Genomic DNA, 62855 nt, shown 5'->3' with positions numbered 1-62855 from the left:
GTCACATTAAAAACAGAAAACAATAGATAAAATTGACAACATTAAAACTTGCTCACACATAACATTTGCACATAGACGAGACAGACTGTAAGGAATACACCAGAAATTTAAACTCATTTAGTGTAACAAGGGCTTGAAGTTTAAGTTGAGATTGTAATTTATTCCAAGCATCAGGTGCAGAAAACCTAAATGCTTCCTTGCCCAGTTCAGATCTTACTTTGGGGAAGACAAACTGGAGACTTTACATTGTGATGATGTCATAGAAATAAAATTTTTCTAGGCCCTGGAGATGTTTAACAAATGTGAAACCTCTATGGATGAACAATTCATAATAGAAACAATAAATACTGATCCTGTTTGCAGTTGGATTTATCCAACCAACAGTTTATAGATGTTTCTTCTTCTGTAATGAGGTCTTTGGGGGAAATGCTTTGTGAGCCACAAAGGGATGTTTTTCTTGCAGTCCCAGGAGTGGCCATCGGGACAAACTAGCAGCAAAACTGAAGGAACCAAGTACCTGGACCTGAGAAGAGGGTCAGTGTGTAGCACTCAGTCTGTATGAGCAGAGTTATTATTGACACTAAGTATAATACTTAGTAATAATACATAATACTAAGCTGTTGAAATTTTCCCAATTTTCCCTACGTATCTATCTATCTATCTATCTATCTATCTATCTATCTATCTATCTATCTATCTATCTATCTATCTATCTATCTATCTATCTATCTATCCGCTGTAAATACTTGCCAGTAAGATACTAAAAGTGGAGTTTCCTGAGGGGCAGGACACATGCCGAACATACTCGACACCTCTACTGGATTGGAAGACGATTTTTGTCACATTAATAGTGACTACACTACAAGAAGCAATCTTTTAGACATGTTGGTATACAACATATAGATGTGCATATTCTTATCCATGCAGTACTGTGTTATATAATACATACTTTAGTGATGATATTATTTAATTTGTTACAAAATAATAAGCGATTTCCAACAAAAAGCTCCACTGTAACTCTTATGTGACTATAGTGCCCCACCCCCCTCATTTTTAAGGAAATTGTTCATCATCCTGAATTCATTTTGCCCTGAGCATAGTGTAGGCCCTAACTCTGCATTTTTATTAGCTCAAGTCACAAATATTCTGACAGCTCTTCCCTTTTAGAGTTTGTGTGAAGTTCACAGAGGATAAATATTCTGGCTAGCGTTTGGATAGTGTTTGTTTTGACAATGACGAAAACCTTCAGAGCAGGGCTGCAACAATCCTGCAGCATTTCAGTATACTATGTCTCTCTCCTGCAGAGCTCTCCTCACATAAATGTGTTTCTTTTGTCTTAATATTCTCAATGACACGAGAGGGAAAAGGGCCACTAGACGGCTCTCATCACACTATGTGTGTGCTGGCCAGACTTTGATCAAGAGTGTCTTGAAATAAAACCTGTGCCCTTGGATCCACAGGCCCAGAGAAGGAGGAGGATTGAGGTCAGCAGCTTGTGTGTGCTTGTGTGTGTGTGTGTGTGTGTGTGTGTGTGTGTGTGTGTGTGTGTGTGTGTGTGTGTGTGTGTGTGTGTGTGCGTGCGTGTGTGTGTGTGTGTGTCTGTGTGTCTGTGTGTCTGTGTGTGTGTCTGTGTGTGTGCTTGTCCACAGCAGTGAGAAGAACATCTTAGAAAGTTAGGGCGATTAGTTGCGTTAGTATCAGTGCTAATACTGGCCCATATCTGCCATTGATCCTCATCAGCACATATGTTCCAAGAAAGAGAAGCGCCAGAGCAGTTACGTGCACTGACCAGGTTAAAGCTGTGTGTATTTACAGTAATGCACGGCTATTTACAGTGTGGATGCTACTTTATCTGGCCAGCCATGTATGACACCGTACAGTAATAGGCCTCATACAAATACACCAGGCATGCAGCAGAATATGTGCTGTACTCTCTCTACCAGGTATCCCTGCTGTTGGCTCGCTGACAAGGGCATCTCTAATGGAGGTGTTTTGAGGTGATGATGGTGACAAATGTTCTTACAAATCAGCTGCGACTGGGAACAGGGTATAGCATGGTCTGTGTTATTACAAAAATAAAGTGTGTGTGTGTGTTTTTGTGTGCATGAGCTGTGCTTTGCATATTAGCCCAGATGGTCAAGAAAGGCCTAGTTGAGCCCTCTCTGTTGTGACTGGCTGTGAAGTGGAGAGGTTCTCTCTCCCTCCATCTGCTCATGCTCAGTGGAGTCTCTAGCCCGATGCAGTAGTGGGGCAGTTATTAGCCAGCTGGGTCTCAGGGACGACAGTAATTAAGAGGACTTGCACTGTCCTCCAGGAGTCGGCAGACTGTTACACCATCCTGACTCTCCCCTCCAGCATCAGGGACCCGCCTCACCTCCAACAACCATTCTGTTTATATAGCAGGTCAGAGAAAGCAGGGCAAAACAGATTCCAGTATCCACATTCTACTGCAATGCCAGCCAGAGTTCATGTTGTTTTTATCAAAACCATCATCTGCAAACCATCATGTTAGCATTTAATACAAACACTGATATTAAATCCTACAGTCAGATATATATTAAAGATTTCTCACAAAGTTGAGATTAATACAATACGTACAGGTACAAACAGCAGTAAAAGAGTTTTTACCCCCCAGAGTGTTTAATGTAATATTTCCTGCTGACCATAATGCCTCTATAGCAGGGGTCGGGAACCTTTTCGGCTGAGAGAGCCATGAGCACCACATATTTTTAAATGTAATTCCGTGAGAGCCATACAATATGTTTAAAACTAAAAATACAAGTAAATGTGTGCATTTTATGTAATTTCAACACTTTTAAAGTACAATAAGTCTCTGAATTCTTTTAATAACATTGTTATGCTGTTGCTAATCAATGATGAGTATTTCTTACCATTAATGCGACTTCTGGTGCTGCATGGTTTTGCTGATGGCTTTGTTGTCTGGTTGATGCATGGTGAGGTTAAGCTTCATGCAGGCGTTGAGACTTCCATCCGTTAAACGTGATCGTAGGTTGGTCTTAATGTTCTTTAGATGTGAGAAAGACTGCTCACATGCATACGTAGAGCCAAACATTGTCAGTACAGCAATACTTACACGCTGCAGTGTGTGGTATGTGACGGGAAGCGCGTTCCAAGTTTTGACAATCAGCTGGTCTGCGGGTTGAAGTTTTTTCATTTCTGCCCACTTGTGTTGGCTCGCCAACTCTGCTTGCTGTCATGCAAGTCTTTCCAAATCTTCATTCAGTGACTTGAACTTATTCACCCACATATCTGAGGCCTTCAGGTCAGCAGCTTGTAGCTCAAAATCTCTGACAGAGACACCGGGGATGTAACTCAGGTCAGTGCTGTCCACTGCACACTCGTGTGGATGGGTGATGAACTTAAAAAGACAAGTGCGCTCGTGAAATTCTCCAAAGCGCGCTTTGAATGACTGCAGGAGATTAGATGTGAAGCCTGCTAGCTGCTGAAGATCAAGATGTTGAGAAGGGTCACTTGCTGTGCATGCATCTTTACACTCTCCCAGTTTTTCAAAGTGTAGTAAACGACCTATTTCAATGTCGGCGATGAAGAGTTCTAGCTTGTTTTCAAATGCAAACACTGCTTGTTGCAGGGATAAGACTGTATTTCCAACGCCTTGCATTTTCACATTGAGCTGGTTTAGATGTTCAGTCATGTCCATGAGATAGTAGAACTTGGGATGCTCGACATTTTTCATTTCAAGAAAAGTCCGGATTTTGCTCAAACAAGCCACAAAACGGCTGAGCACCTTCCCCCTTGACAACCAACGCACGTTGCTGTGCAGAAGCAGACCAGGATAATTATTCCCAACTTCATCCAGCAGTGTTTTAAACTGGCGATCATTTAAAGCTCGGGCAACAATAAAGTTGACCACCCGAACAACCAGCGACATCACCTCACCCAGCTGCTCGCCACACATCTGAGCACAAAGCGCCTCCTGATATAGGATGCAGTGAAAACTTAGGATGCGTCTCTTTTCATGTTCACGAAGAAGCGCTACGAATCCTCTGTTTTTCCCTACCATGCACGGAGCACCATCAGTGCACACCGAAACAAGTTTATCCATCGGTAGATTTTTTTCTTTAGCGAACTCAGTGAAGGACTTGAATAAATCCTCCCCTCTTGTTGTCCGTTTCATAGGCAAAACAGCAAGACTTTCCTCATGTAGTGTGTCACCGACAACTAGGGTTGTCCCGTATTAGCCGGGACATCCCGTAAATTGGGCTAAATTAATTTGTCCCATACGGGATCTCAACTGTCCCGTATTTGTGGGCGCCGCCATTACTGTGGTGGAACAGCGCGTCTACTCCCAAATGCTGCCTGCTGAGACAGCGGCAGATATGCTTGTAATCAAAACGTTACAGAACCACAAGAGTACTGTCAAATATGTAGGTCTAGAGCTCATGCTACACTCTGGCAGCTGACCAAACTCCAGAATTCAGTCAATAACAACTACCGGGCATAATCTACAGCAACAAAACAGAAACACGAACACTGATCCAGCATCATGTCTCACAAGTACAAGGCCGGAGCCACATATTTTAGTTCACCAGAGTTTAAGACGATAACAAACCAAACCTCAGCCTGAGCTGACCGTCCTGTTTCTACAGCCTGTCTGTGAACACAGATCACACACAAACACAACTCCAAAATGACTGGAAAAGTCATAATTCCATCTATTTGCTTGCAAGTTGGATAGAATAGATCATTCAGCATGACAATCTGCTTCATATCTGTCTGGTTGTAGTGTGACTGTGTTTTTTTTCTGTTATATCTTTGGGTTTGGGGAAGACGGGTTAGCGGGTGGAGTGGGTGGAGTGGGATTGTTTTTAATCTGTGAAGCACTTTGTGTTGCAACTCTGTATGAAAAGTGCTATATAAATAAAGTTTGATTGATTGTTTGTTTGATTGATTGATTGATTGATTGATCTCATGAATATTCAATTAGCCATGTGCTGCTTATGCAGATCAATAACTTTGGCACTGAACAGGAAGGAGTATCGCTACCTGATAGTTACGATAGAGTTGAGAGGATGTTTTTTTTACAGTGATGAACAAACAAACTTCACCAGATCACTGTCATTCAGACGTATGCTAGTTACTCATACCCTCCCAGGAAGCAATAGAAGTAGCCACTTTGTTCCCAGAGAGAGAACTGCCCTGTGCAATTAAATAAAAGCTGCAAAAAAAAGCTTAATTTCATAGTTTTTTCCCACTAAAACATTAAAATCAAATTCTGTTTTAGTGTTTTTCTTAAACCATCAGTACACTCTTGTAGCAGGAGGTAAATTGTAAATAACGTCTGTTGACTCATCTAAAGCTAGAGAAAAAAACGGTGCCGCATTTATGTTCTTCACTTGCGTTGCCTCAATTTGATTTGACATCATGATGGTACGATTGTGAACAGTTCTTGCCGACAGAGGCATGTCTTTTAATCTGTTTAATTATCTTGTCTTTATCCGAAAAGTCGTCAAAAAGTTCATTGGCAACATCAAGCATGAATGCTTTGGCATACTCCCCATCTGTGAATGGCTTTCCGTTTCTCACAATTGCTAAAGCACCAGCAAAGCTAGCCGAATTCCAGTCACCTTGTTGGGTCCAAACACGGAGTTGCTGCTGACTAGCTTGCACTCTTGATAGTAGCTCTTGACATGCTTTCTTCCTGCTGTCCCCCGCAGGATATTTCGATGCAAATGTAGTATGGCGTGTGTCGAAGTGCCGCTTTATATTTGACCGTTTCATAGACGCAATTTTATCATTGCATGTTGGACGCACTGCAGAACCTGCTCTCTCCACAAAGGCAAATTCCTCTGTCCATTCCTGCTGAAAAGTACGATACTCCTCGTCTTTTTTTCTTTTAGCCATCTTCTCAAAAGGGTTTCTGAAATTAGTTAGCTGACAACACGATTAAAACGAGGGAAGTTTACTTCCTGATCTCACGACAAGCCGTTGTGCGGACCCTTTTGCACGTGTGCACATCAGCCGCTATTTTCGACAGCAAAATACGGCAACCCCGCTTGAACAGTGTCTCTGCCTCATCAGTGTTGCCTATCTACCTACCTATGTACGTCGCTTTGGATAAAAGCGTATGCTAAATGAAATTGTAACATTGTAACCGACTTTCTAGTCGCCGATTCGCGCATGTGCAAAGGAGTCTAACGAAACATTTTTTTATGATTAAAAATTTGTCTGCGAGCCAGATGCAGCCATCATAAGAGCCACATCTGGCTTGCGAGCCATAGGTTCCCGACCACTGCTCTATAGGATCCCTTTAAAACATGTTCCACAAAAAAATGCATTCTTCAGAGCAGCTCTGTGTGTAGTGACAGCATGCATCTACCTCCTGACAGTCATATATAGGTTAATTATAGATGTTGTGTTCTATCAACAAACCCACATGAGACTTCAGAATCTATTCCTGTGCCTCAGCTCGGCAAAGAAAAAACACTGGTGAAAATGTAAAAGGGAATTTCATATTTAAAAGACTCAGACTGCTAGCTGTGTACATAGACTGTATATAAAAGATGGACGTAGCCTCCAAGTCTAAAAAGTGAAACCATGCAGAGGCACCTCAAACCTACGTTTTCTAATGGCCAGCAGGGGGCAACTCCTCTAGTTTCAAAAGGTATTCAGAGAATAGAGCATTCCGTTAGAAAATTTGCTTATCTCTCACTTGATTTGTTTCTCTAGTAAGCATTTTCTTAAAGACATTATGATCTCAATTTCTACTTTCAAGTCCCCTTCAATACAGCATAATGCTCTTTTAGTAAATGAGTGTCCCATTTACAGTAAAATTGATGATGAATCAGACTTTAGGATTGGGCTACCTTGTAACCACATCGTCTCTACCGTTTAGGCATGCTTGTTATGCCTGGTTTCAATAAAGCAAGATGGTGATGGCCAAATTCCAACTGTGAGGCTTCAAAACAGTAGTCTACAACCCAATCAGCCACACCTTGTTGACTACATCTTTTATATACAATCTATGGTTTTATTTTGGCTTGTGCTAAACTACAGAATATATCTTTGCACTGAACGTTTTACAAGTGAACTTTCACTATATGCTGATTAAATATTATTGAATTCCTGGCAATCTGATGACCCCTACATTTTTACTCTGACTAATCTGTGACACAGGGATCATTTCTTGCTCTCAGATTGTGCTTTATTGTAACATACAGTATTACAAAGTAACTGGAGAGCTCAATTATCACAAATTAGTTGTCACACAGTGAGCCCAGACCACCAAGTCTACCTTAAGATGTGAGATCCTGGTGCGTTTTCACACTTTGCGTTGTTTCTAAAGCAACCCTCATTGCAAATAACAATTACTGTATTCTCATTATTGATAATCTATTGTTTGTTTTGTCAGAAGGTCGAAAAACAGTGAGAAATGGCGAATTGTTTGTTCTCTCCAACCAACACTGCAAAAACAAAGAAATGTGCAATCTAAAGTCATTTATATTTAGATAAGAGGCAGATTTAAGAGTGCAGAGCCATTGAATGTTAGGACGTTTGGTTGATTAATCTCCTGCTGATCAACATATCACTTAGCTGTCATGGTGATAACAATATGTATAATATTCATATACATAAAGTATAAATCACAATTTTTATTTCTCTTTGTTTTTTTTCTTTTCTTTTGCCTGCTCAGTGAACTGTTTACTTTTGTTGTTATTGTTGTTTATGCAATCTCTTAGCTCTAGTAAATACCAATACTCAGCTAATACCCCAGTTAAAGTCACATGACCCATCATCATTTTAATTAGCTGTTACACAAACTTAGCTGCACAAATAATCAGTTGTTTCAATGTAGAGGATTGAGCTGCACTGATAAATCTCTGTTGTATTGCAGGAAATAATGAGCGCAACATTAAATAAGATTTAACTCCAAGATCAGGAACATTACAAAGGGCCTACTATCAGGAGGTTAAAGGTTGCAGCTCTAATGGTGCAGAATATTCCTTTGAGAACAATAAGGAAAGAACCCAAAGTGTTAGAAGAGAAAGATGGAGGAGATTTATGAGTGAGAGAACAAGTGGAGCGAGTAGAGAAGAGTTTTTTTTTTGTGAGAAGAAGGCAACGTGAGATATTTCTTGAGCAGTCTCTCATGACAGAATGACTGTAGCACCCAAAGGTGAATGCAGTAAATCACCAGAGATGGCAGTGTGGAAAGTGCAGCACACATTTTTACTTTATCATCTGATGCAGTTTGAGGCTAAATTCCATCCATTTGCTCAAGTATTCTCCCCACTGCTTGGAGCTGAGTGTCTCGTCATTCATCCACAGAGCTGCATCCATGTTAGTCAGCTGAGCAAACTAGCAGACTCGGTGTCTCTCACAGTCCGACACAGACACACAGAAAATCCCATCAAGTCATGTTTCACCTTGGTCAAAGACAGAGTGCAGAAAGAAGAACTGCTGCTGAATACACAAGTGGATATCAAGAATTGTAAAGAACTGCAGGACAAAAGCTGCAATCAATATCCTCTCAGCTCACACAGGGGCTCTTCTCTGCTAAGTTTATTAACACAGATCAATGAATGCCATGATTTCAGAAGCAAAGATAAGATTTGAAAGTGTGTGTCACCCATTTCCTTTGTTTTTCCCTGTAGGGGTCAGCTGAGATACTTCTTTACAATGCACAGTATCTGTGTGTATTTGTTGGTGAGCGTCAGGCTGTCTATAGTCGGGGCTTCTCTCTCTGTGACCTTTCAGCTGCAGCCCCACCTGACTTCCCTTCTCATTTCCTTTCCCAATTTAAGCCGCCTCATATGAGGAAACCCTGTCCACATTCCAGCAGCCATGATGGTTGCCGCTCGCTGTGACGACACCTAATCCGTACGTGGGTGTATGTGTGTGATTGTGCGCGCACAAGCCCGCTAATGGACTTGTGTAAGAGGCTCAGAGCGTCACTAGGCTGCCGTGCTAAGTGGCATGTAAGCCCCTCCTTTCCCCACAAGCACACTGGCAGTGAGAGAAAAACATGCGAATGAGAAAACGATTGGTGTGCAGAAGCCGAAACCAGTGGCTGCTGATGAAATCATTTTCTAGGCAAGAAGCTTAAAAACTGCATTGTACCCATCAAGAGTTTAATTCAAAAAGAGAAAAGTCTGTCATGTTTTTCTAGGTAAAAAAATGTATATATTTGCCTCAAATACAAAGCAAAGCTATATTGAAATTATAATGAGATGTTGTTAGTGGCCAGCGTAAAGTATTGAAACTGGCATAAACATCAGACCAATACAAAGACATAGATTTACCTCAACACTAGTAATAAAGCATTGATGGCAATGACACTTCAGGAAAATCTGAAAAATGTTGCGACTTGCACAACAGTGCTTTTTTGGAGCAGACATTTCAATGTGGTAAACAACTGCCTGTTGTTTGGTGCTGGGTATAGACTGTTTGTAAAAGATAGTTTTATGGACCCATTGGTTGATGGACAATTGCTTTAAATCCTTAACTTCAGAATTTGATAACTTGGAGCTTTGGGACACTTCCCAGGCCCATTAAGTAGCAACTTGTCATTGAAAAGTATCCCCTGCCTAATTGTCTATTTTACTCTAAATAGGACCATTATTAACTAAATGAACATGATGCTGTATGAAAGCAGACTAGAAACTACCCATCGAGATTGTAAACTCATTATTAACATATTTATGGAGATAACAGATTAACTGAGAAGAAGGGTAATTTTTTCTTAGCTTCTAAACAGTCACAATTCTTTATGCAACCAGAGGAGTCTCAGATTAATGGTAATTAGAAAGAGAGTACAGTGTAGTCATGGGCCATTTTCTTCTGCTTAAAGAACAGCTGCCTTATGCTGGAAACATGGTTAATAAGATTGAATCGAACATCTGTAAGACCAAAACAGTAACCTCAAAGACATTAAAATGCTGTCGAGCTGAGAGGAGCTGCAGTGTTGGCTGAGTTTGTCACCATTAGCAACCCCCTTTCATATTACGCAGTCTTTGAATCTTTTGTTTTGCAAATATATTGATTAGAGCAGTTTTAAGATTTGGCGTAATTAAAATACGTTATTAGTGTGGCAACCATGCAGTCCACAATTTAGGCTTATTTTATGTCAGCTCTGGCTGGAAAGCAATACATATCAAATGTTCATGAAAAGGCCTCTTTCCTTGAGTTAAATTGACAGAAAGTGTTATATCTCATATAAATGAGGCTAGACACAACTTTTGATTAGATAAAAAAATGAAAATATAATTAATATATAATTATATAATTAAATAAACACAAACTTCATCTACAAAAAGGGCCAGAGCCGACTTTATTGCCTCAGAAGACTTCGATCACTAGACATCTGCAGTAAGATGCTGCAGATGTTTTATCAGTCTGTGGTAGCGAGTGTCCTGTTTTATGCTGAAGTCTGCTGGGGAGGCAGCATAAAACAGAAGGATGCAAGGCGTCTGAACAAACGGATTAAAAAAGCTGGCTCTGTGGTTGGAATCGGATTGAACACATTGGAGGATGAGGTGGAGAGACGGGCACTGAGCAAGATGGAGACCATTCTGACAAACATGGATCATCCACTTCACATCTGCCTCAATGAACAACGAAACATCAGTGGACGGCTCCTATCCCTGCGCTGCAAGACCGAAAGATTTAGGAAATCTTTCTTGCCATCAGCAGTCAGGCTATTCAATTCAAAATTAAACAGATAAGAACCCTGACAACTGAATTTCCCTTCGGGGATGAATAAACTGATTCTGATTCTGATTCTGATTCTGAATACGATTTGAATCACCCATTCATTTATGTTTTGCTGCTGATCCGCAGTCCAATCATGGAGGCAGCAAGCATAACAGATGACCTCCTGGGAGATCCCATGGTGTCTCCTTCCAGTAGGACGGAAAACCTCCAAAAGAAGGCACAAGGAGGCATCCTATCCAGATGCACATAACAGCAGCGACTCTACTCTGAGCTCCCTCCAGATGTCTGCATCCCTCACCATGACTGACCCCAGCCATCCTGAGGAGGAAACCCATGTTAACTGTTAATATCCACAGTCTCATTCTTTTGGTCACTACCCTGAGCTAACCAGAAATGATGGTTGAATCATAGATGAGTTGATAAATCAAAATCTTCAACTCTCTGTTCCCTACAACAGCCCTTCACACCCACATCACTGCTGACGTCCCCCAAAGAACCATCACCTTAACATAATGGAGGGTTTAGCATGTCCTTGTGATCCTAGGAGCTTTGTCAGGAGCAATAGATTGTGGTGGGGTCTCCTGAATTACTCCTAGGGGAGAAGTCAGACAAAGAGCGATTCAAAGAAGCTTCAAGCCTCAGCCTATTACCCTGTGGCTGTAAAGATGTCAGCAGCAACCAAACTAAAATAAGACACAATATAATACAATACAATACAATACAATAAGACTTTCTTGAATTGTTTTTTCTGGAATATGCAAACTGGTGGGATATGTTTGACCATCAATTGTTGTTCCCTTTATGTCCATGACCATGTCAGCTGTAGTGTTCTTTGAGGGTGTCCTGCATAATTCCAATCTGTTTGATATTTCTGAAGTGTTCTTATGCAGTACCAGCTATATGATCATATCTTTCCAATGCGTATGGCATCCATTTGAATGTGATTCTGGAAACGTTCACATGCTAGAAGTCCTTTGTTTATTTAAGGTTTTTGTGTAGGTTGGAATGGCAATCGGTCATAATATATTAACCTCTCTGAGCGCCTCAGGTCCTGCATGCTCTGTACATGTAGGAGTGTGATAGAGAGCAGGAGAAAATAGGCGAGAGATAGCGATAGTGGGATGGTGTATATGTCCATGTATCTCTTACATAACTTCTGACTTAGTATTTCCACACGGCCATAATAATCTCTGTCTGTTGGCCCACTCTGCTTGGCCATCAGTGTGTATCCACCAGAGGTTTAAACACAGATTCCAGCAGGATTACCCTAACCCCTAGACCACCCCATACACACACAGATACACACATCATCCTGGCACACATTATACCCCCGCTTTAATCTCAAATCCCTTTGAGGTCAATGAAAAAGTTCCAGGTCACAAAGTTATGATGCCGGGGTGAGCATAGCATCCTTGTCTTCCTATGGGCTGAGGATTACTCTGGCTGACAGCGGGGGGACTTGTCTCTGGTGGGGACAGTTGCTAAGGGTCAGATATGGCTGACAGCATTACCCTCCCACGAACACAAACATACAGACTGTACAAACACATGCATGCTGCTCATCCTGCTCCTCATTTCCCGAAATCTCTTCATCCTTCTTCAAAGGATAACACTGATTTATTAAACTCAAACCTGATTAATGCAGTTTTGGCCATCGTTTTATTTATGACAGCACTGTATGAGCCAAATTAGAACTGAAGCTACATTCGCACTATTATGTGTTCATTTTAAAATGATCTCCTGAAACAAAAAAGGATCCCTGCAAGCTCAGTCATTTAATAAAACAATCTAATAATTCATACTGACACATTTGAAAATACTTACACTACCATTCAAAAGTTTGGGGTCACTTAGAAATGTCCTTATTATTGAAAGAAAAGCATTTTTTTCCAATGAAGATAACATTAAATGAATCAGAAATACAGTCTAGACATTGTTAATGTGGTAAATGACTATTCTAGCTGGAAACAGCTGATTTTTAATGAAATATCTATATAGGGGTACAGAGGAACATTTCCAGCAACCATCAATCCTGTGTTCTAATGCTACATTGTGTTGGCTAATGGTGTTGAAAGGCTAATTGATGATTAGAAAACCCTTGTGCAATTATGTTAGAATATACTGTAAGTAAAAGTGTGAGTTTTCATGGAAAACATGAAATTGACTGAGTGAAATCCAACTTTTGAATGGCAGTGTATATTACAACTTACATACTCAGTTGGTTATGTAATGGTCACATGATGACATAAAAGTCATTACCCTGCAGGGAATTTTTCAAAAGGTTAATTTTCATTTACCTAAAACTGCATTGTAGATTTAAGGATTTACCAAATCCTTTGATTTTGTCATTATCTTTCAGTGAATGTTTTCTGTTGGGTTCACAGCAGCTGGTAAACAAAACATTACAGAGGAGAAACATAATACACTGGAATGCTCCATAGACCTATGAGGAACTGCAGTGCAATGATGAATAATTCTCTGTGGTGTTGGCATTATGAACAACCCTCTATATATTACAAATAGTAATTCATTTAATTATTAATAATTAAAAACAATATCAAATGCAGCATCAAACCAGCATAGTTGATTAAAAAATCAGCTCTTTCAAAGGTCCCACATGGTTGAAATCTTTTTTATTTACTTATTGTTTTGTGGTTGTGAACTTTGGTGTGTAAAATAAAAGCTGTTGAGATAAGAAGACGTTTACTTCCGCCACTCCTCAAGCCCCCTCACAATTATTTAACCTCCCAGCTTTACAAGAGCCAAACAGCTAAACAGCCTGTTAATAACAACCCCATAACCAATGGATTTACAGTCGTTTTGCAGCATTTTGAGCAGCAAAACTGAAGAAACAAAAATTGTAGGGACATGAAAGACTGTTACTCTGCTAAAAAGAAACCATGCTTGACTGTGCAATACTCTATGCACTCAAACATTCCTCCCACATCACATTACATGCATTTGCTTCTCAGTGACATCCATCATCATTCACACAATTACATTTGGTCTAACAGTCTAGTTATTTTAAATGTTTGTCCAAAGGTCAGAGAAAAATTTAGCCAGGTGATTCACTTTAATTCATTTTATTTGGAGGTAAAATCAAAATCAATTGAAAAGGGACAGCTAATCCTTTTGCCCATCACCTTTTTGCACACAAAAACTACAAATTGTCAAGGACAATGTGATGCATGAACGACAAACAACTAAATAATACGAAGCCAAAATCAGTCTTAAAATTTCTATTGGCCTTGTCATCACACAAACTGGATTCAGTCTGTAATTGCAGTAGGAAATCCAGGCCTGGATGATAAAACCCCCACCCCCCGCCTCATTCACACTGTAGCAAATTCATACAGTAGCAAATCCACAACCAGTGACTGCTCTAAGTTGCTGATAGTAATATTCAGCATAATTCTGCTTACTGACTCATGTGTCTCATTCAGATGATTTATGTTCTCATTTACCATGCTCCCTCGCCTCCTCAACTCCCCTATGTTTTATTTTTCCTCTGTAGCTCTCCTTCACTTTTTTCTCTCCAGTGAGCGCAGCAGGGCTAAGGCAATAAATGCTCTCAGCATTCGTGAGAGTAAGAGCAAAACAAATCTTGTCCTTGCACAGCCATGGAGAAGCGTCACAAGAACACAAACACCTGTGACGCACACTCTCCACACTGAGGCTTGCCCTCTTCTGGTCTGACAGGAATAGCTTTCGCTTTTTCTCCCAGCTTCATCCTCTGGTTGCTTTCATCCTTTCATCTCACAAAGAAAGAGAGAGGGGGGAGCTCGGGGAGGGCCTCGAGTTTAGGGATAGAAGAGAAAGAAGCAAGAGGACATGTTGAAAGTATCACAGCACCTCTAATTCACCTGTTTTGATGGCCATTCATGTGCTAATGTGGACTTTTGTGGATATAATGCCACACTGATGAGGCGTGCAGTCTTTACACAAACAGGATGTGTGCACAAGTGTTTGAGACCGAGGAGAATTGAGACTGGCAAGTGTGCTGTGAATTGGTTGGGAGAGATTTACCATGCTTGTGTGTCATCTTCACTTTTCCATGATGTGCTTGATCCAATTGCATCTGCTCAATCGGCATGTTTTGCATTTTGAGGAGCTGACAAGCAAACAAGGAAGGGTCACAAATCTGTACTCACACATTTTTGTGTGACCAAATGTGCTCAGACAGAGGGAGCCCACTAGGTGGTCAGCAGCTTGGGTTTCTCATTTCACATGATTTACAGTTTGGTTAAAAGATCAGTGTCTGTGGTGCCTACTGCAGGGTCAGAGGTCGGGTGAACATCTGTGTTGCTAAAAATGACCGTTAACCTACTGACACAGGTCTTCTTCGTCAGCAATGTGAAGAATTTCAAGGTCAGTCCTCACACACTGGGCACACCAAAGATGGCTGTGTTACATTTTTCTTTATTTATTGCTGCTTTATCATTTTTCCGCCATTGTTCCCTTTAGTTTGCCAGAAGCTGTGTGCTGATGTTGGTAGGAGCTGACAGATTTTAACCATATTCACAACAACGTTCTGCTAGTTAGTTGATCGACTCACCACTTTGGTTCAGACAGAAAAATAAGCTACTCCACAGAATATCATTCCGATTTCTGCAGACATTCACAGTTCATGAACCCTAATGGTTTTAGAGATCGTGATTTTAGCACCGCCATGATATTCACATTTTTGGTTCCTATGCAGAAGGAAGTGATAAGGATTTTACTATATGCATATACTACGGCAAATAAACTTAATAATTATTAGACTATTGATCCATGAAGGTTTGATAGTTGTAAAACAAGTCCAGAAAAGGGATATTAAAGTATCCCTACATTGCTCTTCTCTGCCCTTACAAATACAAATGCATGCAGGACATACAATTGGGACATGCTACTTTATCATAATGTTGTGCTTTAAACTCTGTCCTGCTTATATATATATCTGTTGCAGTCTGCAGTGTGTAATCATCTGTCTGTGTGCTCTCGGCAGATAAAGCTTGTTACTCAAGGGAGACATCATGACTCATGTCGCGTATTGTCTACACACTGCAATGCCTGCATGCTGAAAAATGTGACCACTTGTAGTTGGACCTCTTGATATTTTCAGCATGTTATGCAATATGACATACTACAACATTATTTGATGTACTATATTGTGTTGTAGTATCATAGATGGGTAGTGTGGGTACTGGAATGTACTTAATGGGTTTGCATCAACTAAATCATTCAGTCACTCAGAGATTTCATGAACTGCAGTTTTGAAGATTAATGTTGTAACTCCAGCCATCATTATCTGGTCCTAACTACCAGGTGATTTAAAAATGAGTGAAGAAGTAAAGTGTGAGTTGATCTGAGGCAGGTCATAGAAACATCTCCGTGTACGGTTCTGTGACAGCACACCAACTTGCCACTCAAAGCAGCCAGACTCTGAACAAGAAAAGCAGTCAGAGAGTGCAGTACTCTGCCAAGGCTGCTTAGTTGTCTGATTCCCGATGGATAAGTCTCAGTAAGTCTGCAGCGCTGCATTTGTAGTAGGATCGCAATCATGTGATTGTCAGCAGGCAGCTGATGTACTGTTAATTTGTATTCATAGTTACAGTGAAGCTGTGCTGCTATCTTGCAATAATACAGAAATCTTTAACAAATTCATGGACCCAGACCCACATCACTGTCAAAATCTAATCAGGTGGTCCTTGTGTGATTTCTGACCTTCCCTGAAAATTGCATCCAAATCCATTGTTCCACTTTTGAGTAATGTTGTGCACAGACAGACAAATGTACGTCTCGTCACGTAACTCTGCCGGGTTCCTTGGCGGAGTAATTATGCATAACTTTCAGCCTTAAAACATTTTAAAATGGTAAGTTGTTTAAAAAGTCATCTCTTGTGAAGTTATCATGAATGGGAAAATTAGCTATACAAACCAAAACTTTATTTTTTTCCAGGCTGTAGACATGTTTATTTCTGCTGTAAAGTTGAGCATTTTAGCATAGAGGTCTGTAAGTGGACTTTTGAGGAACTACAGATTTATTCAGTTCCACACTGGCTTCATTTTTCAGTCCCTGAGGTGACCACTTGGTTAACTCATGTTTCAGTTGTGTGTAGCACTAAATTTAGACGTCCTAAGGTTACTGTCCCTGATTGCAATATGTATAGTACATGTAATCTGAGAAACAGTGAGGGTAAATAGTATGCTGTAGGTTAAAGCTCATTTATGCCACATCAAAATGATATCTGGCATTTAAACTCTCAGGTACCTTGTTATAGTGACATCAGTCAGCAATTCAAGAGTGGAAGTTATGAATTACAGTGCAGATATATTGTGGCTTAATTCGAGTTAATTGAGGACACTTCAAAAGTCAGAGCAAAATTGGCATGAGCAGCGGACTCACAGGAACAGATCTGACCCCTGATAGTCACTGCAGCATCTTAAAGAGACAACTTGTTTCATTTTACAACTCTGGTTTCATTTTAGCCAAAAATACTCTTTGCTTGAGCAAAGCAATAAATCCTGTTGTTATTGGATTTTGTGGGATGATTTTATTTTGGATGTCACCTACATCAGTGGTCCAACCACTGGGCTGCAAACCGGTACTGGCCCATGGGTCATTAGTTACCAGGCCCCACCAAGAGAATAAAAACGGTTTATTTTACATTTTCATTCTGGCGGAGTCTGCAGGATGTTTTATTTTGAAAAATGACTAGATCATCTTCCCATCCATAGACATATATAAAGAGTAGACGCCGCATCGACCGCTACTGCCTATTGGGGCTGACGAGCTGTGGGGCTGCCATCTTGGACCGGTCACCCGCTCCACTCAGTGCTGTTTGACAGCGCATTTAATCCATCTTAACTCTGAATATTAAACTGATTTCCATGCGGGGGTTTTTTTGTTGTTTTTTTGCTGCAAACGTCATACATGTAGCTATGATACAGGACAAATGGTTCGGCGTATTTTAATATTCATAGCGGGATTAATAGGAATAGAATATTCTGATATAGCCTCGACTGTAGACACTGTAACACTGTAAACACACACTAATATATGTTAGAGAACCAGATAATAGCAGTAAAGTTAATTATTTTAATAATTTGAAAAGACAATATATGACGATGCTATATATACATATTTACATATATTAACAAAATACTGACTAATGAACACATTTCTATATAAAATAGATAGAAGTTATATATCAGAGAAAATGAATATATATATAAATCCTAGATGGAGTATCATCATCATTCACATATATATAAGTCACTATCTGCTAATGGGTAAAATTAGATTTAGTATTTCAAAAAGTCATTTCTTAAGACTATTTTTCAGAAAATGTGCCTTAAAAATAGTTTAGACAAAATAATAAAGTTATAAGAGATAACAGAATCAATTCTTTGTGTCAGTTCTAAAGATTTCTCGAGAAAAATAAAGTTTTATTTTCATAATCGACGAATAACGATGGTGCTGAGTGTAACAATTCCGATGAGCCACATTTGGAGTTCACCTGCTGCTTTACAATTTATATTTGCCACAAAACAAACTTTATTCTGAAAAAACATAGATATTGACCTACTAAAACAAGTCTAACGAGATTCAAGAGCATATTTATTTAACAAAAAACAAAAGGAAATTACAGCCCTTACGCATGTTATTGCGTCCGTCAAAAATCAAGTTGGCTGTCAGTCCGGATATCTCAGCAAAAAACAGTACAGTGAAACATTCTCTGCAATCAGTCAACCCACTGAAATATTTCCAACTGAAAAATAAATCATTTGTGGCTAACAGCCCGTCTGTGATCAAAATGTATCGATCATATGATAACTAGAGCCCTTGTCCACTTGATTCTAGTATAATTGTTCTTGGTTATTGATAAGATAAATAGCATAATAGCACTATATGTTATTTCCAATAGGCGTGGTCTCACTGTATAATTCTTTAGCAGCTCACCTAGTTCAAAGTGAGGATGTTTAGATATCATAAGTAAAAGCCATTCATGGAATAATGTCACCACAACAGTTTGAAAGGAAACATCCGACACCTGCATATAGTGCTATTATGCTATTTATCTTATCAATAACCAAGAACAATTATACTAGAATCAAGTGGACGCAAACCAGAAATACCATTAAATATTGATATTTTTGGTTTCAAACTGAAGTGTGACTTTAGTTCAGAGCTGCACCAGTAGGCAATGCAACTTGAACTGAATTGGAGTTTCTACTGGTAGAGATTACAATCGCAATCTCTACTGGTAGAAACTCCAATTCTACCAAATCGCAGTCTCTACCCTATATATATATATATATATATATATATATATATATATACCGGGCTTTGCAAAAGTTCTGTTACACTCGGTTTCATGATCTTTAGAGACGTTTACATGTTGGAGTGAACAATTCCATTAAACAAACTGAAAGTTCTACCTTATAGGCAGGTGTCATCAATACAAATTTGTTCTCCGGTGAAGTTGTATCAAGATGGAAGTCAAAAGAGTTGAGATATCTGCTCTCCTTCATGCTGGCCACAAGTCTGACATAGCCAAACAGCTGAACATCAGCCGGATGACTGTCCACAGAGTCGCAGAGAGGCTCAAAAATGGTGAAGACCTGAAAGATCTGTAACTATGACTACAAGTGAACACTATGTCAGCTGCCTGCTGGCAATCACATGAACAGTTGATTACATTGTGGGGATGTTTCCGAGTCCCATCAATTCCCGCTGCCTGCTACACATATTTAGATCACATGATTTGGTATCCATACATAACATACACGTTACTAACACTCGGCGGTGCTCATTGCAAGTGTTCGCCAGTCTAGCCTTTTTTAACCCTTACCTCAGGTTAAATTTGGTCCAGCTCTCCGTTTAAAGGGTTAGATCCTATCTGCCTATTAGCATTCCACCTAACAGGTTTCAGCAGAATAATTAAGCTGGAGTCGAGAGACACTCGCCCAGGTTCTGACTGCCTTGCTTCCGAACGTCTCACCCCTCTTATCTGATAAATGCTATCCCACCAAGCAGCCTTTCTAAGTAGTGGAATTGATCTATCATTCACGTTCGTTATCGGTCAGCTTCTCTCTAAGGACTTGCATGCACTTGGTGCTATTCCTGGGTTCGTTTTAGAGGTTTGGAAAGAACTAACCTCAGGGGTAATGTTTAAACACTCGCACTTTGGACTAAATAACCTTTAAGAACCATTGGATTGAATGCACACAATCAACTTAACTTTTTACCACTATGCAGATTTTTAGTGGTTTATAATAATTTCATTAGGCTTCTCTTTAAATGCAATAAAGCGTTTTATTAACCAATTTTAGCAAGGGCACAGCATCAATTCATGATTTAAACAATTAATTATTTCAGATTAAAAATTATACTAAAGTAACTAAATTGAGCGTACCTGACAATCTTCTCTAATTATTAAATTTAGGAGAGAGAGCGAACAGCGTGGCCACTACCGTATCACTCGGTCTTGTCTTGCGTCTGGGAGGAGTCCTCAGTTGTCCAGAGGACTCGTTACGATGTCTTCTTTGTGGACAAAAGGATCTTATCCCTTGGCAGGGGGGAGTGGAGGAGTCCTATAAGCCAATCGTGGTCTGGCAGTTATCTCTGGAATCGGCTGGAACGTTAGTGCTTACGCCCCAGCTGTCTTCTCTGTGGTATGGTGGTGATGGAAAACCCTCGTCTGTTCAGGCTATAGTGGGTCACTGGGTCTCCCAGGCCCGGGGAGGGGAACAGCCCAGTGCTGTTGCCTCCTTTGCCTCTTCGGGTGTAGTCGGTTCTCCCCTCTATTGGTTTCTTCTGGATAACTGCAGAACCTCTTAGGACTCTCCGTTTGGCAGTGTGGTCTTCGCTTGTTGAACAAAGTCAGAAAAAGACTTTGCTTCCAACGATGTCCTCAGCGATCTCTGGAGCCTAAGTCCCGCGTAGTCTTCCCGTCTCTAGGGCAATAGAGGAAGGTGAAGATTCTTCAGAACTCCGGCCAAGTTCCCTTTGCAGCTCTTCTTGCAGCTCCGGCGAACATCTCCCGTTCTGTGCTTGTGGCTCTGCCTTTTTATCTCTCTCTCCTTACACACAAAACTGGCTAGGTACGCCCCCGGCTCCGTCTAACTTATGCAATCAACTTGTTGTCACATACAGCAGTAATACAGAAGTCATGTTGTTACAGCAAATACACAGTGTCCACATTCTGTTTAACACACACACATTTCAGCCAACCCTTTTGGGTTTTTCCCAAACTTCCCTTTTTTCTGGGGAGGTTGCTGTGTCATTGTGACTGTTGTTTACTGCACTTCTGCTTTTTTAAGACTTACACACACAAAGCCTATGAGGCCTGTACATACACACACAGAGCCTAAACAAGGATTACCTTACACAGAATCACTTCTTTAATCATTCCTCTCAATCTAAACATAATAAATCATCTGTATCATCACTTTTAATCAAACCAAATCGACATTCTAGAAAATATACTGTTCAGCAAGCATAATTTTGTGGTTAACTTATAATGTTTCTTTATTTGTCTGCTTCAAAACCTTTGTTACCTTAGGGCCATAATGAGCCTGAGTCCTTTCTGAGACCTCAACATTTGCATCTTACTTGACACCCCCTTCTTGAGGTCACAGATAGCGACTCCAAGCAATCAGGGAAAGAGGTCAACATCGTCCTCTGGCGCAGTGAGATCAAGCAGGTCTCCAAGCTGCATCTGGGTGTCAGTGGTGGTGACAACTTCTTCAACGATGACCAGCGCTCCAGGTGACTGCTCCCAGCTGTCGATCACTCGCAACTCTGATAAATCAGGTAATGCAGGTCGTTGGACTCCTGGCACCACTGCAACAGCAGGTGTTACAGGACATTGGACACCCTTTACAGCGGCCAATTTGGGCGCTGCTAGTTGCTCAACGGCGCTCTCGATGACCTCTATTGCTGCTTCAATGGTCATAGTAGGCTGCGTGTCTTGGCACCCCAATATTTCAGGTGGAGACTGTATCTCCGATATCTCAGGCGGCTCATCCATTAGAGGTGTCGGAGGCTGTGATGGTATGGGTGACAGAACCGGAGGCAGTTGAAATTCTGCTTCCATCACTGGCAGTGGCATCTCCAGTATTTCACTGAGCTCCTGGCTGTAGTTCCACTGCACCTCTGCTTCTTGTGGCGGTGGGTCAGTCTGCGTGCCTTGGGACCATCCAACCGTCTTCTGTGGCGGAGTAGAGGGCCTCTCAACTGCATGCATTGCTGATTCGGTCGGAGCCATAGGTAACTTGGGCAATTTCCATGGTTTCCCTATAGCGACACATCTTCCATCTGCAACATGGGTTGTGGAGACGCCTTCTCCAGTTGGAAGTCTCCAGAATCTAACATAGACTGGGAGATAGTACCCAGTTGGACTTTCTTGACACCATTCTTCAGGCTTAGCTTGTTGTGGAACCATCGAGCTGCCCATTGGTATGGCCGTGGCCTGTATGCTTATGTGGTGCCCCAGGACAACACCAGGGAGGTAAGCCTCAGGTTTCTTACAAAAAATGCCTTGTGCCGTGGTAACAGGGAAGGCTTCCTTGTAACAGGTCTCACACCAAAAGGTGGGTGAGACATCCCAAAGGCATTTCTTTTCTTCAATTGTACCCCCACATTTAACGCAGGCTGCACTCATCTGGAATTTAAGCAGACATAGAAACTCTTGATTTCATTACCTTTAAGGTCTGGGCAATTTCCGCCCGAAATTTCTACTGAGATTTACAGAAAGTAAATTGAATGCTGTTCTTGAACTGTTTGGAGTACATGCATGGTTGGGGTCTCATTTGAAAGCTGACAACCTGAATTTTCACCCAGTGCAGTCAGAATTACTCTAGGTGCTACTGGCACAGAGTATTTCATGTTGGCACACACTGAATTAGGATGAATTTTTTTCTCGCCTACATTTTTTCCCTAATAAAACACCTGAAAATCAGTGTGGCAGCACTGTAAGAGCTTGAAAACACAATATTGCAAAAGCCTGGGGTCTTACATAGTTCAGGTCAAAATTTCAGAGCAATACTACAAGAAATGAGTGTTTCACACATGTATTTGTACTGATATGCTCCGCCCCTGTCAATGTTGGATACAATCTTTATACACTGTGCACACTCTCTACAGAATGGTATAAATTCATTTTCACTTCATTTTCACTTCATTTTCATTCCAAAAACTCATAAAGAACTCAAAAAATCACTTCAGATAGGCTTCAGTGTCGATCACACACACAGATTGAGAGGAATACAGAGAAACAGCAGGTGGAGCCCGGAGCTCACGAATGAAATATCATATAAAGCCGCTGGCAGAGGCGGGATTTATATTCAAGCCATTCAGCAAGCTCATTGGCTACCAGGCCTGTCAATCTAACGTTTCCTCCGGCGTGATTTGCTGAGAAACAAGTCAATCAAGTGATGTAATCGATATCTGTCAGACTCGGCCATGGTTGGCTATATCGCCGAAGTAGGCGGAAACGAGTCACCTGATTGGTTGAAGTTCGGTTTGAAACGGAGGAGAAGTCTCCAGTATCCATTTTGAATCGCGAACAAAGGGAATTCGACCGTGTATGATAAAGTTATAATAGAAAGATGCAGTGAATATGAAACGCACAGCGCCACCACGCGCCGCGTGCACGCGCACGGAGCCGATCGTTTTCTGGATTTTTTACTTATTTCGAGACATGTTTTGGCCAAAGTATTATACTGGATTGTTTCCTCTGGATGGCTAAGCTTGGGTTCTGGCCGGTTTTTGTGGATTATCTTCTTTTATGACCAGAAACGAGCGTCCAAACTGCGTCGACAGGTGAGCTGTGCACGTTTACATGACTTGTTGTTTGTTGGATAAATGTGTTTATATTACCCGCTGTGGTAATCACATCTGAAAGTGGTTTATACCGGCGGATTCATGAGAATCTCAGCTTTCTATGTGTGTATAGTGTTTGTATAATCGTGTTTGCAGTGTCCTTCTATTTTAAAAAAGCGTATACCGATAAAAAAACGGCCCACCCGTGGGCCGGCGTACTTTAACGGGCGGCGGCCGCAAACGCCGATGGACAGCTTAATATATATATAAATATTCATAGCGTAGCAAGCTAGCGAGCAAAACAGGGCATGGTGTTGCTTCTTATTCGGCCCTGTCGTCTCTTTGGGCACGCCTTTGTGCCATTCTGCTTCTCCAAGGGGATTGCAGGACCACTGGTGGTGTGCGTCCTGGACTTTTTGCTTCTCTTTCTTTCCGAGGAAAGAGGGCTCCGTACAACATGAACCAAACCACTCCAACTACCCCTCTATCTATCAGCAGCCAATACATTACTGCCATAATGCCCCAGCCTACACCCCAAAGAGTAATGGCGCCTAGCTTGAGCAGCCAACGCCCTCTTCCTCTTTCTTGCAGAGCCATTGCTAGTGTGACTAGATATGCTAACAGCAGCACCACTAGCAACCCTTCGTAGGCGACGCTGATCCACTTCAGGGGCTGTAGAACAGGGCGGCGAAATCCAATATCGCCCAGGAGATTACACCTGCTCCCTTAAGCAGGCCAACTCGGGTGGTGTCAATCCTGGCACGTCCCTGGATGTAGATCATGAACAGGGACAGGGTGTTCAAGCCACACCGTCGGTAGACGTTGACTAGGGCTTCTTTAGCTAGCCCCAGGATCAGGGTGATGATTCTCAGCGGCTGGTCCAGGGCCCATGCCCCGGTGCAGCAGTGGATGATCCAGGTGACTTCAATAGCCCAAAACTCCATGCATTCTCTGAAGCTGGCTTTGTTGCAAAGCAAAGTGAAGTCACTTACATTGTAGCGGATGCTGTTGGTATCAGGGGTAGCAGACATGGTTCCTCTTTTCTGTTGTAGGGTGCGGTCACTTAGTCTGTCCTTGGTTTAGCTGTGGCTGGTTCAAGCTCAGCAAGTAAAATGGCTGAGGCGCGTCCGTGTTCCTCCTCTTATACCGTAGTCCACACCTCCTTCCGGAGGAGGGACTGCTTAGCCTCCTCCTTTACGCCTGCGTGGTCGTTCCTCTGGCAGGAAATGAAGGCGGCTCCAATTCCTCCCTTGATGACTGCGTAGATATAGTCACCTTCGGGGATTGCGTCTCCCATGGCCCCTTCTTGGTCCCGTAGGTACAGCCTCTGTACCACAGCTCCCGGAGGAGTCTCTTGCTTCCATATTACCATGGACTTGGGTTGAGGCTGGTTCTGGACATAGCTGTGTTCACCCCCAGGGTAAGCTCCAGGCGGGGCTGCTTCACCAGGTGTGGATGATTTTCTCTCCCGTTCAGGACTGAACACCTCAGGCATCTTTGCTTCGTCTTCCGCTGGTCGATCAGTTTTCCCTTTTGCTTTAAGGCCTCTCGCCCTCTCTGCATCTTTGCAGGGCTTCAGTATGCGATCTCTCCGCTCTTTGTTCTGAGCTTGAGAGGTCATGACCACCAGTTGCTTTAACTCATTACAGACCTCATGCGCCATCAGTTGCCATTTTGCCGCTCTTGTGGCTGCCTCTTCTGCCACTTCCCAGGGCAGCGTGTTGGACCTCAGTCCATCAGCACAAATGACCACTCTCCTGTACTTCAGGTCATTTGCTTTCGCCAGTCCTTTGACCAGGGCACCGTATAGCCTTTTTCTATATGACTCAATGTCATCTCCATCACGATATTCATCTTCTATCACATGGATTATAGAGTAGTACGTTGAATCCCCCCCGCTAGTTACCACTATAGATCTACATCCGTCTGGACGATTTCTATTCTCCTTACTGGCTTCTTCTCTTTCCTTTTTGTACTCTTCACCACCTCTACGTGCGAGAGCCTTTCTGAAGCTGTATTTCTGACTTTCAGGATGGAGGAGGATACTACCAGCAGGGCATCTGCGTGGTACTGCCAAGGGTCTCTTTCGATGTAGTAAGCTGCAGCGCCCGTCTGGTTGCTGAATTTCTTACCATCTGTGGGCAACGGTGGTAAGGTGGGGAGAGTCCTCTCGGATCTGTCGCTCATCGACTCGTTCTCAATGAGGTCCTCATCAGCTGGGCACTTCGCAGCTTTGTGGGCTGCAGTATACGCCTTCAGGGACTGGAGGATCTTTTTGCTGGATGCGATGAGCCCATCAGTAGCATATATATTTCTTTGAGTTGTGGGGGACAGTGCAGAGTAGTCTCCTGCGAGGCTTGGTTGGGGTGCTGGGCACGGAAAGCTTGGTCCACCGAATCCTGGATACATAGCCTCCCATTGGGCGAACCCTGTTGGCTTTGGCAGGCCAGCATGCTCAGGTCCCTCTGCATCTGGGTCTTCTTCATCTGACTCTTTCACGGACCCTGAGTACGTTTGCTCGCTTCGCCGGTCCTCTTCAACCGTCATCTCACTTCTTGATGCTGCATACTCATGTATAGGCCTCAGCACATCTCGCTGGTCCCTTTGCACTGCCGTTGCCCGCACTTTGTTGGAGATCAGAACTGGAACCACTTCCGTCTCTTTGGCAAGCATCTTTACCACAGCGTCATATTCTGCAGAAGGACACAATATCATGGCAACTTTTGACATCGGAGCACTTCTTGTTGACTCTGTCAGATACTCACCCCACCAGATTAACCATTGCCTCACGCCGTCCTTCGACTTGGGCGGTGTTGACATGCTTCCTAGCACCGTCAGCCAGTACTTTCCCACTTGCTCGTGGGAGGTGAAGCACCCGTCTTTGTCGAGGCCCTCCTGAATTTGTTCCTTTAGTTGCTCTTCTGTCAGCCTCTGGTTAAAGTTGCGCACATGCCTCTTTATTTCTTCTTCCCAGGTATCCCACCCATTACCTGCCAGGACAATCTGGTACTGGAGGGCTGGAGTGAAGTCTGGGCGAATCTTCTTTGAAGTGGAGTTTCTTACCACTTCGTTGATCGTTGTCTCCCCAGGCACTGGGTCTTCGGAGGAAGAATCCTCTTCTCTTTGCTCACCGGACCCTCCGGCTTTTGCGTCGTCCTGTGGGGCTGTCGCTTCTTCTTTGTTGTCAGGGACGAGTCCATCTTTTTCTGGTTGGCTCTCAGCCATCGTCTTTGTCGTCTCGAGTTGTCTGCTCCCTCAAAACCTCTCGTAGGACCTTTGAGCAGGGATGAGTGCAGACCTCGTCTGGCTGCTCCGCGGTGCCTCTTTTCTGGGATGCGCTGGCCCAAGGTCACTGCGGCTTCTTCTAGCCTGCAGTTCTCACTGTACCTCCCGTCAGGCGTGATGATCCCGAGTCCCTCTGTCGGCTGATCACCTGTGCTGTGGATCCTCGGTCAGAAGGTCTCGTCCTCTCCTTCCCCGATCTCCGCAGCGTGGACCCTCGGTCAGAAGAGATTGGCCCTCTCTTCCCCAGTTTCCACTGAAAGGTTCTGGCGGTTGATTTTAGGTGTCGGTGCCGGACCCTCAGAATCTTCTTTTGGACACTTCTTTCTTCACTCGTGCCCACCCAGGGACGCCATGTTCGCTAGTCTAGCCTTTTTTAACCCTTACCTCAGGTTAAATTTGGTCCAGCTCTCCGTTTAAAGGGTTAGATCCTATCTGCCTATTAGCATTCCACCTAACAGGTTTCAGCAGAATAATTAAGCTGGAGTCGAGAGACACTCGCCCAGGTTCTGACTGCCTTGCTTCCGAACGTCTCACCCCTCTTATCTGATAAATGCTATCCCACCAAGCAGCCTTTCTAAGTAGTGGAATTGATCTATCATTCACGTTCGTTATCGGTCAGCTTCTCTCTAAGGACTTGCATGCACTTGGTGCTATTCCTGGGTTCGTTTTAGAGGTTTGGAAAGAACTAACCTCAGGGGTAATGTTTAAACACTCGCACTTTGGACTAAATAACCTTTAAGAACCATTGGATTGAATGCACACAATCAACTTAACTTTTTACCACTATGCAGATTTTTAGTGGTTTATAATAATTTCATTAGGCTTCTCTTTAAATGCAATAAAGCGTTTTATTAACCAATTTTAGCAAGGGCACAGCATCAATTCATGATTTAAACAATTAATTATTTCAGATTAAAAATTATACTAAAGTAACTAAATTGAGCGTACCTGACAATCTTCTCTAATTATTAAATTTAGGAGAGAGAGCGAACAGCGTGGCCACTACCGTATCACTCGGTCTTGTCTTGCGTCTGGGAGGAGTCCTCAGTTGTCCAGAGGACTCGTTACGATGTCTTCTTTGTGGACAAAAGGATCTTATCCCTTGGCAGGGAGGAGTGGAGGAGTCCTATAAGCCAATCGTGGTCTGGCAGTTATCTCTGGAATCAGCTGGAACGTTAGTGCTTACGCCCCAGCTGTCTTCTCTGTGGTATGGTGGTGATGGAAAACCCTCGTCTGTTCAGGCTATAGTGGGTCACTGGGTCTCCCAGGCCCGGGGAGGGGAACAGCCCAGTGCTGTTGCCTCCTTTGCCTCTTCGGGTGTAGTCGGTTCTCCCCTCTATTGGTTTCTTCTGGATAACTGCAGAACCTCTTAGGACTCTCCGTTTGGCAGAGTGTGGTCTTCGCTTGTTGAACAAAGTCAGAAAAAGACTTTGCTTCCAACGATGTCCTCAGCGATCTCTGGAGCCTAAGTCCCGCGTAGTCTTCCCGTCTCTAGGGCAATAGAGGAAGGTGAAGATTCTTCAGAACTCCGGCCAAGTTCCCTTTGCAGCTCTTCTTGCAGCTCCGGCGAACATCTCCCGTTCTGTGCTTGTGGCTCTGCCTTTTTATCTCTCTCTCCTTACACACAAAACTGGCTAGGTACGCCCCCGGCTCCGTCTAACTTATGCAATCAACTTGTTGTCACATACAGCAGTAATACAGAAGTCATGTTGTTACAGCAAATACACAGTGTCCACATTCTGTTTAACACACACACATTTCAGCCAACCCTTTTGGGTTTTTCCCAAACTTCCCTTTTTTCTGGGGAGGTTGCTGTGTCATTGTGACTGTTGTTTACTGCACTTCTGCTTTTTTAAGACTTACACACACAAAGCCTATGAGGCCTGTACGTACACACACAGAGCCTAAACAAGGATTACCTTACACAGAATCACTTCTTTAATCATTCCTCTCAATCTAAACATAATAAATCATCTGTATCATCACTTTTAATCAAATCAAATCAACATTCTAGAAAATATACTGTTCAGCAAGCATAATTATGTGGTTAACTTATGTTTCTTTATTTGTCTGCTTCAAAACCTTTGTTACCTTAGGGCCATAATGAGCCTGAGTCCTTTCTGAGACCTCAACATTTGCATCTTACTTGACACAAGGTAATTTTTTATTAAAGATTTCAGAGTCGGAAATGATACAACTGAGCAGCCTTGGCAAAGCAGTACACTCTCTGTGTGCTTTTCTTGTTTATTATGTGCACATAAAAATTGTATTGCTTGAATCCAGTCCATGGCGCAAAAAAGGTTGGTGATTGCTGACCTACATCACCTACTTTTTGAGCAGGTCATTTCTGCAGACACTCAGCTTCAGTTTGAATCAGCTGCTGCCTGACTTGTTCGTAATAAGCTGACAGCTGCCAGACATGATACCATAGTTGAAGTCTTCACTTGTTACACTGACTCTAGGATGACACTTCATTTGTCCAAATCTAGATAAGTCAGGTTCTGGCTTGGTGAGAGAAGACATGTCTGGTGACTCTTGTATGAAAACTTTGGCCTAAACTGAGCTGTTTGTCAGTCTGTTGTTTTGAACTAACCAGTAATGTGAAAAACAGTAATGATGCTGACAACACACCACACTCCTCATTCAGGCTTTATTCATGTTCCCTTTGTAGATCAAAATATTTACATATGTGGCTGAAAAAGAGCCCTTAGAGGAGCTGGTTTCATTAATTTTGACAGGTGGAAAGAGAACTGTCACAAGAATTTCTAAAGCATGAAACAAGCCTTTGTTTCATGTTTGTTGTCGACATGCAGTTTAAATTACGTGACACCTCTTTGAAGTCATCCTCCACATTTCTATCAGGAGGAAAATTTCTTGAAATGTTTTTGCTCATCTAACTACAGCATGACCTTCACAGACAGGCCAGGGAAAAGGGAATATTGTCATTTGATCATTCACTCATCCTTACAGGGCCTTGTCACATTTATGATTCACCTTGTTGCTGTACTGTTTTTTGCTCAGACCAGTTCCACAGCAGGCTGTCAGCCCGGATCAGAGTGTTGGTGAGCCGCTGGGACGAGACAGACTCCACTCACAGCCTCTAGGGAGACCACCGTTGTTTTTCTAATCAAAACATGAGCCAGCAGATATTATTTCTGTTATTTGGAGGTGGCATTGGGAACCTGACCTAATTTAATTAGTGAAACTGCAGCAAAAGCACAGAAGGCTGGAAAATACTTCTCGTGGATGTGATTGAAAAGTAACTGCTGCTGTAATAATCCTCCAACTACTTTACAACAAATCTCCAACATCTTTGAGTTCAGGCATTTTGTCAAGAATACTAATTAGAGGTGAACAGCTCGGTCATACATTTAGATGATCAGATGGAAATTATACAAGTTAAAGCACGTAGTAGAAACCTAAAATTTAGAATATTATAAACATATCTCAAGATCACCTTATCAACAGCTGAATACCAGCTTCTTCATCCTGTTTGCCTCTATCTGTCTCAGTATATTTTCAGTTCAGGGGATAAAACTTGAACTGAGAACTTGAAAATTGCTGTTGGAAGCTAAGTCATCAGAGGCTACCTTCAGCATCTTTGATGTATTCAGACATGTAGTTGTTATTATGTGCAATATTTATTATCTTGTTCTTGCACTTTCGTGACTTTTGCACTCCAATGTTAAATTTCTCCTTTGTGAGATTAATAAAGTCTATCTTATCTTATACTGTTCACAGTTGGTCCAAACCTCTCTGAGCAAGTCCACTTTCACACTGCAGAAACTTGAAGGGAAACAAAAAAAAGGTAGGAATTACATGTAGGGAATTCAATGTAAAGGTTCTTAACTATGAATATGCAGTAGTATTTTACATTAGCAATGTCCCTCATAACTGTTGGTCATACAAAATATGCTACTGAGCTGTAAAAAAAAGTGTTGTATCCATACTGGCAGTATGACTCAAGAAATTACTGTGCTGGTCAGTTGCTCCACCACTGTAGTCCACACTGAAATATCTCACCATCTAATGAGCAGATAGCCAGTAAAACTTTGTAGACATTACAAAGGATGGAAGACAGGGATCCTCTGATGATCCTCTGACTTTGCCCCCTGCCGACTGTGAGGATGACATTTGTGGTGTTTAGCAAAACGTCTGAACAACAAACAAAGATATTCAGGTCCTCCTCTGGATGAATATAAGATCAGCAGCAATCAGTTCTTCTGGCACCATCATGAGAACGCAATTTTAATTAGTGCAATACTTTGTTTTTAGTGCTACTTAGCAGTTGCTTAGAGGCAGAAATATGTACTACTAGAAAATGAATTTGAATCACTTCTATTTAGATTTGACTTGTTCAACCTGACAACATTTTCTATGTAAAGAAGATAATACAACTAAAAAAATTTACCTCCCAATGGTTGCTGATATGACAAATAAAAACAATCCTTAAAAAAGAAATGATTGAGAAATACAATCTGGACATTGTACACAAATAACTATTCTAGCTGGAGACAGTTGATTTTTAATGGAATATCTACATAGGGGTACAGATGTCCATTTCCAGCAGCCATCACTCCTGTGTTCTAATGCTATCAAGGTAACACAAAGTTAGCTAATGGTGTTGAAAAGCTAATTGGTGATTAGAAAACCCATAAGCAAATATGTTAGCACATGAATAAAAGTGTGAATTTTCATGGAAAACATGAAATTACCTGGGTGACCCCAAACTTTTGAACAGTAGTGTATGTAAAAAGGAATTCTGTGGATCTGCACTTGAGTTCTCTTTTCCAGTGCTGCTGATGTGTTTCTCAGTAAAATCTGTCAAATTGAAACACATGTATTGCATAGGACATATATTAAATTTTAATGTAATAAATTCAATTTCAAATCATGCAATTCAAATGTAATTATTTAATGTTTAAGTCAATAGAAATTATTCAAATTTAGTTTCTATTGACACATATTTCTACCCATAGCTGTTAGCATTAGACATTGTGTTAAGTGGTGCGCTCTTACATTGTACATTACGGTAGAATGCCATTCAGGGTACGTGATGAAGGTGTTGTCATCCAACACGGTCTCACGGGGATTCGTGAAACTGTCACGTCAGTTTTTGTTTCGGTTTCGTGCGCACCAACACGATGTCGTCATGTTTTTCGTGCCGCTCACCACGAGCGAAACCCGCTGTGGTAATCACATCTGAAAGAGGTTGGAGCAGTTGCTACCAAGTAAGCTTTGGCCTGTTAGTGCTGAGAGGCCAGGTTACCGCGAGAAACCAGGTGACAGAAAAAGAGAAAGACAATCATTCACTAAGACAATGGCATGCGAGGTCAGAACAGAGTCTCAGCAGACATCATGTCCTGTTTGTGGTGATCAAGAACATGGGAAAAGGCTATTTCGCTGTAAGACTTTCAAGAAGGCTAGTCTGTCAGAAAAGAAAGCTTATGTGAGGAAAGCAAAAGCATGCTTTAAATGCCTGGATGTACATGGGACCGACGACACTTGTACTCCAAGGTTCCTCTGTCGTAAAGAAGAGTGTAAAAGGAGTGACACCTTAGCAGACCACCATTATTTCCTCTGCCCCAGAGCACTGGCAAAGAAAGATGCTTGTAAGAAAGAAAGTAAAGTGGAGGAAAAGCGGGGACCTCGTGGTCCAACAGAGGAGCAGGAGGCTGTGTTCGCTGAACTAGGACTGACTCCCCACCAGTTAGAAGCCGTTCGCAAAGCATGTACTAACAAGGCTACATTGAAAGTGTGTTCCGGCAAAAGCCTGATAGAACAAAGCGGGTTGAGAGAGCATCCAGTCCTCATGATGCTCGTGCCTGTCACATCAAAGAGAGGAGACAGTCTTGGGGCTTTGGTTGATCTAGCATCTGATACTAATTATATCACGCTCCAGGCTGCAGAAAGACTCGGCCTGACCGGTGAACCAATTTCACTTGTTGTGTATGGTGTCGGCACAATGAAAGTGAAGGTCTATACAAAGAGATATCTTGTGACGATAAAGGTGTGGACTCCACGGGGGACCCTGAAGCTCCATGAGATGATCTGCTACGGGATGGAGGACATCGCTAAAGTGGGCCGGGTAGTAACATCAGAGCGCCTGGAACAGTTCTTTCCTGAAGTTAAGTCGGGAGAACTGGCCCGCCCAGAGAAAATTGACCTGTTAATCAGTGCACGAGAAGGCCGGTTGGCCCCACAAAAACTTCAAAGGGTTGGTGACTTGGTGCTGTGGGACGGTCCTCTCGGCAAGATCGTGAGTGGTGTGCACTCAGACCTCTTTGAGGAAGTGGATGCTACTGCGTGGCACTCTAAAACGCACTTCGCACACTCCATGAAGTTGGCAGCCGTTAAAGTAGAGGAACACTTCGTAGAGGAGAATGGAAGTCACTTAGAACAAAGCAGCAAAGAGGTAGTCCGAGCAACAGCACTGTGCAATAAGGAGATCTTTGAGTGGCTAAAATGGGATAGCATTGGAGCTGCCTGTAACCCTGCCTGTGGAGGGTGCTACTGTGGGAAATGTTCACCAAGTGGGAAGGAAATGTCTCTGGCTGATGAGAGGGAGTTGGAGATAATAAGAGCAGGCCTGACCTTCAGGGAGAAAGATACTCACAGCGATCAGTCACACTGGGACGCAAAATACCCGTGGAAGGAAGACCCAGCAACCCTTCCAAACAACCGAAAGGCTGTTGAGGCAACATTCTTGAGAACGGAGAAGCGACTCATGAAAGATCCTGAGTGGAAAGAGACATACATGAAACAAGTCCACGAGATGGTAGAAAGAGGTACTGCTATTAAACTCACCAAAGACGTGATGAACAGCTGGGGAGGTGCTGTATGGTGGGTGAGTCACTTAGCCGCACCAAACCCCCACTCGGCGACCACGCCGATCCGCATCGTCTGGAACAGCAGTCAGGAGTTCCGAGGTGTGAGCATGAACAGCATCTTACGTAAAGGCCCAGACGTCCTCAATCCCATTAGAGCCGTGCTCCTCAGATTCCGGGAAGGTGAACACGCTGCTATTGGAGACATCACCAAGATGTACAATTCAGTGTGGTTAGAGGAGCAAGAAGTCCATGTGCACCGATTCCTGTGGAGAGATTCACCGGAAGATGAGATTGAGGACTACGCTATTGTGAGAGTGAATATGGGAGACAAACCAGCTGGGTGCATAGCACAAGTAGCAATGCGGGAGACTGCTAAACTGCCCCAGTTTGCTGACATGAAAGAGGAAAGGAGAGTCATTGAAGAGGACTCCTACGTCGATGACCTACTCACATCTCATAATGACCCACAGCGTCTAGGCAAGGTCCTAGAAGGAGTGGAGGAGATACTGAAGGTTGGGGGTTTCTACCTCAAACCCTGGATCCGGTCCGGTCAAAGTGGGAGGTGTGTTGAGAAGGAGTCCAAACCAGTGACCTTGATGCTACCCAATCAACTAGGGGAGGAAGACAATAAAGCTCTGGGCATTGGCTACCTCGTTTAGGAGGATAAACTCTTTGTGATGGCCTCCATCAACTTCTCCAAGAGAAAGAAAAAAATGAGGACCGAGGTTGATCTCACAGAAGGAGAGGTGGAAGCAAAGACACCTAATCCATTGACCCGGCGTGTCCTGCTGAGCCAGATTGCTGGACTGTATGACCCTATCGGTCTAGCAACACCGGTCAAGCAGAAAGGAGTCATTCTGGTGAGAAGGGCCTTCCAGGAAGGTGGTAAGCTCACTAAGGACACCTGGGATGAACCTCTGTCCGATGGGCTCAGAGGGAAATCAATTGAGTTGTTGAAGGAGTATGTTCGATTGAGTAGTGTGAAGTTTCACAGAAGCCTCACACCGTCGGGTTGGAAGAGTAAACCTTGGGGGATTACATTCTCTGATGGCAGTTGTGAGTCCTACGGTGCTGTTCTGTACCTGCGATGGGAGACTACGGATGGTGTGGTCACCCGATTGGTAGAGTCAAAGGCTAAGTTAACCCCCATAGACCAAAAAGGTGACACCATCAAGGCGGAGGTATGTGGAGCTGTCTTTGCCACGCGCCTGAAGGGATACATCTTGAAGCATGGACGGCTAGACGTGGAAAAGTGGTACCACTTCATTGACAGTCAGACAGTCTGGTGCTATCCAGAGGGAGAGTTACGGATTCCAAACATTCTTTGCGAACCGTATCGGAGAAATCCAAAAGGCTGGACCCATAACTGACTGGTGGTGGATCCCGGGTGATCTTAATATCGCTGACCTAGTCACAAGGGGGTGTTCTCCTGAACTACTAGACGAGAATGCTGTGTGGCAGAAGGGTCCTGAATTCCTGTCTGGTCCGGTTGGTGGTTGGCCCATGAAGTCAGCCTCAGAAGTAGCAGCTGAAGCTAGAATAGCGGTGGGCAAACTACAAAGAAAGGCCTTTTCAGCGGTTCTCACCAGACCTCAGGCGAAGGGGTCACTCAACACTAACAATCTGTGTGGGGAAAGCACAGCACCTGCAAACGAAAGTGGCGGAGCTCCAATATCTTCAGTGGTTGAACTTAAATCATCCTCAGGTCAGAGAAAGGAGACGCTGTGGGGAGCAGCACTTATAGATCAGGTAGATCCGGCAAAGTACAGCTCCCTCGCTAGACTCTGTGGAGTAGTCAGTTATGTCCGTAGAGCTATGAAGAAGTTCTTAGTCTGCATAGGGAAAGCCCCTACACCTGCAAAGTGGGAGGCAGTGCTGACTGTAAGTGAACTTGAAAGTGCATTCCAAGACTTGTGTCTAGCAGCCCAGAAAGGAGTTACATTTCCAGTGACGACACTGGATAGACTTGTTGTCAGGAAGGATGAAGTTACCGGGCTCCTGCCGTGTTACGGTAGAGTCCAGGCTGCCATGCAGGGAGAAACCGGTGTTCCCTTGATTCCTTGCACTGCATGGCTTAGCACCCTTCTTACACGCGAGGCTCACGATGCTAACCATGAAGGTGTCGCTGGCACACTCCTCCGTGTTAGGTCTAAAGCGTGGGTGGTGCAGGGACCCTGGGTCGCCAGAAGGGTTATTGATTCCTGCATGCACTGCAGAAAGACAAAAGCAAAGATGTGCAAGCAAGTAATGAGTGAGCTTCCTCTGGAACGGACTAGGCCTGCCGCACCCTTCGAGTTTACAACATTAGACCTCTTCGGCCCTTACATCGTGAGGGACTCTGTGAAACGGAGAACACGAATGAAAGTCTGGGGTGTGGTGTTCAGCTGTATGGCGTCAAGAGCAGTATATGCTGACATTGTGGAAGACTTGTCGACAGAAGCGTTCCTGAAAGTGTACCAGCGCTTCACAGCACTCAGAGGTCATCCACGAAAGCTCTGGTCGGATCAAGGGACCAATTTTGTGGGTGCTCGACCACTATTGCAGGAGCTTCATGAGTATTTAGACAGCATAGACAAACACACGATTCAAAAGAAAGCTACAGCTGCAGGGACCGAATGGACGTGGGTGTTCCACCCAGCCGACTCACCCCACCGAAATGGGGCAGCTGAAGCCGCAGTTCGTGTCCTCAAAAGATCATTAAGCAGCATCGGTGAAGGAGGTAACCTGACATCACTGGAGTTTCAAACCCTCCTCTTCCTCGCTGCCAACCTGTCAAACGAGAGACCAGTTGGTGTTAAGACCCAGGTACAGGATGAGACTGTGGAGGTCATCACTCCAAATTCCCTTCTACTCGGCCGTGCAGGGCCCAGTGGAGATACCAAAGGGTTCGAGTACCCAGCTTACCCTTTTGTGCGTCTGAGAGCAATCCAAATAGAGGTTGACAAGTTCTGGAAGCGGTGGAGCCAACTGGCAGGACCAGGTCTCTTTGTCCGGCAGAAGTGGCACGCAACCACTAGAAACGTCACCGCGGGAGACCTGGTATGGCTAGCTGATCAGAACGCACTACGGGGCCAGTTTAGACTGGGACGAGTCGTGGAAGCCATTCCTGACATGAGGGGCATAGTACGAGATGTGAAGGTGAAAGCATGCCAAAGCCACCCAGTTTCCGGTGGTATGTCTAAGAGGAGCCACGAGATAAAAGAGTGCCCTTCAACCATTCTCCACAGGGATGTTAGAAGACTGGTGGTGTTACTGCCAGTTGAGGAACAAGAAAAGACCTCCCCACCATGGTGTGTTTCGGGTGACATTGGACTGTAAAGGATCCCCACCATGGTGTGTTTCGGTCAAGGACCAAGACCTCCCCACTGCCGTCCCCCTGGGGGTTGGTAGTGTGTTTCGGTCAAGGACCAAGACCTCCCCACTGCCATTCCCCTGAGGATTGGTAGTGTGTTTCGGTTAAGGATCAAGACCCTCCCCACCGCTATCCTCTTCAGAGGTTGGTGGTGTGTTTCGGTGAAGGAGTTTGCTCTACTGATGGACACTGTGACAGTGTATGTTCATTTGTGGACTCACAGAGTGTCCTAAGCTGTTTATGTTTAATTATATTCATTAACGAAGCTGTTATGCCACATTGTTAACTGTAGACAGGAGTTATTTGTTACAGTTTATCAATGTTAATTATAGTGGCCTACTTGGATTCCTGAATCAGTAGACCAAGTGGGAGGTGTATAACTTTCCTGACTTTTCCTTTAGAAAGGGCTGGAGGACGTAGTGTTTTTTTTCACAATAGTCTTACCTACGTAAGTTACGTTACCAACACTGTGGGTTATACGGTCAGTGGGCATAACACATGAGGGAGAATGGCGTAAAAGTGGGATGCTTACGGTAAAAATTTACCAGGACTGGTATGTTTGTCAGTTTAACGACCTAACGATCTGTCTGTTAAAACATAGTGGAAAAAGGTTCGCGTCGGGGTGACGGCAGTAACCGGAATAACAGGCACTGTATGTTGTACTGCGTGAACCTCAATAAAGACGTGTTGAGTTGAAACCGCCGTACTAGTCTTGAAACCCTTCCAGAGGGGGATCACGTAGCTGCAGAAGACGGCTCCGTGAGTGTCTGGACATTCTTTGCATTCCATTTTTCGTTTACATGCTTTGCTGAGATGGCCAGGAATCAAACATGCAAAACATAGACCCTTCGATTTCAGAAATTCCACTCGGTCTTGATGGGGTTGACCTTTGATCTTACTGCATGAGGCAAGAGCGTGAGACTGCTGACAGTACAAACACGGTTTATCAAAGGCGTTCACCGCTTTACCACCACTGACAGGTTTGACCTTGGCAGGCCTTTCTTGGGGCTCTTTGGCTTCGGGAACAACATTGGTTGCAAAACTGCTTCCACGAACCTCCTTCTTTGCAGGCTGCTTTCCTTTTTGGTTCGTCTTTATAGCTGTGGTTGAGATATCACCAAAAAGTGGATCTATCGCGATCTTAGCTTGGCGGTCTATGAAGTTCACCAAATCTGTAAATCTGGCCCTGTGACCACATCGTTCCTTGAGGTCGAAAGCTTCTATTCGCCGACGTTATTTCATTTTGTAGGGCAGCTTGGATATCAGTGAGCGCAGATTGGTAGGCTTATCCATCTCTTCTAAAAACTCAATGTCTTTCATAGAGTTACGACATCCTATCAGAAACATTGCATTAGCGTTTAATGCTTTCCCATCATCTGCCTTCACTTGTGGCCATTTCAGTGCTTTCTCCATGTAGGCACTGGCAATCCAAAGCTCATCTCCATAATGCTTATGCAGAAGACGCTTTGCTTCTCTATAGCCCTTGCTTGGTGCCATATGAGCACAACTACGCACGAGTTCTTGGGGCTCACCATCTGTAAACTGTTCCAAGAAATATAGTTTATCTTGGTCATTGTCTGTTTTCTGCTCTATGGCATGTTCAAATGCTCTCATGAAAGACTTGAACTTTAGTGCATCACCTTTGAACACAGAAATGTCCTTTGTCGGTAGCTGCGAAAGCTGCTGTTGCTTTACGAGCAACTCAGCAATTGCATTCTGCCTTTGCATGACTGACACAATGTCATCACCTGTTTGTGTTCTAGGACTTTGGTTCAAGACTGGCTGTGAGAGTTGTGGTAATTGTGAGCGCTGCACTTGTCTTGGTGCTTGAACATTCGTTGTAGCAGGTTGCGGTAGCGACATGCTAACTCTTTCTGTCTTTATGTTCCCACTTACTGATTTTCGCACGTGACTACTTCTGTCATCTTCCAAAGTTTCATACTCCTTAAGCATTTGAATCTTTGCTTGGCTTTCAGCTAATGCAGTCTCCAATTCTAATTCTTCTTTTTCAGCTCTAATTCTAATTTCTTGGAATTCAAGTGCTTGTTTTTTCTTCAGCGCAGCCGCCCGTTTCAGTAGAGCTGCATGTTCTGCTTCCTGACGAGCAGGAGTGGACGATAGACGTGATGTGTTGGAGGTGTTACTTACATGAGAATGAGCCTTTTCAACATTGCCGACCCCTATCTGTGAAACACTGTCACTGGGCAAAACAGCATCTTGTTCATTTGTCACTTGTTCAGTAGGTTCCTCTAACTGCAAGTTTTCCTCCTCTGTGGAATCATGCACTTCTGCCAGCCATCTTTTAATTGCTTTCATGAAGCCTGTTATCTGATCCATTTTAGGCTCATACCAATTATTTTGGTCAAGAATTTTTTCATCTTCAGACAACAGACTGCAAACTTCACTATTGAGCCTATTGAATTCGTTTAGAAACTGTGCAAAATCACTCTCCATCTTAAGCTGTACATTTTCCACATTTTGAGTGTCACACTTCAATGCCTCTATCACTTTAATTTGGCTGGTTAGAGTTGCTAACGTTCGTTTCCTCAACGCTATTAACCATTGAAATCTTTCCTCCACGCCCTTCTGGGTTAACTTGCGTGCTCTCCCCTGTTCCAATCCATCCCCGCCACACGTGTCATCTCCGTCAGCCATCCTTATTAATCGCGGAGTTAATGTGCAGTATGCAAAGTTTGAAGCACTTACTTCAAAGTTGCCTTTCTTCTATAACTGAGTGCAAACAGACTGTCCAAAATCACAAAAAGCTCCACATTGACCGAATCCAATACTGATATGCACACGTGTTGCCTCAAGCAATTAAACTGAATCCACGGAATTTTATCGATAGGTTTTTATTTTCGATTTTATCCGAACTCCTTCATTCACCAGTGTAACATCTTTTCTTCACAATATCCAAAGATAAAGAAGCCTTTTCGTTACCTTTTCCAGGGGAATAATTCCAAAGAGTTACCCTTTTCAGTTCCAATTTCTCTCGGCGAGGCACAAGCTTCTTTTCTCTTCAGCCGCGTTATCCAGTTAATCCAGGCAAAGAGGCTCCATTAGCGAGTTTTTTAACTTCACGTAGTGGCACTCTGTGTCTTCAAAGTTCGTTGTACCACCTTTGCAGCTTGTCTAACAACCAGTATTTGAATCACTCGACTAAAACCATGTCTTCTGTTAAGATATTTACTTAAAGAACTCAAAAAAAAAAATACATTTACAGAAAAAACTAAAAGGCTCGGTACAGAGTAGGGATGGGAATTTCGACTAATTTCCGAACCGACGAGTCGCTAGTTTTATTGGTTTTCCGAACTAGTCGGTTCGGAAAACTTGCAATTTCACCCTTTAAGCGCCAAAGTCACAATATTGCGACAAGCAACATTGCTCAACATAAGCCATAGCTTCAAATATACTGCCTCGTGTGCCTCATGCACCGTACACCAGGAGATGGCGGACATCTGGAACTTCAATCTGAGCATCAGTTGTAGGGGTGTTTTCATTCAAAGTTTTGGAGTTTACAGAGTTTGAAAACCGAGGAGACGAGACTCGCCGTCGGAGCGTATCAGAGCGCAAGACGGCACATTTTAGAGTGAGAAAACTCACCGTACCGAGAGGTCTGGTCAATGCTGACAAAGTGCTTTGTCAAGTAATGGCTTACTCATATTCTGAAGAGGAATATTCACCCTCTGATGAAGATGTTCAGTCGTCCACTGAGACAGAAAGTGCCGCTGCGTCTGTGCGTAACGGCAGCGGGTCGGTGCGCCATGACAGTCCACGAGCAGCACATACTGGAGCCGATGCTTTGCTTCGGGGTGGCAGGAAGGGACGTGGTGGGTGTAGCTGGAGTGGTCAAAACACCGCTAATGATGAGGGGGATAGCGGGGGTTGAAAAAAGAGACAAGCATATGCTACTGGCAGGATCAACCAGGTAGCCCAGACGGGACGAGCGTGCGGCGCACGGCCGAGCGTAGAGCTGCATGGTGGCGCCCGGTCGGGGTGGGGGGGCACACTCGCGTTTAACCGACTAGTAAAATACTAAACGTTTAATAAATGAGTCGGCGGTTAAACAATTAAACGACTAGTCCGCACATCCCTAGTACAGACGGTCAAAAAACTGTGTTGCTTCCATCATCTCCAGTTGCAATCTGAATGTAACGTGCATGCAGGCAAAATCAAATGACGTATTACGTAGTGGAAGCCGAAATTACGTTGCATAGTAAAAGTCTCTTTTTACAGTGCATCCAGAAAGTATTCACAGCGTTTCACTTTTTCCACATTTTGTTATGTTACAGCCTTATTCCAAATCGGATTCAATTATTTTTTTCCCTTAAAATTCTACACATAACACCCCATAATGACAAAATGAAAAAAGTTTTTTTGAGAGTCTTGCAAATTTATTAAAAATAAAAAACAAAGAAATTACATGTACATAAGTATTCACAGCCTTTGCCATGAAGCTCTAAATTGAGCTCATGTGCATCCTGTTTCCACTGATCATCCTTGAGACGCTTCTACTGCTTAATTGGAGTCCACCTGTGGCAAATTCAGTTGATTGGACATGATTTGGAAAGGCACACACCTGTCTATATAAGGTTCCACAGTTGGCAGTGCATGTCAGAGCATAAACCAAGCATGAAGTCAAAGGAATTGTCTGTAGACCTCCGAAACAGGATTGTGACGAGGCACAAGTCTGGGGAAGGGTACAGAAAAATTTCTGCTGCTTTGAAGGTCCCAATGAGCACGGTGGCCTCCATCATCCGTAAATGGAAGACATTTGGAACCACCAGGACTCTTCCTAGAGCCGGCCGGCCATCTAAACTGAGCAATCGGGGGAGAAGGGCCTTAGTCAGAGAGGTGACTAAGAACCCCATGGTCACTTTGTCAGAGCTCCAGCGTTCCTCTGTGGAGAGAGGAGAACCTTCCAGAAGGACAACCATCTCTGCAGCAATCCACAAATCAGGCCTGTTTGGTAGAGTGGCCAGACGGAAGCCACTTCTTAGTAAAAGGCACATGGCAGCCCGCCTGGAGTTTGCCAAAAGGCACCTGAAGGACTCTCAGACCATCAGCAAAAAAATTCTCTGGTCTGATGAGACAAAGATTGAACTCTTTGGTGTGAATGCTAGGCGTTTTGTTTGGAGGAAACCAGGCACTGCTCATCACCAGGCCAATACCATCCCTACAGTGAAGCATGGTGGCGGTAGCATCATGCTGTGGGGATGTTTTTCAGCAGCAGGAACTGGGAAACTAGTCAAGATAGAGGGGAAGATGAATGCAGCAATGTACAGAGACATCCTGGATGAAAACCTGCTCCAGAGCGCTCTTGACCTCAAACTGGGGCGGCGGTTCATCTTTCAGCAGGACAACGACCCTAAGCACACAGCCAAGATAGCAAAGAAGTGGCTTCAGGACAACTCTGTGAATGTCCTTGAGTGGCCCAGCCAGAGCCCGGACTTGAATCCAATTGAGCATCTCTGGAGAGATCTGAAAATGGCTGTGCACCGGCGCTCCCCATCCAACTTGATGGAGTTTGAGAGGTGTTGCAAAGAGGAATGGGCAAAACTGCCCAAAGATAGGTGTGCCAAGCTTGTGGCATCATATTCAAAAAGACTTGAGGCTGTAATTGCTGCCAAAGGTGCATCAACAAAGTATTAAGCAAAGGCTGTGAATACTTATGTACATGTGGTCTCTTAGTTTTTTATTTTTAATAAATTTTCAAGAATCTCAAAAAAACTTTTTTCATGTTGTCATTATGGGGTGTTGTGTGTAGAATTTTAAGGGAAAAAATGAATTGAATCCGATTTGGTATAAGACTGTAACATAACAAAATGTGGAAAAGGTAACGCGCTGTGAATACTTTCCGGATGCACTGTATATTAACTAAGTTACGCATTCTATGAAATATAACAATCAGCATGAATTCTTTAAAATGAAATTAAGCATATTTTAAACATTTTCAATCTAAATTATTATTCTATATGAATTACGGTAGAATGCCACTCAGGGTACGTGATGAAGGTGACGTCATCACATTCTACCGGAGCACTGTATGTTCTTATGTTGTTATCGTATGAGTTATGATGAGATCACACAGAGTGACGGCAGTTCAAGTTTATGGATAAATAAATATGCCGAGAGAGGCTAAAGAAGAAGATACCATGTGTTCTACTTATCCTCCATACACAGTAGAGGACTGCGCACTCAAATAATAACCTTAACACATTGTAAACATTTTACCTGCAAAACATCACCAGTATCATGCTAATATAGCTAAAAGCTTTACTGTGTGAAAAATAAAATCTCTCAGAATCAGTGTCATGGCTGTAGACTTTTAAGGTCCATGGGATTAACCTTACAGGGGAGCTGAGGATGAAGATACTCACTGTGCTACTTAGAAATCACTGGCAGTTTTGACTGTTTCCAAATCCAGAGAAATATGGCAGCTTCCATTCCACTCAGTGGAGTGGGCAGATTCAAAGGCCTCGACCCCAGCAAGCACAGCTTAGGAGGGTAGCAAAAAATCTTTTTAATTTTTCAGGAAGACTTTTTGACGAGTCTCTGAAGTGTTTTTAAATGACTTTCTGAGGTTTTTCAGGCACTGCTGGCCAATTTGACTTTAAAATAATAAGTAAAGAACATATTCAAATACATGAGGGAGGACAGACTGGAGCTAGACCAGGGTCTGCTTGAAATAAGCTAGTTCACTCAAAAAATTGTATGATCACACCTATAGCACTTCCAGAAGGTCATACTACAAAGCTGCACAAGGCATGATTATTATTGAAATGGGAGTAACAGTGCACACTTTCTCGTGTCAAAGGAATTTATTGAGAATGAAAACACAGAGCTTGAGACAGGAGTTTTAATTCAAGTTGTGCTTCTCCTCAAATTTGGCTTATTGTCCCTTGTAGTAGCCGTGATTTTGAATAGTTTTGCTACAAAAATTGTCACCTGACTGCAATGTTGCAAAGTGTAAACAACATAAGATGCTGTTTAGCTTTAAATACCAAATTAGAACACATAGCTTGTAAGAAAGCAACTCATGTAACAGCCATTAAGACAGAAAAAGTTGTTTCTTAGAGACTTTAAACTTCAGGTATCTGAAAAGAACAATCAAACCTGCTAACTTTGTAAGCTGAAGGGCTAATGAGCCACATGCCTGTGTGCTCATGCTGTTTGATCGCAGGAACTTTTTAATAAGGACAGCGGTATATTACATTAAAATGAAACTTGCTGAAATCAACTTGACAAGGCACAGTTATTTGGAAATGCATGCTTTCAAAGTGATTTCCTGTTCTTGGACCCCTGCTATATGTGTTTGATCTATTCCTGCTATAGCAGACCTCATTTAGCTGATAAAAGCTTGATTTTCCTGTGACTAAGTGTGCTTGTGGATACATATATCAAATATAGGCAGAGGAATTTCAGCGTCCACCTTAGACATCCTTTTTACAATATGTTACAGAATAATAACCCTGATACATGGCTGGGTGCACCATGCTGTGGCTGATTTTGATAGACTTACTGTATCTCTGTTGTGTTTTGCATTTTGAGTAGGAGGATGGAGAGTGAAGCAGAGGTTTGGGGCTAAAACACAGCAGAGGAGGCAACATTTAAACTGGGGCATAAATGGGATATGGGGAGGGAATCCTTTCTGAGGAACAGGCTGTGGGGAAATGACACAAAGAAGTGTCACTGTGACTTCCTAGAGGAAGTGACAGAGTCAGGAGATGATTTGAGAAATGTGGGCACCATTGCGGTTATGCAAAAATATGTGAGTGAAAGAAAAACAACAACACAACAGGGGATCTTGAGATAAAATTTCATCATTGCCCTTGGAAATCTTAACAGAAAAACAAAGAAACGGCTTTCAAGGAGATCTTGTCAAAGCTGCATCTGTCAGTTATAACACTACACCCAAGTTTTGTGCTTAAATCTGGGAATGTAGCAGCATCAGTTTAGCTTCCGTAATGTGGCAAGAGACAGTAGAATATTAGGCAAGGTGAATAAAGTCAATAAATTGCACTTCAATCAGGCTGTTTTGGAAATGTCATCAACATCTTTGTTTACTGGGATCTAAAATCTCCTGAAGTGATATTGCTCTGCTAGCCCTATCTGGAAGAGTCAGGTGTGGCTTTAAGAGACCACATGAAAAGTTGGATAGTTTGTTGCCCTAAATCACATTAACTGAATAACAAGGCTTCCAGCTTTTCAACTTAGTTTGGAGTGAGGCATGGAATTGGTAAAGTGAGTACATTTTATATGTAGACCCCTAGGAATTTAATTTAAAAGCTCAGCAGCTAAATTCACAATTTAGTACATCATCATTTTAATAATCCATGGGAATTCACTTTGAAAACTGCATTGCATACATGCACTGAAGATGTTATTAACGCATTCTGAGCATTTACGTAACTGCTAAACAGCCCTAGAGAATAAGAATAGAACTAAACTGTGACGATTTACCAAAATAAAATGGAGAGAAGTCTTTAGTCACTGTTTTTAATGTGGGGAAATTGTGATTACTCTTTCACGGCAGCTGATATATGTTTCATGCTGACCAGAAACAAAGAGAATGAAAAAAAAACTGGAGCAGTTGATCAGTTATGTGAGTTTATTGTTGACTAGAGTAGAAAGGGTGTCCATTGACCATTATCATGATCATGATAGGACTGATCCAATGTGACTGTTAAATGTTTATGCCCCTTATACTACAACTGTTTTCTTACCACCTGTCAAAATCATTTTAAATCACCATGCCTTGAAATGTGTAAATACTGTATATTGACTGTTAAAACACTATAGATTTTAAAATTAGAAGTGTTTATAGTATTGTAGAGCAAGTTTTGTATTAGAGTATATACTAACCTTTAATCTTAATGTTAATTTGGATTCCTACCCGCCTGTTTTGTCTTTTTGTGTTTTGTTGTTGTATGCAAGCTGAGAGGGTAAGATAGGGTAAGTATCTATCTGGAATCATCTATCTATTAACTGTTCTGTTTCAAGAAAGTCAAAAACCACCTCAAGTGAGTGCATAAACCTTTTTGCAAAATTGAAGGTATTTTTTCTTTTATCTGGTTTTTCCATCAATTTTCTAACGTGAACATTAATTATGCTATGGAAACATTGTTGTAGACTTTTTAGCACAGCCCCTGCAACAAAATGTATTGTTTTAAATTCACTATCTTTAAAAGACAGAGTGTCAAACATGGCAGAAACATGAGCAGTCATATGAGTTTGCAAGTACCCCTGATTAATCAAACTTACTTGGAAGAGAAAATTAAAGTGAAACAATGAAATCACTATCAAAACCTTCTGGTTCAACTGTAACTTCATTGTTATGAGACACCAAATGTTTTCCTGTAACATTTTATATCTGATATTTTGACTGCACTTACTCTCAGTTCTACCTCCAAATAAAGTGTCTTAGATAAATTGGTTTAACAGCAGCCTTTCTGTCCATCTGTTTATTTCTTGTCCCACGTCTGACCTCTTTTTAGTGACATCGTCCAATTTCCAGATCTTAGCAATTCCTTCAGTTAGTGCCAGTCAAACTACAAACATAAGATCTAAGTTGTAATAACGCCAAACGATCCTTGAAAGACAATAAAAATAAAAAATGTTGAATATCAACTCTCCAAATTATTGCATAAACATTCCCTCTATATATTCCTCTCCCTATGCATATGTAAATATGTTTCCAATTAGATAAGTGGTCTTTGCTGCAACCTGACAGGAGAGGAATTATCTTTAAAAATCAAGCTTCCTCTGCCCACCTACTACGTGAGCGACAGAAGGGCTGTAAGCCTCAGAGCTTTCAGATGGTTTATTTTAGCCATGACGCGATCGTGTGCCAGGAGACTCGGACTGAGAGAACACAGCAACTCTAAAATGCAAATGGATGCTCAAACAATCCAAGAGGGCATTTAGCATCACTGCCTGCTATTAAAGTTGGCACAAAGGTAACATATGGCCATAATGTGGACGCTTGATGTCATGAAATCTGATCTTGTTGCTATGAAGAGATACTTGGAATAGTTCAGTCTTGTTTTTTTTAGCCAATACAGCCAATGTGCTAAATAAACTCTTTGGATGTTTGGCGAGTCTATGCTCTCTGGCTGTGTCTCTATAACAGCTGGTTCCCTCAATCAGATCTCAGAGCGCAACTGCCACGATCTCTATTAGATTTGTGGATGTGAAGATTATAGATATTCTCTGTGGGCTTGTCCTCGACGAGCCAAGCAGCTCTCTAATCCACTTCCTGTAAGAGTGTGTAGCCAGATGAGCCAGATGTGGTGGGTGTGCATACATTTCCGCCTGTGAGTGCTTATCACTCCAATCTTCAAGTTTTGGCACGCAATGTCAAATTATGCAACGTCTAACTTCTGATAGCCGCCAGTGCCATGCCCACACGGAGCATGTTATCCATCAGATCAAGCGTTCCCTGGAGGTACAATTCAAAGATGTCAACAAATACCTCAGCACTACTTTTGAACCCTCAAGGGAATGGAAATCAGCTGTCAGGGCCGAGCCTCTCAGGTCTGTCTCTGTGAGTATTGATCACAGTCTGCTCTGTTGGCCTCTGTTGGGCTGCCTACGGCACGCATGATAATGCAGAATCTCACTGCTGTCTCATAACCTCTATAACTCCTGGAGACCGGAGAGATTAAGTTCCAACTCTCAAATGATTAATCAATTTCAATTACTCTCCATGTGATCAATCATATTCTCATTAATGTCTGAAGTGTTACCCACAGCTGTACGGGGCCGATTGCTAGTCAGGCCGCCAACGTGAACAGCTTTATTGCTCACGCCCTAGTAAAATATCTTTTATGGCCTTGCAAGAAGCTCCAGCTGGCTGGTCCAGCTTGCGCCACCTGATGTTTACACGTCAGCATCACTTGGTGATATCTTGTCCTGTAACTCAAGTGACGGCTGGTAAGAAAAGTCTTCTGCTGATAATTAGGATTCCCCCTCTCAATTCTGTGCTATTAAAAGACAGAAAAAGATCATCATGCTCTGAAATTGAGATTTTGTTGGTTCCCTTCCATAGATAGATTTCCTCAGCTGGAGAACACAGGTTACAATTAGTCACAGCAAAACTCGGCAGCATATTACATTACACGTTCAGGTTCTCAGTGTGCCAAATGCTACAGTGTGTTTATGAGCGAGTCACGTTTTCCGGGTCACTCCCTCCGTCACTGATCTGTTTGACCACTTCCTTGTGATGAAGAGCAGCGAGGCAGAAATACTGTTAAGTGAGCTCACCTCTCATGTAACTGGAGTCTGACATGTAGATGAGCTGAGCTGCTTTGCTCGCTCTCTGTGCGCTTCACTTTTTTCACTTTTGGATCCTGACTGTAGATTATTCAGGGCTGGGTGCCTTCAGTGTGCAGTGAGGTCAGGTGAAACTTTTACAAAATTTCTCTAAATGCTATCCTGACCTTAGATTTATTGATGCATAAATGCACAAAAGTGGAAAACAACATCCGGGGAAGAGAGTTGGATGTTGGGCTGGAGCTTTGACTATAGTTGCAACAGATCACGGGACACAGGCATCAAACATCAGCATGATCTGTTACATGTGAGAGCATTTAACACAAATTTAAAGACAGGTGGAAATTTACACTGGTATGTAAAGTGATGTTTAAAGAATAATTCCCCTTCATTCTAATGTAGGTCTCATTTTTGTGGTTCAGGTCATGTTTTCGTTACTTGTAAAAAGATGTGATGAAGCTGTGAGTGAAGTGCAGGTAAAATCTGTCCGTGTAAACACAGCAGTTAGAAAAAACGGTATGATTTTTTTCTTTACCCCATTTATGTGTGCTGGGAGCCAACAGGATGTCAGCCAACTTGATCTCGGACGTGACTACTCTCAGCCAGCTCCACTGGAGACAAACACTAATGCGCATTCTAAATGAGCCCAAAAATGTGGAAGCATGAGGAAGCCCACTTCTTCATACACTCATAGTTTACTACTGGATGATCATGCTGTTTTGTCCCCTCTGGATTTCTGCCTTCCTGGGATCTTTCTGCATGGAGTTTGCATGTTCTCCCTGTGTATACATGGGTTTTCTTCGGGTACTCTGATTTCCTCCCACAGTCCAAAAACATGCTCAGGATAACTGGTGATTCTAAATTGTCCATTGTGAAAGTGAGTATGCTTGTTTGTCTCTCTATATGTAGCTCTGTGATAGGCTGTGTCCGAAATGGCATACTAACGTACTACTCATACTACGTGTGACGTCAAAATAAGTATGTAGTGTGTTCACATTAGATAGTATGAAAAGATTGAGTACGCGAGACATAGGCGTTTCTAGCCCATTTTTGGGGGTGCTTCACCAAATTGAATCCCAGCACCCCTAAAATTTAAAAGATTTTTATTTTTATTTTTTATATCGCATGTCCTTTTTTTTAACAAACCAAAAAAGTGTAAAAAACCATACAGTACTTGGTTGATACATAATGTTTTAACAACAAAAATACAGCACCCCCCTCCCCCCATCTTGCCTCAAAATGGTTTGATCCTGCTCAACTTTCCCAACTCGGGCTCTGAGCCGCTACCTGCAGAGCTAAGCGCTGCCCCACAGAAGGTAATGTGCCATGGTGGTGTGAGTACCTGGTTTGAACTTCTACCACTCTATACCAACACATTATTATCATTATCAGTCCTCATTTTTGCTGCATTTAATCAAAGGTTACTGTTTATGTTGTTAGGTAGGAGTTAGCTTATGTTTTTTCTAGCTAGCAAACGTTACAGGTGGTCAGTGTCTGTTTGAATTGGACTGAGAGAAGCTAGCTGTTGTGTCAGTGCATGAATTAATATTAAAGCCAAGGTGCTACTGACTAGCTAACTGACCGGATGCCCATTAACATTATAACTCCTACTGTGTGTGTGTGCAGACAGACAGCCTCATCATGGACATAAGATTGTTTTTTCGAAGAAAAGAGCCAGGTTCAGGTAAGAGTGTAAGATCAAATGGTCTGTCTATCAAGAGTAATGTTGTAAGTTGGATCAATGCCCAGAGGAAAATTTTACTGCTCAAAGCTTGCTCTTCTACAGCTCAGGAGACAAATTTGAGATTCTCATGTCAGCCTCATTTTAGTTTCTATTTTGTCTAAAGGTTTCTCATACGTTTCTCCTAAAATTCACTAGGAGAAATAGGTGAGACAGGATAATTAGAGGGAGTCATACTTGAGACTTGTGGGAGATACCTTGCTAATCTCAATACAGTGTTTTTAATGGCTCCTTTATTTCTCCTCTGGAAAAGAAAATGAACAATAGTGGAGCTCCTACGGAGCAATATGTGAGACTCGCTCACTCACACCTCCACATGAGCACAACAGACTTGGAATCAAACCACAACCTTCTGGGTGTGAGACAGCCACTCTACCCACTGAGCTATGCCACCCTATGCGCATATTAATCTGCACACACACACCTTACAAATGCTGCAACAAATAAGAAGTTGCCAGGATACAGCCTAAACAGCTTGAGGCACTTACAATAATATATGGTGACTTCAATCATGTCACCCTCTCTTCCCACTTGACTGGATTTATCATTCTAAACAACACGGATCATCCACTCATAATATCGTGATGGGCCTCTCTCATGACTCCAGGACGGAGAGATATAGAAGATCTTTGTACCCACAGCGATCAGGCTTTATAATTCTATAGCAAATAGCAGATGAGCTGACAGACAAATGAATTTCCCTTTTGGGATGAATAAAGTAATCTGAATCTTTATTAATTAATTTAAAAAATCATGTGGATTACAATAAAGTCAACATGCTAGATGATTAAAAACAACCAAAACGTTGATCTGAGTCTGAGAATTCAATGAGTGCTTGTGGAGATCTCTTCATTTGTTCTCTCTGAGCTTAGTATGCGATGCATGAACTGAAGCTGGGATGAGAAGAGAAGGAGTTCTTAGAGAGAGCTCTCTGATTTCTCTGCCTGAGATCACAAAGAGACAGAAAAGTTGAGAAACTCTGAGAATTATATGAGAGCTTGTTGAGATCTCTTCTGAAACTTTAAAGGAGACCAAACTGAGATTTAGTGCATCTTATTGCTCTGGAGAAAAAAAAAGAGACACAGGAGAAATAAGCCTTAGTCTCAGTTTGGTGTCACACAGATCTCAAAGTTGTCTAGGAGAAGTAAATGAAACATTTTTGAGATCTCTTTTTGAATTTTCTTTTCCTTTGGGTATATCAGTGTTTATATCTGTTATCAGATATAAAACACATTGTTTGGTTATTTGCCTTTAGATTGACATTACAAAGAGATAGAGAGGATGTTATTTATTTGTATTCTTATTGGTATTTTTTTCATATTTATATAATTTTTCCTCTAGCTGAATACAATCTATTTGTGTATGATTGCCAGTCCAAAGAGGAAGAGATGAAAAAGGGGAAGGAGAGGAGAGAGGGCAAAGTCAGGAAGAACCAGGTAAGAAAACAAACAGAGAATAGTGGCAAGCAAAACAGTAACTGTTAAGATGACAAAGAAAAACATCCTTTCACAATATAATTTTACATATATGTCATGGAGGTTATGTGTTCTCCCCACATTAAATACTTTCCAGAAGCACACTTAACAGATATCAGTGGACTTCATTCTAAACAGAACATCTTCATTTCATTTTCCTAATTATCTATTTGTTTTTCTATTTGTTTAATTTCACTATAAAAGGAAGAGAACAAGGAGAGACTCTGAGAGATGAGAGCGTGCAGACCAGGGAAAGAAATGCTTTGCATCACATTTCAAATAAAAGTCAAAAAATAAGTCCGAGGTCCATTTTTTTTGTTTGTTTTTTGGTGCTTGGTATAGGGGACTGGTTTACTCCAGAAACATACATGCTGTTTATGTGTATGTTGAGGAGCTGCTGTATCTAAATGAGTCGTCTTTTCCCAGAAATTAGGACTACGATATGTTTCTTTTAAGATTCCAGTGCATTCCTCCTTTGCGGTGATTCAGCATTTAAATAAACTTTATCAGATTGGATGGTTTAGTCACAGACCTTTTCAAAAAGTGTTATGCTTTTCTTTCGCAAATGTGGGAGTGAAACTGCATTAAAACGTACAAAACAATGAAGAAATTTATCTTGCCTGGCTGGGCACCTCTGGGTGCTCAGCACCCCTAAACCTCTGATCCTAGAATCGCCCCTGACGCGAGAAATACCCGGATGTATACTATTTCCAGAAAATTTTTAAGTATGCGCGGTGACCACACTGGTCATACTCAACTGCCTCATAATGCTTTGCGAGCTACCTACCAAAATGGAAGCCTCCGCGGGATCTGTGGCCAGACCGGGGCGATTTTTATTTTATTTTATGTGGTTAAGTAGTCATCCTAATCACCCCACAGATTTGAGAAATAGGCATTTTCTGACCAACGTTTTAAATTTGTCAGACGCCTCACAATGTGCTACTGAATGCTAGCAGCTAGTTGCAGCAGCTCGCTTTGCATACAGAACAAGTAGCAGCTACCTCCAGTAGCCTGCAGCTACAATTGAAACGATTCGCATAATCTGGCTAATAACTGCATAAGGAGTGCCGGCTTGAAATTGCCACATTAATTATGCGACTGTTTGTTAGCGTAAAATCGACCTGAAGCTGGCATTCAGCCGAGATATTTGATAGCCGTACTTCCGGTTTTTGTCGTCGGATGTTTGAAATGCATTATGGGAAACGTAGTAGTGTGAACGGTTGGCATTCTAATCATACTTATAGTACACAGTATGTAGTACGTTAGGATGCCATTTCGGACACAGCCACAGACTGATGATCTGTCCAGGGTGTCTCCTGCCTTCACCCTAAGTTAGCTGAGTTAGACTCCAGCCCCCCACAACCCTAATGAGGACTGAGCACTGTTTCGATAATGGATGGATGTACTCTCTACAGGTATTACTCAGGCTTCCCTTCATCGCCGTCAGTTACTGCTGCCAGGACTATTGCTTCAAAAAACGCCACCATTCATTGTTCATGCTTGCATTTTAAAGAATACTAAGCTGTTCGCCAGTCTAGCCTTTTTTAACCCTTGCCTCAGGTTAAATTTGGTCCAGCTCTCCGTTTAAAGGGTTAGATTCTATCTGCCTATCAGTATTTCACCTAACAGGTTTCAGCAGAATGAATTAAGCTGGAATCGAGAGACACTCGCCCAGGTTCTAACTGCCTTGAATCCGAATGTCTCACCCCTCTTATCTGATAAATGCTATCCCACCAAGCAACCTTTCTAAGTAGTAGAATTGATCTATCATTCACATTCGTTATCGGACAGCTTCTCTCTAAGGACTTGCATGCACTTGGTGCTATTCCTGGGTTCGTTTTAGAGGTTTGGAAAGAACTAACCTCAGGGGTAATGTTTAAACACTCTCACTTTGGACTAAGTAACCTTTAAGAACCATTGGATTGAATGCACACAATCAACTTAACTTTTTACCACTATGCAGATTTTCAGTGGTTTATAATAATTTCATTAGGCTTCTCTTTAAATGCAATAGAGCGTTTTATTAAGCAAGTTTAGCAAGAGCACAGCATCAATTCATGATTAAAACAATTAATTATTTCTGATTAAAAATGATACTAAAGTAACTAAATTGAGCGTACCTGACAATCTTCTCTAATTATTGAATTTAGGAGAGAGAGCGAACAGCGTGGCCACTACCGTATCACTCAGTCTTGACTTGCGTCTGGGAAAAGCACTCAGTTGTCCGGAGGACTCGGTACGATGTCTTCTTTGTGAACAAAAGGATCTTATCCCTCGGCAGGGGGAGCGGAGGAGTCCTGTAAGCCAATCGTGGTCTGGCAGTTATCTCTGGAATCGGCTGGAACGTTAGTGCTTACGCCCCAGCTGTCTTCTCTGTGGTATGGTGGTGATGGAAAAACCCTCGTCTGTTCAGGCTGTAGTGGGTCACTGGGTCTCCCAGCCCCGGGGAGGGGAACAGCCCGGTGCTGTAGCCTCCTTTGCCTCTTCGGGTGTAGTCGGTTCTTCCCTCTATTGGTTTCTTCTGGATAACTGCAGAACCTCTTAGGACTCTCCGTTTAGCAGAGTGTGGTCTTCGCTTGTTGAACAAAGTCAGAAAAAGACTTTGCCTCCAACGATGTCCTCAGCGATCTCTGGAGCCTAAGTCCCACGTCGTCTTCCCGTCTCTTGGGCAAAAGAGGAAGGTGAAGATTCTTCAGAACTCCGGCCAAGTTCCCTTTGCAGCTCTTCTTAGCAGCTCCGGCGAACGTCTCCCGTATAATGTCTCTGCTCTCCCATTCTTATACTCTCTCTAGACACACAAAACTGGCTAGGTACGCCCTCTGACACCGTCTAACTTATGCAATCAACTTTGTCATCACATACAGCAGTAATACAGAAGTCATGTTGTTACAGCAAATACACAGTGTCCACATTCTGTTTAACACACACACATTTCAGCCCACCCTTTTGGGTTTTTCCCAAACTTCCCTTTTTTCTGAGGAGGCTGCAATGTCATTGTGGCTGCCGAGTCATGGTGACTGTTGTTTACTGCACTTCTGCTTTCTTAAGGCCTGGACACACAAGCCTATGAGGCCTGTACGCACACACAGAGCCTAAACAAGGATTACTTCACACAGAATCACTTCTTAAATCATTCCTCTCAATCTGAACATAATAAATCATCTGAATCATTACTTTAATCAAATCAACACTTCAAAAATGTATATATATTTCAGCAAGCATAATCATATGGTTAACTTATAATGTTTCTTCTTAAGATCTTTATTTGTCTGGCTTCAAAACCTTTGTTACCTTAGGGCCATAATGAGCCTGAGTCCTCTCTGAGACCTCAACATCTGCATCTTACTTGACAAAGCATAATCCAGTTTTCATAGGGTTTGAACAGAATTTCACAAGTGCAGTGTGTCTACAGACCAACAAATATGAGAAAAGACCATTCCCTTAAAGGAGTGTCTCCAATTAAACTATTAAGGTTTCCCGCATGTTGTGATGTCACAGCAGGATAGGCCCCACCCCCTGCTGGCCCCTCCTCCTCCTCTGGACTGCTTTCTTTAGTTCATTCATTTCTTTAATGATCTGTGTGGCATTTGGATCCAAAACTTTGAATACATAATCTAGGAACATGTGAGACATGCATTAACTTGTTAAAAGGAGACATAAAATTAAATTTTTATGTTTTTATTATTGAGGGTGTACACAACCAAACCCTAAATATATTAAAGATCAGCTAACCCCATATGAGCCTGCATCATCTTGAATCAGAAGATAATGGATTGGTTTTGCAGTCACCCCCAGAGTCAGATTGATAGGCAAGACTACCATGCTTTTGCAGTCCAGATCTCCAAACTCTGGGATGATATACGTGATTTGTGAAATCTAAATAGTTTTTTTTTCTATAAACTTTTTTTTTAAGAAAAACTTTTAAGCCTTTAAATTTTCATTTCTTCTTTGATTTATTGTTATTTATTGGTGTTTGATTCTTGTTTTATTGTTGTACTGTATTTTGTCTCGCACTTTCTAACATTGCTAAGAAAAATGCTCAATAAATAATAATATTATTTTTATCTGCTAGCTGGTGTTTTTCTCCCCATCAAACTTCTAGCGTCCAGTTGCTTAGTACAAACCTATTCTTTATAGTGATTGTGATACAAATGTCCTTCAAAACACTGAATTATTTATTTTGACTTTGCTGTAATTACCTTTAAAAAGGGGAAACACAATCTGTCTGTTTTGAATGTTGAAACTGGTTCTTTTAACTGTAAAGCTCTTGAAAAGCTTCTTCCCTAATCAGCTTCTTTCTTCTTACTTTGGTTTCACATAAAAAATGTGGTACCTCGTCTTTCTCTTCATACCTGCCTCCGGTTTAAAGCAAGCAGACCTCTGTTGGAAAAGATGATGTTTTCACCATTGACTGTATGTAAAGATGTAAAGAAGGCATCACCCAAAGGATGCCTGAACAGCAGTTTTTAAGCTCAGTATGGCGACTCCTGCTAACTCCCAGCAAATACAAAAATGACCAAAAGGGGTCACTTAAACTTGTAACTGAAAGTAGACATTCACTTAATTATGCCCAATTTTAAGTCTGTATAAATGTAAATACATACAGTTGTTATGAATGGAGAAATTTGCTATAGAAACCAAACAATATCACTGTCTCAATCTGAAAATATTCATGATATCCTGATTTTTTTTTTTTTAACAATTTTGCATCTCACATTTCACTTTACCTTCCAGCATTGCCATTTAGAAGAACTAGAACAAAAATCACTATTTCCACAAGTTCTATTTCTGACACAGCATCTTAAGAACTGTGTCTGAGAGTCCATTAAGCAGTCCTGAAGTTTCTATAGCGGTTCTGAATGACCACACATCAAGGTGGGGTGAAAAGACTCCAGTAAGGAGATTTTAGATGTTGACAAAGGGACCATAATGAATTGGGATGTGATAAAACTGCAGCATGTGAACAGGTTGCCTGTCACAGCGGGAAGAACTAATAGTATTCACTATGTAAGTCTTCTAATCCAGGATTGAATCCATTTTTTTGTAATCCAAGGGAGGGGGAGAGGTCAGCAACACTGCCAGCCAGCCAGTGTAAAAAGTCACTGGTGTCCTTCATAGACATACAGAATCATACTAATTTACCACCAACAGTGGAATCAATATTTTTTCTAGTATGGCTGTCATATCTGCCGTCCTAAAGAGAGACTGATTTCCGTGATGTCCTGCTAATCAATGAGCTGATGGCTCCTCAGTATCACTTCAGTTAGATTCAAATTTTCTCTCATGTTTGATTAGTATTCGAAATGTTCTCTGATTGCAAAGTGGGCTGCTGCACCTTGCCGCCGCTCAGTTTATGTGTTATTTCTCAGAGCAACGGCCTGCACACGAGAGTCCCTGTGCCTCTGAGTAAACCCTTGAAGCAAGGTCTTCATCCTGCCAAGAACTCGTGTGTGCACATAGAGGGAGAAGGGAGAAAGAGCACGTCCGTGTGTGTGAGGCGGGGGGGAAGGGAAGTGGAGGGGAGGGGAGGGGAGGGGAGGCAGCTCTGTCTGCACGTGTACACCGGCCCACGTTATCTACTGGGGGAGAGGGCACAAGGGGGGCGGGGGGAGCACAACAGGACGCTGGCAATCTGTCAGTCCGTCCTGGTGTCTGCTGAGAGAGCGAGGCATGAAGGAAACATATGAAGAGGGAAGTACAGGTGACCTGTCTTTCTGGCAGGTTGCTTGTTGCAGACAGCTAATGAGCTAACAGCGGCTAACCAGTGTCCCTCTGGAAGACGATGAAGACGTATTAGAGAGCTCTGTCTTCAGTAAGTGCAGCCAGTGGGTTTGATCAACACACACAGCTAAGCACAAGCCAATGTGTGTGAGCAAAAGACTGTAAACACATCGGAGGAAAATGCACCGCGGCATCGCAACACTAGCTGGGAGATGAACAGAATAGAAGTGCATGGCTCTGAGGTGATGGATGCCGACTGCTTATTCAAATGTTGCCAAATCCAAATGGAGTTTTGGTAATGCTGTCTTTAAACAGATGAACACAGACAGTAAAATCAAAGACATCCAAAGTTACTCTCTGTCTGACCTTGAGTGCCCCCATACAAACACACACACATAGTCATTAAGACCTGGTTCTGTATTGTGCTGGGACTGCAGTGAAGGCTATTACACTCCCTGGTTCTGTCTCTCAATAATGCATGATTAATTAGCCAACTCTGAAATAGAGTGAAACTGAACACAGGGTGGAAACTAAAGAGGAGCTCAGGAGGTACCCACTGTCTCATACAGAGTCCTGCACACACACCTGCTCTGACACACAAAAGTACAGTGCAGAAATGTGAACAGTGTGTCTTGTTCGGAAGTTGCGTTCCAGTCATATGCTCATGGGGAAACTCTTGATAAGAGTGAGAACATCATGACTACTTTTGCAGCGCTTTCATTTATTAACTGCCTTAAAGTTTTTATTTTTAACGTTAAAAAATTATTGCGTATTGTGTCTGTCTGCCAAAAGGCAGACTGTTTGCAACTAGGTGGCAAACACAATAGAGCATATAGAAGTTAAAGAGACAGATATTTTCCTCAGGGGTAGAGCCATAACAGGGATAGATAAAATAGCCAGAAACACAAAATTGCTTATGTTTTTCTGTGTCTGCTATGTGTAAACAGACAACTGCATTTTTTGAGGCCACAAGTAGCAGCAACAGTAAGGCTGTACCAAGCAGCAACTTCCAGGACTGAGAAATGACAACCCGGTCTCACAAGGATTCGTGAAACTGTTACGTAAATTAATCTATGGTTTCGTGCGCACCAACACGATTTTCTCATGTTTTTCGTGCTGCATACAACGAAATTCAAACCAATGTATTTCAAGCGGAGAATATTTCGTGCCACTCAGAACGTATTTCAAACGGATGTGCTACAACCGGAAAAACTACTGCAACGACGGGTTTGATTTTATTTTCACTCAATCTTAATCACACCCAGTGGTGTAGTCTACGTGATACGCAGGTATACGCCATATACCCACTATAAATTTTCTAAATTTCTGTATACCCACTTAAAAATGCGCAAAGATACGTATACCCAGGGGTGTAAACACGCAGGTATACGCCTTATACCCACTAGAAAAGGTCCCGAATTTCCATATAACCACTTAAAAATGCGCAAACATATGTATCAGTATGTTTTTTGACATAACGTTCACTTTCCCATTCATAAATTCATCTTCTCTGTGTCAGGAAGCGGTGAAGCTGGATGGGGCGGGGGAAGGCGTCTGGCTGAGAACAGGGCTCACTAAAGGCCGACCGCGGTCCGGATCCGGACCCAGACGCCGTCTATACGGGTGTAAATTTGACAGGTCGCTTCTATTGTACCGGTGTAGCTTTCCAGTGTTTATCATTGGTCTGTCAGCTCAGAAACGCACAGACCAGTTATGTACGAGTTCAGGCATCCCACGTGACGCTACTCAGCCAATGACGTCGCTGAATGGCATCGCCGCTCTGCCTTCAAAAACCAGCTGAGAGATGAGCGACAAAGAGGACTGCAGTGATGGAAGTTCGGCACTTTTCAAAGAGCTTTTGGCACGGCTTCCAAAGAAAAGCCGGCTCTTTCGGCTCCCAATTTATTATTGTTTGTAGCCTCATAGTTAGCCTAACCAGGCAAATATGAATCATTTGTGTTTTGACAAACACTTTTTCATTCAGTGTTTTTATGAGAATCCTTATAATTGACTCAGTTTGTGCATTTGTTTTGTTACAAAAACAGGCATTCTTACTTTTGTTTAATATTTCAATCAAAATTTTTTGCACAAAAACAAATAAACAAAACTCTGCACTTGAACCCACAGAACCAGAACAGAAACAGAACCAAACTCAGTATTCAAACAGTATAAATGTCCTCAGTGTAGGTTGACATTCAGAAAAATCAGAAGCCCGAGCTTGGATGGGCTGATACCATTTCTTCTTTCAGTGAATATCTGCCGTGTTTTTGAGAAGATTCTCTCAGATGGAAGAAGTTGTCTCTCCTCCATCACCTTCACCAGGTGGGGCAGACTGAGGCCTTGTCCTGCCTCCAGCTCAGTGGGTCGTCTGCTGGTTGGATGAGGGATTCCTCTATATATGATCCTCCATTCCCACATCAGCTGTAGGATTTCTCCTTGCAGCATCTCCTGTAGCTCTTCCATCAAAGAGCCTCCACACAGCAGAAGTTTGAGGTTCCTCCTCCACTTTGTCCACTAATGGTGGAGGTGTCAGGCTGCTGCTCTTATTCTCTGAAGTTTCTCATCAACAGCTCTGTTGTCACTGAAGGCAAGACTCTTTAATCTAGGATCCAGTGACATGTTTTCTGCGAGGACAGTGTTAAACTCCATACTCCATTAAATACGTTAGGAGTCAGCTCTTCAGATTCACTACAAAGCATCGGCTCTTAGAGTCGTATCTTTTGCACATTATACATCAGTGGAGGACAGACTGTGGTCACATGCTGACCATGTTTGGCTCAACATACAACTGTAAAGCAGCTTTCTCAACTATGAACATAATCAAAACTAAATATTGTTCCAGACTCACCAATGAGCTCCTCTAAATATGTTTGAGAACAGCTCTGACACCATTCAGGCCATGATTCAAAACACTGGCAGGACAAGCAGCAGCTCAGTTCTCCCATTAAGCAGCAGAGATATAAGGGGAGTGATAGAAGACAAGAAAACAATGTGAAAGTGTTCAAATGTTTACATTTATGAGATTTAGGTTTTGTTAAAGATGTTAATAAGTTGGTTCAGGTTGTTCAGCCACTTTTTTTTTTAAGTTCTACACTTTATTTTAAGATATACAGTTACATAAAAAGTTATTTATTAATAAATGTCAAAATGTTTTTGAACCGTACTGAATTTATTTGACAGTCAGTTTTTGATTACATGCAGACCCTAATGTAACTACCAGGTTACATCAACATATATCACATTAATTCAAGTTAGACATTATGATGTTCTGGACCTTTGCTTCAATACATTTTCTTTGACAACCCAGTCTCATGGCCAAATGTGAAATACCTACGTTTGTCCACAGAACAAAACGTAACAGTCTCACAATAAAGGTCTGAAAATTGTAAAATGTTTACGTTTTTTTCTCCCTATTATTTTCTATTGGCCTGACGACGGGTCACGTGACTGCTTGCTGTGTGCCTTGCAGTGTGAGAACATCAATCAAAGTGCACCAAAGTGCATAAAGTCATAGAACAGGGTGTGCTGAATGCCCTGGGAGCAAGTCTGCAGTGAAAACACCTTTGAAGGGGTCAAGGGTCACTAAATCTGAAGACTTCAAATGAAGGAGACATTTTGTGCAACATATCAAGTGTCATAAAAGCCATTCCCAGTGGAATTCAAGTCTGATATTGTGTGGGACTATTCAGAGCAGTCACATGAAGCACTGTATCTGTTTTCAAGGGTCTAGCCCCATGGGAACCCGCTTTTTTCAGCAGTGAGGCCTACTAGTAGTGAAGAAGCCTGAGGCCTTCAAACATGTAAAAAAAATTCCTGCTCTGTCATTTTTGTGTCTAGTGACACCAAATCGGACACACTCCTACTAGACCACCCCCTGACCTTGCATATTTTTTTTTCAGAGAGTTAGCTCAAAAGGGGCCCGAGCACGGCCCTGTTTCTTACTCGACGATTAACCCTTTAATGTCCAAATGCTTCAAAACGGGCTAAAAAGGTCAAAATCTCACACATTCCTTAACCAATTTAGACCAAACTGCACAGGTTCTATAGCCTAGCCGCGCTAGACAACCCACGGCAATGAATTTAATTCTCTGCCAGGGTGGGTCTAGTTAAGGCTCGAGGTTGGATGCTCCTAGAACTAAAAAAGTCTTGTGAAGCTTTCATTTGCGGCACTGTCCCAGTGTAGTTCAGCCTGTGGGCTAGTTCTGAGCAGTTCTCGGATGGGTTCAACTAGTGTAGCGTAATTCGGAATGAACTTGCTGAACCAGGAAGTTAAGCCCAAGAGTGAACAAAGTGCTGGCATGTCCTTTGGTGCAGGTGCTTCAGCGATGGCAGTAAGGTGATCAGTGCTAGGGCGCAAGCCCTCTTTGGAAATGACGTGGCCCGGGAAAGTAATGTGACTCTGACCAAATGAGCTTTTGCTGAAGTTGATTTGTAGTCCTGCATCACTTAAGCACTTGAGGACAGCTTGTAGACGCTGATCATGTTCCTCCTTTGAAGCTCCATACACTATGATGTCATCCAGGTAATTCTGCACACCTGGTAAGTCTTTCAGTATTGTCTGCATCATTTTTTGGAAAGCAGATGGTGCAGATGCAAGCCCAAAGGGAACTCGTGTGAACTGGAACAAGCCATCGTGTGTTATGAAAGCGGTCAGCTTGCGGCTTTCTGGATGTAACGGTAATTGGTGGTAAGCTGAGCTCAAGTCTATTTGGCTATAATGTGTAGCACCAGCCAGTTCTGCAAACAGGTCCTCCATATGAGGGAGCGGGTAACAGTCCGTGATTACACTTTTGTTTGGTTCATGTAGGTCAACACATAAGCGCAGTCCTCCTCTGCATTTCCTTCCCACTACAAGAGGACTCACCCATTCTGAAGTGTCGATTCTTTCGATGATGCCTGCTTGGAATAGACGGGTTAGTTCTGCAGAAACTTCTTTTCGTATGCTGAGTGGTAAGTGTCTTAGTTTTTGGTGTACTGGTTTCACTGCCTTGTTAACTTGCACTTTGTGGATGAAACCTTTGGCGCATCCAAGTGACTGAGCTGGAGTCAAGTCAATACTGTGCACTGTGCAGTTTGCTTCACCAGCAGGTGATGCGGTATCACTGTCTTTAGTGTAGGTCACTTTGCCTCCTATAATGCTGATCTGGAGGGCTATAATCAGGTCCAAGCCCAGTAAAGGTGATCCAGCTTTTACTATGTAGAAGGTTGTCGGTACGATTTTGCCTTGTTCAGGAATGACAGTTTCTGCTTGTAGGCAACCAAGAACTGGTATGGGACCTCTGGCATAAGTCACCAACTTGACTTTGGGTTCATCAAGCTTGCAGCTGTCAAAGTACATGTCATATATGGACTCTGGCAAAATGGATACAGAAGCTCCAGTGTCCACAATTAGCTCAAGTGAATGTGCATTTCCTTTAGGTGCCTCAACATTTACTGTACAGGTGAGTTTATCAAATGCTGCTGCTGCCAGTTTAACATCATCAACACAGAGTACAGCTAGCTCGGGCACTACTACTTCTTGTACTTCATTTACTGATTTTGTACTTGATTTGCATACCTTGGCAAAGTGTCCTTTTTTCCTGCAGCTATTACACTGTACTGTAGCAGCTGGGCAGTTTCTGTCATTAGCCAAGTGTCTGTTGGATCCGCATCTGAAGCATTTGCGTTGTTGTTTG

General features: G+C 42.5%; 1 protein-coding gene and 1 long non-coding RNA gene across 3 annotated transcripts; one reads left to right on the top strand and one right to left on the bottom strand.

Moving 5' to 3' along the window:
* Window positions 1-18276: 18276 nt before the first annotated feature.
* Window positions 18277-28812, bottom strand: LOC127531133 (uncharacterized). The gene is made up of 2 exons (XM_051939667.1): window positions 27736-28812; window positions 18277-22342 (listed from the first exon to the last, which is right to left on the bottom strand). Exon 2 carries the CDS (start codon window positions 22340-22342, stop codon window positions 21335-21337), a length of 1008 nt encoding a protein of 335 aa, XP_051795627.1. The 5' UTR covers window positions 27736-28812; the 3' UTR covers window positions 18277-21334.
* Window positions 28813-49380: 20568 nt separating this feature from the next.
* Window positions 49381-51756, top strand: LOC127531124 (uncharacterized). 2 transcript variants are annotated; one of them, XR_007938072.1, is made up of 3 exons: window positions 49381-49927; window positions 51326-51420; window positions 51664-51756. It is a non-coding gene; the product is annotated as an uncharacterized LOC127531124 (long non-coding RNA). The 2 variants fall into 2 exon arrangements; XR_007938071.1 differs by having other exon boundaries at window positions 51326-51756.
* The last annotated feature ends 11099 nt before the right edge of the window (window positions 51757-62855 follow it).

The sequence above is a fragment of the Acanthochromis polyacanthus genome, chromosome 19 (genome assembly GCF_021347895.1).
Source record: "Acanthochromis polyacanthus isolate Apoly-LR-REF ecotype Palm Island chromosome 19, KAUST_Apoly_ChrSc, whole genome shotgun sequence".
In the NCBI taxonomy this organism is placed as follows: domain Eukaryota; kingdom Metazoa; phylum Chordata; class Actinopteri; family Pomacentridae; genus Acanthochromis; species Acanthochromis polyacanthus.
Note: the sequence above shows the minus strand (reverse complement) of the source record. Positions and strands in the feature narration are given on the sequence as shown.

Bases quoted from the DNA above. Each gene is read 5' to 3' on its own strand.
- LOC127531133 (XM_051939667.1), bottom strand. From the start codon at position 22,342: ATGAGTGCAGCCTGCGTTAAATGTGGGGGTACAATTGAAGAAAAGAAA.